The 63,913-nt window shown below is 38.7% G+C and overlaps 4 protein-coding genes across 4 annotated transcripts in view; all 4 read left to right on the top strand.

Annotated features, from left to right (window-relative positions):
• The first annotated feature begins 11,172 nt into the window (after nucleotides 1–11,172).
• On the top strand, nucleotides 11,173–36,116 carry LOC122661380 (naringenin,2-oxoglutarate 3-dioxygenase-like). The gene is made up of 5 exons (XM_043856758.1): nucleotides 11,173–11,200; nucleotides 30,977–31,348; nucleotides 32,285–32,728; nucleotides 32,809–33,145; nucleotides 36,072–36,116. The coding sequence occupies exons 2-4, from the start codon at nucleotides 30,983–30,985 to the stop codon at nucleotides 33,109–33,111; spliced, it is 1,113 nt and encodes a 370-aa protein (XP_043712693.1). The 5' UTR covers nucleotides 11,173–11,200; nucleotides 30,977–30,982; the 3' UTR covers nucleotides 33,112–33,145; nucleotides 36,072–36,116.
• LOC122661381 (naringenin,2-oxoglutarate 3-dioxygenase) lies at nucleotides 16,244–19,503 on the top strand. Its single transcript, XM_043856759.1, has 3 exons — nucleotides 16,244–16,603; nucleotides 18,669–19,097; nucleotides 19,178–19,503. Exons 1-3 carry the CDS (start codon nucleotides 16,244–16,246, stop codon nucleotides 19,478–19,480), a joined length of 1,092 nt encoding a protein of 363 aa, XP_043712694.1. The 3' UTR covers nucleotides 19,481–19,503.
• Nucleotides 36,117–37,480: 1,364 nt separating the features above from the next.
• LOC122662412 lies at nucleotides 37,481–38,012 on the top strand. The gene has a single exon (XM_043858036.1). The coding sequence runs from the start codon at nucleotides 37,598–37,600 to the stop codon at nucleotides 37,991–37,993; it is 396 nt and encodes a 131-aa protein (XP_043713971.1). The 5' UTR covers nucleotides 37,481–37,597; the 3' UTR covers nucleotides 37,994–38,012.
• Nucleotides 38,013–44,545: 6,533 nt separating this feature from the next.
• The window catches only part of LOC122662471 (translation initiation factor IF-2-like), a 20,325-nt gene continuing 957 nt past the window's right edge, over nucleotides 44,546–63,913 (top strand). The window contains exons 1-4 of the mRNA XM_043858104.1: nucleotides 44,546–44,844; nucleotides 44,935–45,063; nucleotides 45,194–45,316; nucleotides 45,420–45,490. Of these exons, the coding sequence (XP_043714039.1) occupies nucleotides 44,644–44,844; nucleotides 44,935–45,063; nucleotides 45,194–45,316; nucleotides 45,420–45,490 (524 nt within the window). The 5' untranslated portion in view covers nucleotides 44,546–44,643. The remainder of the gene's footprint in view (nucleotides 44,845–44,934; nucleotides 45,064–45,193; nucleotides 45,317–45,419; nucleotides 45,491–63,913) is intronic.

Genomic DNA, 63,913 nt, shown 5'->3' with positions numbered 1-63,913 from the left:
CCCCAGCCAAGCAAAACCGATTTGTAGACCCGATGAAGTTTGATTGAGAGACACCTGACATGACACGCGTTCCTGTTATTAGTTTGAGCATTCATGTATGCTTTTTGATTCCAATCCAATGTTTGATGCTTTATAGCTTCACTGAACGTTAGGTGAAAGTTGAGGATCTTGGCTATTCCGGTAGAAAGTGTCACCAAATCAGACAGGGTGACAGGGTGTCAATTCTGAACCGGAGCCAATAAACCAAATTAAAACTGCTCATTTTTAAAGTCGAATCGATAATTGGAATCGATAGATCGAATTAAAACCGGTCATTTAAAGTGGGATGGATCATGGATGAAGTGGAGAGGTGCGTTTGGAGTATTATGCGATCGACGTATTTTTTTAAAGTTTAAAGAAAATTTTATAAGACTATTGTATGACCAGTTATAATGTATGGAACGCAATATTGGGCGATTAAGAAATATCTTATTGAAAAGCTTTATGTAGTAGAGATGATGACGTTAAGATAGATGTGTGGAAAAATTAGGAAGGATAAAGTAAAGAATGATCATATTAAAGGGTGTTGCCCCAATCAATGACGAGTTTCGAGAAAATCGTTTGAGATGGTATGATCATGTCCAACGGAGGCTTAGGAGCGCCTTAATAAAGAGAAGTGATATGATTCCAATTGAAGAAGTTAAAAGAGCTAGGGACAAGCCTAAAATGACCACAGGAGAAGTTGTGAGGAAGGACATGTATAGTCTAGGTTTTGTTCCAAATATAACCTCGGATAGAGCCTATTGGCAGGTAAGGATCTATGTAGCAGATCCCATTTAGCTGAGGTTCTCCTAATTTGACAGCCTCTTCTTCCTCTTGCGTTCATCTTTCATCTTTTCCTTTATTTCTTTTTCTCACTAGTCAGTTTTCATTTTTCTTTTCCTACCTCTTTCCTCATCTCTTCATTTTTCTTCCCTACCTTGTTTTGTTTGGATCCATGTAGCAAAGAAAGTTAAGTTTGTTGTTGTTGTTGTTGTATTTAAAGTTGAAATCGAACTACTAATAATCTGTTTGATTACGGTTTTAGAATCTAATAACCGGTTCAATTTTGGTTTTAACAAAGACATTGTCATTAGGAATATTAAAACTATGACTGGTTTAATGTTCCTTAATAAGAAAGAAGCTTAAGACTAGGAGAAAACAATTGAAAGGAGTGATTGAGAATGAGAGTGATGGAGAATTTTGATCCTCTCTCTTTACATCTCTTGTTCTCTCTTTTTCTATCACTCTCATTTCTTCTTGTCGCTTTGTTTTTGTCGAATTTTGTTGGACTTTTACAATCTTGCGGCGCAAAGATTTCGAGATCTTTCAGCATTGATATCTTGTTATGATGCATTGAAGCTAAATAAAGCACTTATGTCTAGGCTATGTCAATCTTAGAAATAATTATGAAAATAACGAATGTGAAAGGATAGGCGCACCATCTATATATGATAAACTAACGGACGATACTAATGAAAACGCAAAATGAAACATCATATAAAAGAGGCATAGGAACATCGAAAAATAAAAATAGAAAGAGACACAATGACTGCTAGCTTACACCACACAGGTGGTGTGCCCGTCTTTCCCCGTAAGTAAACAATTCCGATCATTTAATCAAAGACCTCTTGACGTTAGTATATTTTTTGAAGTGGGTACAGATTTGGAAGACGTATATGACAAAAGATGGGGCCAAAAAGCGACACACAAGGTCATTGAAATTGGCCCCGTGACAATAATTCGTGTAGTCTTGGAGCCTTAAGATATAAATAGGGACAGGCGGACAGCTGGATTGGAATCTATTTTTCCTCCAGATTTGTTTGCAATATAATATTGATCGCACCAGTCTCTTTCGGACCCAAACTCCCATGGTGGATCCTGAAAAAGACAAGGTAGAATAGACACAAATCTCCAGCCATGCCATCTTGTGTACTTCCTGATTACATTTTAAATATATTTTAATTTATAAAAATTAAATTAATTAAATAGGGAGAAAAAACGCCACCCGCACACCGCACAACATCTCTGTGCCCAAACACCGTAGATGCATAATAATTGTTGCAATTTTTTAAAAAGATGGAAATGATAAAAAATGCAGTGGTCATGTCGTGTGCCCTATGTCTAGGCGCAGAGACATAGAGCTTTCAAATATTATATGCTTCATACAATCTTGCTTATACTCTAAGATATCTTAATTTATAAAACCAACTGATGAAATTAAATAATATGAGAAGAGCTTTCAAATATTAAAAATATCGGAGGAAAAGAAAATTTAATCAAGAAATGCATGGACTGTGGACCTGGTTGATTGTTGACCGTTGGTTTCATGCATGGTCTATTAATATACAAAGAGTGGGTAGTCAAGTGGATCACAAATACACTAAATTTAAGGACTGGTTTGGCGTGGTTTTAAATAATTGAATGCATCTTTCTACCTCCCAAAAAAATAACAATAGAATGCATTTGGACACTGAAAATTAATAAAAGTGTGGTGGACCGTGTGAGTCAAATTCGCTTGTCCTAAATCGTTTAGGACAAAGCCAGTGAGGACCGTTGTCATTACCATCCAACCAAAAAAAAGACGTTTTTCCTCCACCACCCGGTGAATGTTAAACCATCATCATAAGATTCACAAACTCCTTTTAGGTTCTAATATGTTTCTCAAAATATCCTTCGATATTCCCTATGCGAATCTAAATCTACCTCCGTAAATGAGAAGTGGTTGAAGGAAAACTTGGTCCAAAAAAAAAAACTTTGTCACCATCATGATAGGAGTGTGTCAGTGTCATGATAGGAGTTTATGGGAGAGGGTTTTCCACGACGCCAATATAAGAAAGAATCTGCATGTCACACCAATAAGGGTTTGAAGAATGGTATCATCTAGATTTGGTGAGAGGAAAGGTGTGTGGTAAGCATATCGAGACTGTTTTTTTTTTTACGACAAACTTGGTTTATGTTAAACTTAGTTTTTAAAATGTTAAAGTACTTTAAACATAGTTTTCTTAAATATTAGGTACCTCAGATGTAATTTATCTTTTTTTAAAAATATAAAGGCACCTTTCCACATGGCATAATGGCCTCTGGACCAGTTAAGATTATTGCGCATATAATAAACCGTTCACCTTTAATAGTAATCCCCTCACTGGTTGAAATGTTGAATTACCTTACTGGATTTGTACTGACTTTCCAAATGTAGCTCAAAATGGGAAGATTTTGGTCTTGTTGGATAGGTAACTCAACAACCTATCTCTTTGAAGTTTACAAAACCATGTTTCTAAAAGTACATTAAAACTTCTCTTATTGTGTAATGATTTTTGTCCCCCACATTAGTGTTGCTTTGATAGCTTTGGTCCCACATTGCTTGGAGATCGAAAAGACGAGAGGTATATATAAAATATGGTTTTATAAGAGTGTGAGCCCAATGCCCATATGGGGTGAGCCTACATGTATCAGACTTTTATTTTTACTTGACATATTACTTTTGACATGGGCTTGGGCTATTTGTGGACATTATTTTTGTCACGGACTTAGGCCTTTGGGCTTATTTCAAAAACGGTAGTGGATGGGTTTCTTTCTAACTTTCCATATGATAAGGTGCATGCATGTCTCTACATAAAAACATGGCTACATATACGGGAGGGTTTTAAAGTACTGATTTGGAATCTTTTCTTTAAGATTCTATACATTAAATTTTGGGAAATTTACACATACCATCTTTAAGGTTTAACGAAAATATAATTATATTTCTCAATTTTGGATTATTCGGCATACCTTGACGTTAACACATACATCCATTCCGTCAATTTATTACTAATAATGTTAAAAATATGACCGTGACCTTGGCAAGAAAAAAAAAAAAAAATTGCAACTCATCTTCCTCTTTTTCTAAACCATAACTGTAAAGGATCACAGATCCAGTACGATTCAATCATCCAAATGCATCGTTACAACAACATGACCTATAGAAACTACAAACTTGAGATGAAATGGAAAAACAGTAATAATAAGCCTCAGAGACACCACTCTTCTTCCTCTTTTTCTAAACCATAACCCAGAGCCATGACTGCCGACCTGAAATCAAGTCTCCTGTAACGCTCCTCTCCTTTCCCCTCCCTTTGTCTTACTCTCACACCTTTTCTCTCTGCATTTGATCTTTTAAACCTAAAAGAACAGGGACTGTGTGTTTTACGTTCTTATCATCACTAAAAACAGATTTACCCCAACAAAAAAAAATAAAAATCACTAATAGCAGCAACGAGGGTGGCAGCAGCAGGCGAAGCAGCCCAATAAGGCACGCCATAAGGGAATGCAAACGCATTAGCGAAACGAACGTATTCCATATGTGGGTAAGGATACTGCATCCACACAACCGGAAAAGACGTAGAAGAAGGGTTAGGGTTTTGACTCTGTTTCGACGTTTGATTCACATCCTGTTGTTCTTCTTTATCGGTAACTTTAGCTTTCTTACAGATCCGTTGGGAACTTGGAAGAACCAATAGCTAGCATTTGGGAAAGGTTGTGTATAGAGAACAACTCCTGACTGAATGCAATCTCTCTCCTCTTTGCATAATTGGGAAAGTGTCAAGTGATGAGCGAAGCAGTAGGGAGATGGAGATCTCATCCAAAAGGGCTTTTGTTTAGTGATATGATTCTTTATCTAAAAGGGCAATTGATGATCAGAATGGATCGATATAAAAGGAAAATGGTCGATGCCAATAAGTACCAAACCCATACATCTTCCACGAAATTTCGTTTGAAATGACACAATTCCATATCGGTTTAAACCCTAACGAATGGAAGGGTATATAAACCAATTGAAACCAAAGTATCTCAGAGGGTCAAAGAACAACATATCGAAAAAGCTTACCCCAAAACTTCATCTCTCTGAGGATTGAGAGAAACCTAAAGCAAATGGAAGAGGGAAAGGAAGGTGAGTGAATTAAGATCGGTTCATGGTGTTCCCTAAAAGGATACCTGTAACTTATCTTCCCCGATCGATTGGGAAAGATGAGTAGCATGATTTTTATTTTTATTTTTTTGCAAGGGCAATTTTATTAATTCACGTCATATTTTTAACATTGTTAGTCATAAACTAATGGAATAGATGTATAAACTAACGAAATGGATGTATATGATAATATTTATGAACCTCAGGGGGTATGCATAATTATCCAAAATTGGGGGGTATAATTATATTTTTGTTAAACCTCAGGGATAATATGTGTAAATTACCCTTAAATTTTTATTGTTTAAGTCATTCTCTTTGGAGAGACATAACCCTTCGGAGGGTTGCCTTGAAAGAGCACCTTCATAGGAGTGCTCATAACACTCATTTCATCCAATTTTTGGATTCTCTCTATTCCTTCCTCTCTCTCATTCTTCTCTTAGATTTCTCCTTCTTTTTTTTCGCTTTTCATTTTTTAAGTTGAGCATAGCCCTAAAATATCCTCACGGAGCATACCAAACAAGTGAATGTGGACTAGTGCGGCAATAGAGGTTGTTTTATCTTGAGAGACCAATTCACACCAACCTGGTTGCACCAATGAGAACTAAGGTCTGAAGGAGAGTGACGCTGACACAACTCAACCTCATCGATATATTCTAACCTTGTTCAGATTATGTGATTATAGTGGATGACATGATAGACACATCAGTGAAGGCATGACAAACCCATCAATGCTTCATCAAAATTGAATTTTAGTGGTAGTGATCACCAACAAATAAATCAAGTTTATACTCTTTTGAACGTGGACTTGAGCGCCAATAGAGATTGTTTTATCTTGGGAGACCAATTCACTCCAACCCGATTGCACGAGTGAGGAGAACTAAGGTCTTAAGGATAGTGACCGATGACACGACTCAGCCTCACCAATATATTCTAACCTTGTTCGGATTATGTGATTATAGTAAATGACATGGTATACACATCAGCGAAGGCATGACAAACCCATCAATGCTTCATCAACATTGAATTTTAGTGGCTGTGATCACTAGTAGATAAGTCAAGTTTATATTCTTTTTACTTTCATTCTATCAAATGGCACTAAAATCACACCAAAAGTTTTAATTTTGACTTTTGAAAAAAGGAAAAAGAACGTTGTTTGGTCGTGTAGCCTATTTATTTCTTATTGCCAATTTGCCCACTTTTGTGCCACATTTAATCCAATAAGCGAACTGAACAGGTACTTCTTCAAACTGGGCTCTTTAACACTGTCATGGAATCATCTCAACCCATCCTTGATGTTCTCGTTGTTAGGGAAGATGAGAATAGAGATTTTGCATGAGTAGTTCGGTTCAAACCACAGTTCTTAAGCTAGAACTAGAACTGAGCCGAATTTAAAAGCAATGTTTTAGAACTATATTTGGATTGAATATATTCGATTCGACTCGTCTTAGTTTCAATTTCAATTCTGGTTCCATTTTGACACCCTTAGTTGTCAATTTTGCTTACCAATTTTTTTTAATTAAGTTGAAACTTTATTGAAGATGTATGTGACAAAACCCAGACTTCAATGATACATAGCTCTAAGAATCAAGGAGTGGAATATGACCATATTGTCTTGCACGGCAAAGATAGGCCTTCCACTAATTTTGTCCATATCTTGGACTTGAAATTACCACATCATTCTACCACACCGCATTATTAGATATGTCAACCGCAAATTGAGAAAGAATGATAGACCCAACCAGAAATCTTCTTGCCTTTCTATTTTTCGGTGGTGGAAGCGGGAGGGGGTATGGTACTTTTTTTCTATTTTTTAGATCATTATTAACTTGTTGACAAACAAGGTTTTAAGAGGGAAAAATCCTCTCCAATTCCCTAAAAGTGCAGTGTGGTGCAGTTCAGGGCTGAGACCTCAACACCTGGCAGGCACGACATCCAATGGTGCCGAGCTTGAAAAGAAAGAAAAAAAAAATTGACTCAATCGACCTCAGACCGTTGGATGTTGCACCTGCCAGTTGTCGACCTCTCAACCCCGAACTGCACTGCACTCAACGATCAAGGAATTGGAGTGGGTTTTAATCCGTGTTAAGAACTTAAGATGGTTCAGGCGGTTACTCGCCCATATTTGGGATCCAGGAAGGGGAAATCCATGAGTTCGGTTTCTCTGGATGTACCAACAGGTGAACATACATGTGAGAGCCAACCGCCTGTCCTATTTTTGCCATTTACAAGGGGAGGAGGGGTTTTTATGGAAACAAAATTAAAATGTGATTGGCTCTCACATGTACGTGAACATAGAACTACGTGAACATTCACCCTCTTCTATGTTCACCTGTTGGTACGTACAGATGATCCATTCTCGAAATGCATCTGTATTCTTCCCAAGCCAAAAACGTTGGGAAGAGATTGGTGATAGAGATTCTGATCCATCGGTTTTTGAACAATGGCTACAGTTTGTGGCTAGTGAGCCATGGATCCCAAGATTGTTAAATGGAGAAGAAAAAGGTTCTAATCCAACGATTTGGAGCGTATTAAATTTATGGGTTTTTAACAAATGCCCCCCTGAAAATGCCCCCTACAACTTTTCTAATTTCAAACTCCCCCTTACTTGCAAAACAATGTAGTACTTTGGTCCCTATCGTTAAATTGGGACGTTAGACGTTAGTTTCAGGGAGTCTAATGACCAAAATGCTCTTCTGATAAAATCCACCAAAATTAAAGAATAAAATGACCACATTGCCCTCATCTTTCCCAAATGGCTTGGTGATAAGTCTAAGGAATGGAGTTAGTAGAGATGGACAAGGCATGATGACTTAAAGATGGAGGAAAGTGAGAGATGGAAACATAGTTCTCAGTAGGATAAGTAGCCATTGACTTCTAAGTGCAAGAGCGTGTACCTTTACGAAGAGCCACGAGTAAGTCCGAAGGAACTTTGGCCGGGGAAGCAGATTGAGTGGCGGGCTGGGAAGCAGAAGGTGGTACTTGTTTTCGGATGCCGCTGATAAACTTGCAATGGTTTAGGTGTAGAGTGCACTGGAACATCACCAAAAGGCACAAGAACCAGCAGTGGGTGCATAGGTGCTAGCAGCCTCACCAGGAGAGCTTGACACAGTACCTTCAAAATATGGAGTACCTTGAAAAAAAAGTGACATCAGTGCTGACAAACTGCAGATGGGAAACCTAATCGTAACATTTATACCCCTTCTGAGTTCGAGAATAACCTAGAAACAAACACTTGACGGCCCGAGGAGACAACTTATCAACCTGACAGTGTAAAATATGAGCAAAGCAAACATAGCCAAAAACATGAGGTGGCAAAGACAACAAGGGTGTGTTAGGGAACACAACCGAAAAGGGGGTTCGGTTATGTAAAACAGAAGAAGGCATCCAATTAATCAAATAACATGCACTGAGGATGGCATCACGCCAAAAATGCTTAGGAACATTCATGTGGATCATGAGAGATCTTGCAATCTCCAAAAGGTGTCTATTTTTCCGTCAGCTACCCCATTTTGTTGTAGGAACAACTAATTTGGTGCACCATACCATAGGTAAAACAAAAAGTGGAAATTTCAAGTTGAGTGTACTCAAGTGCATTATCAAAATGAAAAACCTTAATGGAAACATCAAATTGGGTCTTTATTTCATTATAAATTTTTTTAAAAATAGACAAAAACTTGGAACGATCCTTCATTTAGTACACCCAAGTTAACCGAGAGTGATCATTTACAAAGGTAACAAAGTACGAAAAACCAAACGTATTTTTAATAAGACACGGACCCCAGGTATCTGAATGAACTAAGGAAAATAAAGACTGACTTCTGGAAACACTAAAAGCAGGTAAGGTTGGCCGATGATGTTTGTCAAGTTCACAAGCTTCACACTCCAAATGAGACACATACTTGTAGTTGGGAACCATGCGTTGAAGCTTGGAAAGAGACAAATGACCTAACTGAAAATGCCACTGAAGAGGAGAAACACTGGTAGTAGTAGCAGTAGCAAAAGGACCAGTGCCATGCAAATAGTAGAGACCAGCCTGGTCAAGCTGCCACCAATCATCCTCCTTATCTGAAGGTCCTGAAAAACACAATGAGAAAAGGGTTTTAGTCAGTTGACTAACAGATAACAAACTTAATGGAAACCGGGGAACAAGAAAAACAAACGATAAAGTCATGGACTCAGTAGGGTAAACTGATCCATGTCCAGCGACATTGGTGGATGAACCATCGACAAGTATAACAAGAGAGGAGTTAAAGAATTCATAAAGGTTGAAAACAACTCGGATTTAATAGTCATATGAGTAGATGCACCGGAATCAATGATCCACTTAGTGGAAGAGGTGGATGAAAGGAAAGCTGATGTACCTGTGTGAGCTAGAGTGGCAGTGGATGAAGAGACAAATGAATGGATGGAATTATGGACAAGCTTCAATAAGTGATTATAATCATCTTAAGGCACAAACCCGAAAGAGGAACCTCCAGATGAGGATGTTGTAGGAGTGTTGCCAAAAGGCACCTTAGTACTACCATCAGGTATAACAGAATTATTAGCTGAAGGTGGGAACTACTTTGGTCGACCATGTTTCCCAACATGCATGTTTCAATAGTGTGATTAGGCTTGCCACAAATAGTACAAAATCTGAAAGATCGATCACTTTGCTGGACACCTGTACCTCGACCATCACGTCTACGGCCACCCCATGACCCACGCCCCGTCCAAAGAAGTTAGTGCCTCGGCCACGGCCAACAACAAATGTCGAGTTCTCTTTAGAGTGGGGTGGTATCTACTCGTAAGGTAGTAGCAATGCACTGAAGACGTGCAAAGGATTCATTAAAAAAGGGTTCCTTTACGCCGGCAAGTAGGTGACTTAACTGACTGATAATCCGGGTTCAATCATGCCATAATTTTGCCACATATAACTCCTCCCGCTGAAGCTGTAATTGTTCTAGGTTGGTAGTGAGAGGTTGATGTATGTTGAGCTCCTCACGAATACCCATGAAAGAATTAAAGTTTTCATTCAATGACTTGCCTCCTTGCTTGAAAGTGAACAATTTATCATACAAATCATTGACTCTTAAAATATTCTTCTCATGAGAGACTGTTTTCTTCAAGTCATCCAACTCCTTTAGCAGTGGGATGAAGCATAACATTGGCAGCAATTGTTTGATCCATGCTGTTCCATAACCATATGAGGACAATATCATTCTCCCGCATCCATTACTCATAGACTTTGATTTCAGAGGGATCCTTAGAGTTGGAGGAAAGGGGATCAGACAGAAGATATATTTCAATTTATCCTTTGGCATTAATGTATACCTCAACGGCCAACTCCATTGAGTTTGATAGTGGTAATTTGAACATTCACATATTTTTAGGATCAGCCATGATAATCTACAATCAACAATTACAAAGATCTAAGAATAGAGCTCCAAAAATAAATAACCAGCAGATCAAGAAGGGCTGAACACAATCTCCAGATAATATCAGCAACTACTGGAGTCAGATGTCCTTCAGAAAGTGGTCAAAATATCCTCAATAATATAATGACACTGACCTAAATAGAATATAGGTCAGAAAACAGGTCTTCAAATTGACAAAAGGTCAATATAGAGTTACCTCAGGTTGAATCTGGAGCAGATCAATCGATGCACATCAGGTGGTCTGATGTTCTTCAAATATAGATCAAGTAGTGCTGAGTAGAGGAGAAACAAACCCCCAAAATATCACTTTGATCAGCTGGTTGAATAAATAAGAATAGCCAAAACTTCAGATCTGGAAAACAGTCTGAAAACAGAGTATCGCCATGGAGTTATTGGAACACAAATTTTGGACAGTGGAGAGGTCCAATAAGTCTGGTATTTCAGTCGAGTGGTCTCCTTGGTAGAATCAACCCTTAAGAATATATTGCAGATGAGAGACTTGAGAAAAAAAATAATTGAGATTTCAAAAAAATTCCGCAGAACTTATTGCCTCAAGCTTGAAGACGTGAAGAAGCAGTTCAAAAACTCCTTCAGTTGTGAATAAACTCCATGGCAGGCAATAACAACAATATGGACCCTAGTTTAATTACTATATCACCATGAACTAGGGTCAGTTCTTCATACATAGGTTGCTGCAAACCTTCAACTAAGAACTTCTTGGACTCTCAAAACCAGTATCAATGAATACAAACCTTCAGGTAACCAGAACAGAGAAGGGAACACAGAGAGGGAACAGAGAGAGAGAGAGAGAGAGATATCTTATGCTGGGAATACAACAACAACAACTCAACCTTATCCCAATTAAATGGGGTCGCTTACATGGATCCTAGCAAAGACAAATGTTAGCGGTAATAATAAAATAACAACAACAAAACTCAGCAAAATCCACTTATTCAATGCCTTCTAAACAGCTCTATACGAGGCCATACTTGAGACCAGGCCCAACCTATGCATGACTTTCCTCACTACTCCTAGGGTCATTATAGGTCTCCCCCTATCTCTTTTAGATCCTTCTATCTGAATACTTCAAACTGAGAATATATTAATATTGATTGTTTACAATCTCCGATCTTTATTAATTGCTCTTTTTTATTTCTTCTAAGTTCCTTCATAAATTAAAAATTGAGAGTAAGGGAGCTCTGTACAAAGTTGCAGACTTTTATCACTTTCAGTGATGAACCAGGACTCCCAATATTTGTATTTTTATATCACTGTTTCCATACTTTCAGGGATGGTTCTTCAGTTCTTATGGTCAGATCTAATGGAATGGGGTTTTTATGGAACAGGAAATGTGGATAAGATAAGATGTTCTAGTGGGTAAAGCCAAATAGGAAAACAATAGAAAGCGAGATGGGTTCAAACCTTGATAACAAATTTAACTTTACCAAAAACAGCAGTCATAATTCATACTGTGACTAATTATGTGAAAATGATCTAGAATTTTCTTTTGATTTCTAATTATTTAACCATTTTCTCTTCAAAATATATTTATATATATTTTTTAATGATTGTCAGAAGAAAATATTTTTTTTATTACACTGACAAAATTGGTGACAGGCTCAGCCTTACCATTTCTGAACTGGGAGTCTCTGTTTGGAAGCAGGGTTATAGAAAGAGCTCAAAGAGAAAACATGTCCAGGCCACGCCCACTTCAGAGACTTCAAGTTTGTTCTCATCCACATTCAAAGTTCCCAAACTGAAGGGAACCTATCTTATATAGCTTTTACTTGACCACCTATGTTATCTTATTTTGGGCCATGTTCATGTTCCAATTTCTTCAACTTAAATTATTGTATCAGTGAAATTCTTGTATAAATTATGTACATTAAGTATTTGTTTTAGAAGTTCCAATAAAAATTTTTGGGTTGTCAATTCCACTTCCAAATAAGGACTCTTTCTGCTAGAATATAAAAAATGGCCTTGATTGTGCCATAGAGTGTGGTTGAACTGATGGGCAGTGTCTCTATCTTTTCTCCTCTCTGTAGTTCCCTTTCTTCTCACGGCTTCTTCTCTCCATCAATCAGGAGTGCCTTAGCTCTCTCTTTGCAGCCGGCACACTAGTGTTCTTCATTGTCTTGTAGGCATTCTATGTATTTTTGCTTGAAGATTTCATTTGATAACATGGGAATGCCAAATTTCTAAAAGTAAGAAGCACAAGATTCTCGCTAAGGACACATCTATGAAGATAGGTGGAGGGAGGGGAATTTTTATCACCTGGGGTTCCCCTGCCCGGTACAGTTCCCTAATGCCTCTAATAAAAGTGGGGTGGACCTCACCCGAGCAGTGTGTTCGGTCAAGGGGTGGAATGGTCATTTCAGCCATTCTATGAGAGGAACTGCACAATCATACCAATCAACGAACCTCAGGGGAAAAAGGTCCAGGTGGAGGGGTAGCTATTTTCTACCACACATGGAAGGGTGATTCGGCCATTCGAACTGTTGGATATGTAGAGACTGATTTAGAATGACCATGTGTAAAAGTACAGCCTCAATTCAATCTTTTATTCTCCCATGCATGTCCATGCATCTCTTGATCATCCAAGTATTTTGTGTTATTTGTGGTCTCTATATATGTATTTATTATTTTAAAATTTAGTTTGTTAAGGTTCCCTTGATTTGTAAGTAAAAGGAAGGGAAGGACATTATAAAAAAAAAATTTGGGGGGGGGGGGGGAACGGAAGTGAGATTTGCTTTAAAAAAAATTGCAATTATTACCTTTGAAATTTTTATTTTATTTTTAAAATTTAGGGATTTTGTTGCAAAGTAAATTGAAATTTAATAATCAAATTACGAATGATTTGGAGTTAGTGACAGTTATACTAGGTAATGATAATAAAAGATTCTTTGTTTAGGTTTGAAAATCTTTGCTTCTCTTTTCTTAATTTTCCTTGGAAAGGAAACCTCCTTTTGAGTTGGAACTTGACACGTAGAGTACCTTAGGGTTTGTCTATCCACACAATTTTAGCCTTGTCTGACATGTCATTTAGCAAATAATAGGTGAATGTGCATCTACCTATCTTGCATAGGTGTGCACATTTAGAAAAACTTAGCTCAACTTAAAAGAAAGAGAACAGATTTAAATTGAAGGAAAAAAGAATATTGCCCCCGGTCACATAGATCCTACAATCCTTTAGTGAGAGAAAATGACTAGGAAAAAGTACTGGTGAGAAAAGATATGAACTGTCTTGGGTGGACAACGAATGTAACTAATTTCGATAGTGTTGAATGCTGAAATTAAGATGAACACCAAAGTCTCTTATAGAGAGCGAGTGTTGGGACTAGGGTAGAAGTCACCCTTAAAAGCTAGCTAGCTATTAAGGAGAGGATTCCTAAATCCTTATAAGCTTTTACATCGGGTTATTCATATCTGATGTGGGATTGTTGCGAGGGAACCCATCAAGCTTTCAATTCTTTGGGCTCAACCTGCCCATTATTGGGGCTGAAAACAACCAAACTTGTATAATCCATTTATTCGACAAGTGAATGTATTGAATTTTTTTTTTTTTGTGTGTGTGTGAATGTCATTGAGTTCAAGTAGGATAATTAATAATAGCCACATACAAAAATTTGGCGACTCATATATTATAGGATTGAGTTTCTCTTCACCCAGGTGAATAGGAATTCATTGATCATGAATCATTATAGTAGACGGGATGAAGTAGTTTCAACTTCGTATAGGAGGCAGAGTAATAATGACATTAAATGGAATGTACTTTTCTTTCACCATGGTGAGTGAAAACTTTCTCCTACATTATATGCCAATTTTTGTCTCCCACCAAGCAACTCTGGCTCTTTTATTATCTCACTGATGCACCAATCACCCCTCTTGGGTTCACAACAGTTGGGCAAGTTCAGTTCTTTGGAACTCAGTTGTGGGTTTTTTGGAGAAGGCCCATGCCCCTTAGCTCCATTATTCTCCTGTATTTTTACCTTTTTTGCCCCCTCTCCCTCCCCCTGTATTCATCTACTCCGATTTTTTCTTCAACTTTGTTCCAGCATTAATAAATTCTCTTTATAAAAAAAAAACACAAAAAAGAGAAGAACCCACCTACCCCACTGAATTGGGCATGTCAAGGAAGCCATGACCTTTTACTATACCTCAGGTGAGGCACTCAATTCAATGACTGGGACATGTTCACCATTTATACTATAGTGTGGATCTTGTACAGGTGGGGTGTGGGCTGCATTAAAGGGTCTGTCTTGGACTTTTGGTGGCCGCAAGGTCAGACCATCTACTCACCTTAGATGACCCCAAATGTTTGTGCCCTACACAAAACCACTTTTTCAGAAAAGATGCATATACCTGTAGGGTTCATGATCAAAGATTCAAGACTATGGTCCCCTTAAACAAAATCACTATTTGATCAAATTTGTAAAGAAAGAGGAATATAGTTAACAAATTTAGATGAAGCCGTGGGAGAAATCTCCTATATCACTTCAAAACCGGTAATGTATTAACAATGGTCATTATTTCAGTTTTTCGATAAAAAGTATTTAATTTGAATAAGGATCAAATATTCCAATCTAACGGTTGAATTGATTACCCATCATATACAACGACTAATGCAGGTAATAAGGCGCCAACCTACAAGATAATCATTCTAGAAGCCCATTGGAAATAGTTCCTCACGTGTAATTAATTGCCCATTGGAACTAATAAGCTGTGAAGCGTTAAGTAGTAAAGGTCTAAAGGATCGCCACATCTCCATTCCATTATTTTAACCGAAAAACAAAAACAAAAAAAGATAACCATTCTAGAAGCCCATTGAAGTCTAAAGGCTCGCCACATCTTCATTTCAAGGCTCCGTTTGGTTAGCAGAATAGTTTGCAAGTGGTGGAAAAGTTGTGGTAGAATGCTGATATGACATTGCAACAATTGCACTCGAAACTGTTTATTTGCAATGGGGTGGAAAAGTAATAACAACCCGAAAACCATTTTAAAAAAAATGAAATTTTCATAATTTCCATAATTATATATATTAAACCGACCCTAAATTGGGTCAAAATCAAACCTAACCCGATAACAAATCAATATAAATCCAAAATTAAACTGAACCAAATCAAAACCGAACTTTTCTCATTGATTTTGTTTCAACATTTCCATGCCAAAATGACTGAACCCGGATTTTTCTTATTGTTTTGATTTCGAATTCACCATATCCACGCCAAAACGACTTAACCCAAACCAAAACCGGCCAAACGGATTCATTGACACCCTTGACTAGAAGGAAGAGGAAGAAACAGACAACAATAAGTCAATAACCCATTTATTTCTGGCTGCGTAGGTAGGACGGACATGACCCACAACGACATAGACGATGACGGTTAGGTCGGAGAACCCGAATCACGTGTGGCTTCACACCCCTCGGTCCTCCTCTGAGTTTCAACTCCATGTCTACCCGCTGCCGCTGACTACTCACGAATCTCTGATTCTCTGTTCCTTCAATCTAGGTGTTCTATGCAACCCATCGGTGGGACCTTTAAGATTGGCCCACACAAATGGATGGTCAGGATTCTTTCACAAACGGAAAGTGAAGAGAAGGAAGTAGTTGACACGAGAGGTAGTTGGAACTGCCACACACACACACCCCCTTATAGTAAAATGGACAAAAAGGCTGGCGTACAACTATATATTAGCTCAACACTCCCCGTGAAGTTCTCAAATTCGCTTCTTAGAAAAAAGGAAACGAATTTACCAAAAAAAAAAAAGGAAAGAAGGAAACGAAGAAAATTGTCAAAAACATTACCCAGAAAATCCAACCAACACCCAAAGAAAGAGAGAAGTCACCGAGTCAGTAATGGCCCCTTCTACCTTGACGGCTTTGGTAGGGGAGAAGACGCTTCAATCGAGCTTCGTTAGAGATGAAGACGAGCGTCCGAAGGTAGCATACAACCAGTTCAGTAATGAAATTCCTGTGATTTCTTTGGCAGGGATCGATGAATCTGACGGGAGAAGGGCTGAGATCTGCAAGAAGATCGTCGATGCTTGCGAAGATTGGGGTGTCTTCCAGGTTGTTGATCATGGCGTCGATGTTAGCCTTGTTTCTGAGATGACTCGCCTCGCTCGCGAGTTCTTCGCTCTCCCTCCTGAGGAGAAGCTCCGGTTTGACATGTCTGGTGGCAAGAAGGGTGGTTTCATCGTCTCCAGTCACCTCCAGGTTCTCTCTCTTTCTCTGCAACACTCTTCTCTCGCTAGGTTTTGACTTTCCATTCTAGTCTTTGTGAGTTACTTCTTACTTGTGATTAAGGGAAATGAATTTCCTCTAGCCGTGGTGGGAGCTGGAGGATCCAGCCCCGCAAAAGGATAGTAAAAACAAGGGTGGGGTGGTCATTTCACAGATGGATCACACCTGGGATTCGAGCGTTGGACTCTCCAGCTCCCACCATGGCTGGAGGAGAGCCAAATAATCAACCATTCTCTCCACTTTGATTATTTAGGATTTTTTTTCCACAAAAAAAGGATGTACTCAGTGCACAAGGCTCTCGTCACTACGGGGTCAGAAGGGTCATAATGTATGCAATTTTACCCTTGTTTTCATAGAGAATCTGTTTCCAAACTGAACCCAAGACCTTAGTCAAGTGTGGTTTTTTTTTTCATACTGGGACTCAACTGCAATCTGGATTCTCTACTGTCGAGTTGACCGTGTTGCCCAGATACAGTATTGTGCACAATGTCCGTCTTACCCCTACCCAAACGCCTTGCCACTCAACTGGGTACCGATTGACTCATTCCTTGGGATAGGATGGATTTAGGATATTGATGTGCAGTGAGAGTAGGAATCACTGAATAAATTCCCCCTAGAATGAGATGGTTTTGGCACCATTGTTGGATATTTCCTCTATCCTATAGATCGATTTGTTTACTTTAATAAATAGGTCAATAACCAAAACTGATAGCTGCTTGGTCCACAAGATAAGCTTTCTTGTCTGCTCACTAATTTTCATATTAATATAAGAATGCAATTTCAAAGGTCACGTAAAATTTTATATTCAAATTCAATCATGGGCTGATGTTTCCTATGCCGCAGCGCAGCCTGCGCCCAAACACATGAGCCTGCCATTCAGGGGTTTAGGGTGGTCATTTCGCCCACCCCATGTTTCTGGGCGCAGCTTGCGCCCCCCGCACAGAAAACATTCTCCCTTCAATCATTTATAATCTCTAATGTAATAACATGCATCCAATAATGCATGTTATGACTTTACATTACTCAAATATTAATTATTTATAACTCTATTTTGCCACTTGCTCCTCTCAAATGCGGTGCTCACGTGAGGATAAATTTGCAAACTTAACATGTGAATAGAAAACCTAAAGATCTACATAATTAAGGATATACGTAGTGCAGAGGCTCGTGCCATTATGAGATCTGAAAAGAGTCATAATGTAGCTTTACCCTCGCTTCATGAAGAGGGTGTTTTTTGAGACCTAAAGGTCTATCTATTCGTAAATTTGGGCATCAATCGGGATGGCATGTCTTTCTATTAAAAAAATTAGATGGTCTAATTGGACCAAACTGATATACTTTGCCGTTAAGATTTAAAAAAAATATATATCATCAGTTTTTTCATCTTGTTTTTTACGTGGAAGGATGGTAATTTTGTCCTCTCATTTTTTATAGTGTTATAGATGTGGCTACCATTAACTCTCGGCTCTCTCTCAAGGTTCAAAATCCAGGTATCAAACTCGGGATCGATCATAGCCAAAACCTTTCTGGATTGGGATCGGATGGATACAAATTGGTCAGGATCGATCAAACCCCTCCCCCCAAATCGTTTTTTTATGGATTGGGTCATGTATCGACCAAAGTTGATGGGTGTTATGATCTCGGGATCGGATCGGTTAATATCGATTGGTGTTGGTCAGCAATCGGAATCAATCAAGATAATATAAAAAAATTCAAAATTTTCAAAAAATAAATTGATATTTAGTTGGACCGGTCAAGGATCGGATCGGATCGGCTGATCCAACCGAGTTGGCCAATCCAGTCAAACCTTGTTGTATCGGTCTAACCTCGGGTTTCGGCCTCGACCGATACCGATCCGATCCGATACCTCAAACCTTGCTCTGTCTTCTAGTTTTCTGTTGGCACAAGAATAAGAGCACACACCATGTAGGGAAACTTCTTTATCTTTAAATTTATGAGCAAGATTGGCTACTGAGGATGTGAAAAATATTACTGTAATTAATTAATTGTTATGGTGTGATGATGATGGTGGATGCAGGGAGAGGCAGTCCAGGACTGGCGTGAGATCGTGACCTACTTCTCATACCCAATTCGGACTCGTGACTACTCAAGGTGGCCGGACAAGCCCGAGGGATGGAGGGCAGTGACCCAAAACTACAGCGAAAAGCTCATGGGGCTGGCCTGCAAGCTGCTGGAGGTGCTCTCCGAAGCTATGGGACTCGAAAAGGAAGCCCTCACCAAGGCCTGCGTCGACATGGACCAGAAAGTTGTGGTCAACTTTTACCCCAAGTGCCCACAGCCCGACCTCACCCTCGGCCTTAAGCGTCACACCGACCCTGGCACCATCACCCTCCTCCTCCAGGACCAGGTGGGTGGACTCCAGGCCACGAGGGATGGCGGCAAGACTTGGATTACTGTTCAGCCAGTTGAGGGTGCCTTCGTCGTTAACCTCGGCGACCATGGTCACGTGAGTACATCTCATATTCACACACACATTTTGTCGAACATATTACGTAGTTGATTAATTGTTATGATAATTGTGACCAGTACTTGAGCAATGGGAGGTTCAAGAACGCGGATCACCAGGCGGTGGTGAACTCCAACTGCAGCAGGCTGTCGATTGCCACGTTCCAGAACCCAGCCCCTGAGGCGATCGTGTACCCACTGAAGGTCAGGGAAGGGGAGAAGCCCGTGCTGGAGGAACCCATCACTTTTGCAGAGATGTACCGCAGGAAGATGAGCAAGGATCTGGAGCTGGCCAGGCTCAAGAAGTTGGCCAAGGAGCAACAAGTGCAGGAAGTAGAGAAGGCCAAGCTGGAGAGCAAACCCATCGACAAGATTTTTGCCTGAATTTCTGTACTACCATGGTGTAATGGCCTAATGTTTTCTTCCCCCCTTTCTTTTCTTGCTTTATGTGTTGCACCATCGTTGCTTTGTCTCCCTCGGAGTGAAAGCAAAAGAATTGGAGTGGGGGAGGTCCGAGGTTCAGTGGATCTCTGGTTCTGGCCTTCACTTCTTTTCAATTGGGGGATCTTTTCATCATCTAATAAATTGAGGCAAAAAAGATAGTTGAAGCAATATTACGTATTCCTCTCCTCCAATTTGGATCCTCTACTGCCGAGCTGTCGGCAGGACCATGCTACTCAGACACGGCATTGCGTGCAATATCCGCCTTATCCCTGCCCAAATGCCTTACCCGAGTGGGGATAAGGCGATCATTGCACGCAGCACTGTGTCTGGGCAGCACGGTCCTGTCGGGCAGTTCAACAGTAGAGGATCTGGATCCCCTCTCCTCACCTCTCCTCTCTTACAATTTGGATCCTCGATCTAGGTCGAGCTGCCCGGCAGGACTATGCTGCCGAGACACATCAAGGTGGGAAATGACCGTCTTATCCCCTCTCTTAAGAGTATCGGTTAATTTGTTGACTTAGTCCAAGGTCCCACATTGCACAAGCACAACATCAATACAGATCCTGTGGCCCGTTGCCCATAGCAACCTTAATGTTGCACTCACAGGGTTGAGCGCAATGTCCGCTTTACTCCTGCTCAGGCAAGGCGCTAGGGTAGGGGTAAGGCGGACATTGCGCGGCCTGTGAGTGCGCCGCTAAGGCCGCTACGGGCAACGCACCGTAGAAGATCAACGTGGAGCACAACATACTCCAATTAAGATATACTAAGGTAGTGTTTGGTATGTATTCTTGGAATGCATTCTAGGTCAATTTTGCATTCTCAGACGATAAAAAATAGTTAAAATTCAGTTGTAAGGGTTTTCGTAATGTTTGCTTTATAACATTGAGCAATCGGGAAATCGAATCGACTTAAGAGATCATTGGATTTGAAGTTTATAAAACATAAGACCTGCAATTGCATTTGAATGATTATAAGAAGAAGTATTAAAGGTACACAATCACGAGATCTGCAAAAACAAGGGATTCATTCAAACGGATGGATTATAAGGAGGGAATTAAAGGTGGGAGAGGATTCTTGAGGATGAAATTAGTCTGGTTTCATCCCACTAGTCGCTAACAAAAGGACAGTGGATGAATTTGAGGTTATACGGAATCCTTTCATTCTTCAATGGCTCTTTATATTCCCCTTGATACAACTGCTTCAGATCCTGAAAGTACTACAAGAAGTCCTATTTATCCATCTCTGAAAATACAATATTTCTATCGTCAATATGGATTACTTTGAAAAGCAGGGAGTGCATGTGGAATTATCAACGGGTGCGTGTGGAATTGTCAAGAGTAGGGATGCATATGGAATTTTTGGACAATTAATGGGGTGCAGGTGGAATTTTCGGACAACTAAGGGGGTGCTTGCGTATTTAACCCTTTATATAATTACATTTTTTTTTTACCTATAATTACATCCATATATACTATTCATTTCATAAAAACTAACTACAAAATCCATAGAAACATTACAATTCATTGCTTTCCTATAAAATTTAAAAAGTGTCACAATCATAACATTGATTTCTTTCATTCACTTTCAATTAGCTCTCCACCATAATTGTTCACCAAAATACCAAAAAAAAAAACAAAAACCTTATTATTGTTGCTTTCCATGTTACCAAAGGAACTTCATAATCTGTTACAAGTCCATCCAATTTCATCATCTAATGTCATAATCGAAATTTCCTAACTCCATTGCACCTAAAAGACACATAGACAAGCATTATAGAAGTGAAAATCCTCCTAGTTTAAGAATTATGATTATAAAAATATTATAGGAATACACAAACAAGCAACCATTGCAGCCGGACTTAATACAGCAGCACTAATGATTACATAAAACGGAGAAGAGGAGAAGGGAGCGATGGATGAAGAAGGGGTTGGATTTGGGAATTTTGGGATTTCAATTCGATTTGAAACCCTATCCCTCAGTGAGAGTGTAATGGGTTTGGTTCTAAATTTTTGAACCGATCGTGCGGGTTTTGTTTTTGATTTAAGGTGCTTCAATTCCAATCCACTTGGTTTGCTACTTTAATTTGAAATTTTAATTCAGGACCATTAGAACATTGTCATGTCAGTCCACATGGCGCCCTAATATCACACAGAAGTAAGATGGAAGTACCGGCTTTGGAAGTGGAGGAGTCGAATCCGTCATCGTCAACGTCTACGTCGTTGTTTTGATTTTTGATTTTTGATTTTTTTAAAAAATCAACGTGGCTGTGAGTCATCCTTCCCGACTTCCTTCCCGACTTCATGAAGCTTCGATGCAAAATGTTGAAAAGAAATTTTGAAAAAGGCAAATTTCATGGACACCCCTTATAATAAATCAATATGTAACAGACACCCATACATTGAAAAAATATCAAAGACTGTTCTTATTTTATGATTATATTTCAACTAAATCCAATCCGTTAGTCGTTTGTAGTTAAGTTGCTGTTAATATTTTGATAATGGCAAAATTACCTTTTCCCTCTCGGTTTCTAATTGTTATTTTTTAAATTTGTTTTAAAAGCAAATGGGACCCACACCCTTCTTCTCCATCTTCTTTGTGGAAGGCGACGGAACACCGTTGGTTTCTCCGAACGCATCTACAACTCCGCCGCACCCAGCCCTGCTAATCCGCCCCAAAAGCCCACCCTCACCCCATTTTCCGCCTCCTAACCCCATACCCTCCCTGCCAGTTTCCCCGCCATTCCTTTGTTCCCTGAACTCTATTATTTCTTCTTTTTTTTATTTTTTATTTTATTTTATCAGAAGAGAATGTTGTACCTAAGAATCCCGAAGGGTCAAAATCTCAAACTAAAGAGAAATATCTATCTCCACTAGGAAGTACCTGTTAGGGTTAGGGTTTTAAGCACAAGGTTGCTTAAAGCATTACACCCTGAGTATCTAGTTTGGAATACCTGCATCACGCTCCAATAGTATATATAGGAAAACTAGGGTTTAGGTCGGATGGGCTAATTATTAGATTGCCCCTCACGCTGGGCATTAATACAAGTAGGATTATATTAGAACATATAAAGGGATATTACATAAATACCCTTACAATCTCTTCCTATGTTCTACATATATCCATTACACATGTATAGGAACCATTGTTCAATCAATAATTGAATCAATATAAATTGAATATCAATAATCCAATAAATCAAATAAGAAATAAGTAAACTTCAAGAAATAAAACAAGGGTTTTAGATCAAAACTAAACCCAACAATAAACCAAGTTCCACATGCAAGTGGCTAAACCAAAAGAAATAATCAAAAGGAAAAGTCCTTGCAATCCATGTGACTTTACTCGTCAAGTAAGTCATCCTCATCGAGATCCGATTCAACCGTTCTCCTCCATCTTCACCATTCTTTGTAATTTGTCAAATATGAATTTCATAAGATATTATGAATTCAATCATTTGCACAATAGTATCTAGTTCAACAATAAGAACTTAGTACATTTCATATATGGTGAAGGTAAATCAAAAAACAATAAGCATCATCATCAAGTTTCTTTACAAGAACTCGATCCTATATAGTCTCTATCATAAGGACCATACCATGTTTCCATTTGGAATATCAGTATTCGTCATATCGTCATAGATTTATGTTGTATCATCAAATTTGGAATGGTACACCATACTATGAAAGACATGTCATCAAATTTAGAATGACATAAAGACTAGCACAATATCATTGAAACATATCGACATTTTTCATATTCCTTTGTGGAATAACAAAGTAAGGAGACTTCACATGAAAATTTGCTACACCATCAAGTTTGGAATGGTTTCACAAACCCCCATACTTAGTAACCTAACTAAGTTATCCGAAACATGTAAATCGTCCCGAATGCTTACTAAGGCTAGATGAGATTCGAATAATTCAAAATAATATTGGGTTAGGTTAAGACCGACTAAATGGTCTTTAACCCCATCTCCCTATAGTTTTGAATGTTCGATCTTTGTTCAATCCCTTTGTAAGGGCATTTGTCGTATTATCCTTCGATCTCACATCAATCAAAGTGATAATCCCTTGTTCCATTCTATAATTCAGCATGGCCTGTTTCAGCGATGTGTCTCCTCTTACCATTAAAGAGTGAGTTATTCACAATCGTCTTTGTTGCTTGATTATCACAGAATATAGATATAGAGTTTAACTTAAAACTCCTCAATGGAATATCCATGATCGGATCCTTTATCCACTCTGCTTCATCTCCCGAAGCTAGAGCATAAAGTGCCGATTCCATAGATGACAGAGCAATACTAGTCTGTCTTTTAGATTTCCATGCTACATGCTCCTCCTAGTGTAAATACATAACCACGGTGGATCTCTTGTCTCCCAAATCTGAGCACCAAGATGCATCGAATATCCTTCTAAAGTTGGAGGATGTCCATTATAACATAAAGCATAACCTTGAGTACCCTTAAGGTATCTCATCGCCTCGATAGGGCATCCCAATGCTCTTTTCCAGGATTACTAGTGAAACGACTCAATGCCTACCGTAAAGGCTATGTCGGCCTAGTGCAACTCATTGCATACATGAGACTACCAATCGGTTTAGAATAATCTAACTGATTTACGGTTTCAAGCGTTTGTTGTAGTCATAGGGTGTCTCAATCGGTTTAAAATCACTCGTAACCCCAACTAGAAAGTAGCTTCTCAATGTAATGAGTCGACTAAGGGTGATCCCTTGCTCACTGAAGCTTACTCTCATTCCAAGAATGGTGTCTACCACACCAAGATCTTTCATGTCGAATTCTTTGGACAAGGTTTCTTTAATGTCACTCACTACAGAGAGAGATCGTAACCTAGAATCAACATGTCGTCTACATACAAGCAAATAATCGCGACCTTGTTTGACTCGGACAAAAAATAAAGGCACTTATCCGAGGTTCTTTGGTTTGAAAACCAAGGCTCTTTCTTGTCTTGTCAAACTTCTCATGCCACAATTTAGGTGCTTGTTTAAGACCATAGAGAGATTTGTTTAATTTACAAACTCTTTTTTCGAACCTTCCATGACAAACCCTTCAGGTTGGTTCATGTAGATTTCTTCATTAGGTCTCCATTAAGGAAAATCGCTTTTACATCCATTTGATGCACAACATAGTGCTCAATAGATGCTATGGCAAGAAGAATCCTTATTGTTGCCAAATGGCGACCGGGAGTAGATGTCAAAATAATCTATCCCTCTCACTGTTTATAGCCCTTAGCTACTAATCGTGCTTTATACCGACTATAGACCCATCCGGATTAAGTTTCTTCTTCAGACCCACTTACATCCTATTGTCTTGGCCCCTCTAGGCAGATCAACAAGGTGCCAGTCTCATTTTGCATTAAAGAGCTCATTTCCTCATCAATGGCTTCTTTCCATAACAGTGAGTCCCTAGATCTCATCGCTTCCTTATAGGTGGATGGATCAGCCTCTAAATGGTAGGTCACAAAATCCTCACCAAAATTCTTGGGTCGCGATCTCTAGTAGATACTCTTCTAGATTCGATTCAAGGAGCATTGTGGGAGTAGTGTCGAAACAATTGGTTGATTTCAAAGGTGATTCACGTAACCACTGGTCAAACCAGCAAGGTCGGGCCTTTATCTCTAAGGAATTTATCCTCAAAGAATATAGCATCCCTAGATTCTATCACCACATTGGTTGATAGATCCAAAACCGATCTCGCAAAGACTTTGTCTTACGCACAACCTAGATATACACAAGTGTTTGTTCTAGTTCCCACTTTAGGTCTCCTAGGGTCTTGTATCCTAACATAAGCTACACAGTCCCAAACCTTACGAGTGTCATATCTACGGGGATGATTATGCCATAGTTCATAAGGTGTAGAAGTCGTTTTGAATGTGGTAGTCTATTTAGAATGTGATTTGCAATCAACACTGCTTCTCCCCAATAGCAAGAGGGCATGCCATTGTCAATAACATGGAGTTTAACATCTCTGTTAACGTCCTGTTTCTTTCTTTCACTATGCCATTTGATTGAGGTGAGTAAGGAGCGAGTAGTTTCAAGGATTATGCTCACAGAGGCACGGAATTCCTTGAACTCACAATTTGTATTCTCCTCCCTATCACTTCTAAATCTTTTAATTTTCAAGCTCAACTGATTTTCTACCCTATTCTTGAAAATTTTAAATTTTTCAAAAACTTCATCTTTAGATTTTAACAGGTATAAATGACAAGTATCTAGAAAAATCGCTATAAATGTTATCAAATACTTCCGACCTCCTCTAGTTGTGTAGCTTTTAAAGTCACAAATGTCGAATGTATAAGTTCAAGAAGTTGAGTGCTCCTAGAAACCGTCTGAACGGTTTTCTAGTTATTTTAGTTTGAGCACACACTTCACATCTGTTAAATCTAATTGAAGTGTCTAATGGTAAATTATGAGTTTTAGCTAGTTTGAGCATTTTCCTATAGTTCACATGCCCTAACCTACAATGTAGTATTTTGGGATCAAGTGAATTATGGTTAACCTGGTTTATTGTCTCATTAGGTAAACTCAACCTAAACATACCATTCAAATTATAAGCACATCCAAAATAAAAGGAGTTAACGAGACAATGTTACTCTACCACTACTAAAAGTAATAGACATAGCCAAGATCAAGCAAAATTCCAATGGAAATTAAATTCTTTTCAAAACCGGGAAAGATTTTAACATTTTTCAAAGTTAATATTTTACCGATGATAGAACCAGGTTATTGTCCCTTGTTGAGCCACTTCCACGACGCTCCATTTGCAAAAGGATGGCTTCACGCTACTTGAACAACATCGGTGAGCGGTCCTTGCTATTGCAAATATGACAAGTCGCTCCGAGTCTAACCACCAATCAAGATGTACTCGCCAACCCTTACCCTTGCCAACCCTGGCAATAAAGTTAGTAGGCTCGATCTTGTCCATCGCATGTGAACTTCCTTCCGTGGTGTGTCGTGTTCCCTTTCTTAGGACCCCTACACTCGGATGCATAGTGACCCCACTTTCCACAGTTGCGGCACTTGCCCCTCTTTTTAAAATTAGTCTTTTTGGCCTCCAACTGTTGGGGTTCTTTCTTAGGTGGCTTGATCGCCTAGGATATTTCTTGGGTTGTGAAACCAAATTGGCGATGCCTGTTGTTGTTTCACCATCTCCAAGTTATTCCTGCTCTGTTCTCATCTTCGATTCTAATGAACCGTTTGAGATCATCCACCCCACTTGTGTTTTCTTTCTCATGCATCTCGCTTTAAAGGAATGCCGGTAGAGGGTAACTTAAAGATAATTGCACCCACTAAGAATGCATCAACAACGGGATGTTTTCTTGGTTCAATTTTGTTCTCAAGTTCTCAAAGTCTCATTATTTGTGGAAGTATCTCCTTATCTTCTTGAAACTTGAAGTCCATAAACTTGTCAACCAAGTGAGTTTTTGATAGGTCCTCCTCCTTTTGAATTGGGCTTCTAGGTTTTCCCAAATCTCTTTTGCTTTCATATTTACTATAGGTCTCTCACATTATCTCGACAGGCTTCATGAGGTAGTCTTTGCAAAAATCTTCGTCACTTATCCATTGGGCTTGATTAGGTCCGTACAATCGAAAATTTATTTAGTGTAGAAAATATTGAGGTACTTCACCCAAACTGAGTCCTCCTTTTCCAAGAACGAACTCGAGCCACTAAAGTTTTCCAATTTGATCATCTCAATCGAACAAGATGTTTCTCCATATTAAGTGATTTGTTTATATGCCCAAGCAAAAGTTCAAATAAAAAAATAAATGCTCAAGGAATAGTCACACCGAGATGGAGAACCCCGAATTTAGATAATGGAGAAAAAGATCGCAGAGTTGCGAGTGGTGTCGACGCGGTACTGCATACGTTAGTATCGCTACTGGTAGATATTGGCCGAACCCAATAAGATTTGATAAATCAAATCAAAAGTATCCTCTTTTTTTTTTTCCAAAACATCAAACCTTTCTGTCAAATCAAATAGAGCACCAAAGACCGCTTTAGCTTTTCCGTAGTTTTCCACATATTTTTTTTTTTTTTTTTTTGTTTTAAACAACCATTCAAATCATAAGCTGAAGCTTTATGATTACAAAAAGACAAAAAACTGCACTTGATTTGACCGTGTGGAATCAGAAACTAAAGCTTTGAATGTGGAAACAATAAACAAAGGAGAGAGAAATCTGATTTAACTCTTTTGTCCTTTATTAATTAAAAAAACAAAAGAGAAATCGATCGAGTAACTTCTCTGAGACGAAATCTGCTCACAATTGCGTTCTCCAAAATCGCTTCTTGGCTCGAGTTAGATCAAGATGATGTACGAACAGCTTGGACAAAAGCCGTGAACGAGAATGACGAACGCCAAAACGATCTCTCAAAAACAAATTGTAAATCCAAAATCCAAAGCCGATCTTGATCGCAGGGAAACAAATATCCTAATGCTTTAAGATTATTAGGGTTAGGGTTTTAAGCACAAGGTTGCTTAAAGCATTACACCCTGAGTATCTAGTTTGGAATACCTGCATCACGCTCTCCACTTAGTATATATAGGAAAACTAGGGTTTAGGTCGATGGGCTAATTATTAGATTGCCCCTCACAGCCTGGGCATTAATACAAGTAGGATTATATTAAAAAATATAAAGGGATATTACATAAATACCCTTACAGTACCTGCAATCTCTCAATTATTGCAGAAGTGTTTCTGAACTGAGAAAGCAAACGGGATTGAAGCTCATCCCATCGATTTATTTCGTCCCTAATTTTCCTAAACTTTTGCTGGTATTTCTTCAACACCGTCTCCATGCCTTTTAGAAACAAAGTATAACCAGATAAAAATCCAATTTAACACAATTTTCATAAAGAAGAGAATTTAAGGGAGATAAACACTGGTGAAACTAGAGAAATCAACAATAGAACGACAGAAGAGGGGCAAGAATGTTAAGCTCAATCCAACAGAGAAATTGGGAACCATATAGCAAATCCAAGCAACTCCAACTCTTTTAATTTTAATTTTCTCTTTTTGTTAACCAAGAAAAGGCCCAAATTAGCATCATTTCAACTCAATTGGATTTACAAGCTTTTCCAAATTTTTGAGTTCAGTCTCAGAGTATTCTTTTGATTCAACGGTTGTAACCATGTCGAGCAGATGAGAGAGAGAGAGAGAGAGACCTGATGCTGGTTGTCTTCAACTACTTTTGGTTAAACTGCGAAGTAGATTCAGTCGCAACCCAAGAAAGGAAGCGGAGTGCTGGCTCTCCTCCGCCGTTGAAGTTCGAAGTTTTGAAGCTTCGATCAGAGTATTTTTTCTTCTCATCCCTCTGTCTATGGGGAAAGATATACTTTTTTTTAATGTCAAAACGTTAGCTACAGTCTCATTTATTTATTTTTATTTAAATAACTAAGTGGGTAAAATAGACATTTCAATTTTAGATGCTAATTATGCTTAATATCAGTGAGAAAATTGATATTTTGGCCCAAGTTTGACATGTCTGTGATATTTTGCATACTTAGAGAGAGTGTCCGTAAAATTTGCCCTTTGAAAAAATAATTGAGAGTTGTGGACATAAAAATAAGAAGTAGGGAGAGAGAGAGAGAGCAATGAGAAACCGTAATAAGAGAGAGAAATGATGAGAAATTGACAACTAGTGGTGCGGAAAGTAAATAGAGAGAGCGTGATTTTAACGCCATAGTGGTTTCGATGGCGATCGCCGCCGTATAGCTGATCTCTGATTCATGCATTCGTCCCTCCCAATGACCTCACGTGCTCCAATGATTCTTTGTATGCTTTTGGCGTCTATGTTCGGCTTCTTTATTTTTTGTTGAAATTCTTGGTTTTGAATCCTTGTTTGCTACTACACTTGTGGTAAAAATGTTCCTTTTACAAGATTGGCAGTAAAAAAAAAAATGGAATAATTCATTTTTCATTGGAATCATAAATATTTTTCTAGGTTTTAGTATTTTTTAAAATACCATTTAAGATTCCATTTCCTTGACAGCCAGCTTGATAGTACCAAAATTTTGTTTCTCATCGGGTAGATGGAACTATGGGAGAGCCCAAATCACGTGTAGTTTTAGAAAGGGAAAAAAAAAATTTCCATAGAGATAAAAAAACTGGTGGGCAATAACATATGAACTCACTTTCGAATGAATGCAAAAAATGATTCATCACATCTTCATTTTCGTCTTTTTGTGCGACCTATATCTTGAAACTTTATCCTTTTAATTGTACTGTCTATACTTGACGTCAAGTACATCTAATAGAGAAGGCAAAAATGATTATCCTACCTCCTATTTGAATATATTACCTGAGGTGAGATCCACGTGAAGTCTCCTTTCTTCTATTAGGTATACTTGACGTCAAATATAAACAATGTAATTAAGATGATAAAATTTCTCTATCTTTCTTGCACATGAGCCGCCTGTGGTCTTTTCGTGTCTGTCTATGTTTGTTTACTGGTCGTTTTGTGTCGACCCTTACCACATGCGATTAGGTAACGTTTTGCTTCCCCCAAAAAGTATATATGAACTCATTGTTGGGGTTGGGTTCCTCCTCACGTGAAGGGGGACCCACCTTCTATTTGGTTTGAAAGCGGTGAAGCATAAACCGCCTTGATGATGACGCTTTTCTCAATCTCGCTCGTTTTGCTCAATCTCTCTTTTCTCTCAATCTAATATAATAAAATCAAAGGCGGTAAGAGAGATAGATGGACACCTCTAGCTCTCTCATTCTCTTTGTGTATTCTTCCGAACAAGACGCACTGTAGGCTGAGACCAAGTTTTTGTGAGAACAAACATCCGTAGGAAGGAACGATTGAAGAAAATCAGCAAGGTTCTTTTAGGTGTTCTATACTCGGGTTATAGTGTGCGACATGAAAGTTATCTCTTGATCTAGGAACTAGGAAAAGTATAAATTTTTCTATTTTGTCATTGTTAGTATTGAGGTGAGAATGTTGTTATTTCTGTGAATTCATCTTATTATTTGATGAGTTATTTTGTAATCCAACGGTATTTGATTATTTCTCTTGATGTTTTGGTAACCTTTAATATTTGTCTAGAGAGGAACATTGTAATCCTATTATTATTTGCATAGTAGAAGTTTTACCTAAACTAGGTCCTGTGATTTTTTCCTTTAGTCTTGAGAGGATTTTTCACGTTAAAATTGGTGTGTGCTCTTATGATTTTGATTGATTTGTTTTATATTATTACTCTACACATATTTGGTTATTATTGTGACTCTCCATTAACTTGCACATAGGTGGTAATTAAAAGGGTTATTTTACCCAACACTCAAGACTCCCGTTGAAGTTCAGATCGTTTGGTAGAGAGAAGGAAATCAGAGAAGTCGTCAGAAACATTACTAGAAAGCCCAAAGGGCACAAAAACTCAAAGAAAGAGAGAGGAGAAACAACTAAGAGCATCATCAACAGCAGCAATGGCGCCCCCTTCTACCTTGACGGCTCTGTTGGAGGAGAAAACGCTTCAGCCGAGCTTCGTGAGAGACGAAGACGAGCGTCCAAAGGTGGCATTCAACCAGTTCAGCAACGAAATCCCTATAATCTCTCTGGCAGGGATCAACAACTCCGAGGGCGGCAGAAGGGCTGAGATCTGTAAGAAGGTCACGGATGCCTGCGAGGAGTGGGGTATCTTCCAGGTCATCGATCATGGCATCGATGCCAATCTAATCTCAGAGATGACCCGCCTCGCTCGCGAGTTTTTCGCTCTCCCTCCGGAGGAAAAGCTCCGCTTTGACATGTCCGGTGGCAAGAAGGGTGGCTTCGTCGTCTCCACTCACCTCCAGGTTCCATCGCTTCCCTTCTCTCTCTCTCTCTCTCTCTCTCCATACCATATTTTTTTTAACGAAATTTTGCTGCTACACTAGGAATGTTTCTGCTACAGCCAAGGAAATGGAATTTTAAAGGGTATTTTAGAAAGTACAAATCTTGGAGAGTATTTATGAACCCAAAGGAAATGTTAATTATTCCATTTCCTTGGCTGCCAGTCTTGTGCAAATTTTTTTTCTCTTTTTTAGATTTTGACTTTCCATTCGAGCCCTTGTGAATTACTTCTTACATGTGATGATCAGGAATGAAGAATTAGATGTTTTTTTGGGTTAAGAGTAATGGGAATTAGATGTCAATGGATCAACATTTTCAACTGTGATAATTACCAACAGAATCTATCTCTATCGTCCATAATTGAATTAATGACGATTTTTATGTACCTCAAGAAGAAAGGGATGACCCAAAAGGAATACCAAAACCTAGTTTGGTTTATGTTAAAAAGATACTACCCCCACCCTTTCTACAATACCCTTTCAACACCATCCAAAGGCATTGATCAAGGGATTCTCTACCATACATGGTTTGAGGTATCAGTATTATATCATTTGTATCGTGTGACTGTAACGGTTTTGACAGTCACAAATCCCAATATTATATCAGTGATATGGTACGGACTACAGATAAGGGGTATAAAAAATATGTTTTTGAAGAAAAATCAAGGGCAAATTTGTCTGATAGAATCGATCCATGCCAATACTGTAATGATATCATATGGATTCACGGGATATGCGTGCAAGCATCATGGGGTGGGATTTCCACCTTTGCATGGGTGGAGTGGTACAACATGTAGATCAACTTCTACTTCTTTAAGATTTAGGAGCAAGATTGGCAACTGAGAATGTGAAAAATATTACAGTAATTGTTAATTAATTGAGCTGGTGTGACAATGGCAGTGGCTGCAAGACCAAGGAGAGGCAGTCCAGAATTGGCGTGAGATCGTGACATACTTCTCATACCCAATTCGGTCTCGTGACTACTCGAGGTGGCCAGACAAGCCCGAGGGATGGAGGGAAGTGACCCAAACCTACAGCGAAAAGCTCATGGGGCTGACCTGCAAGCTGCTGGAGGTGCTCTCCGAGGCCATGGGTCTCGAAAAGGAAGCCCTCACCAAGGCCTGCGTCGACATGGACCAGAAGGTGGTGGTCAACTTCTACCCCAAGTGCCCACAGCCCGATCTCACCCTCGGCGTCAGGCGTCACACCGACCTTGGCACCATCACCCTCCTCCTCCAGGACCAGGTGGGTGGATTCCAGGCCACCAGGGATGGCGGCAAGACTTGGATCACTGTTCAACCCGTTGAGGATGCCTTCATCGTTAACCTTGGCGACCATGGCCACGTGAGTACATCCCATACTCACACACACATTTTATCGAACACATTACCTAGTTGTTTAATTTATATGATATTTGGGAACAGTACTTGAGCAATGGAAGGTTCAAGAACGCAGATCACCAGGCGGTGGTGAACTCCAACTGCAGCAGGCTATCGATTGCCACGTTGCACAACCCAGTCCCTGAGGCGATCGTGTACCCGCTAAAGGTCAGGGAGGGGGAGAAGCCGGTGCTGGAGGAACCCATCACTTATGCAGAGATGTACCGGTGGAGGATGAACAAGGAGCTTGAGTCGAACAGGCTTAAAAAGTTGGCCAAGGAGCAACAGTTGCAGGAACTGGACAAGGCCAAGCTAGAGAGCAAATCCATTGACGAGATTTTTGCCTGAATTTTTATACTAATATGGTGTAATGGCCCAATGTTTTTTCTTGTGTGTGTGGAAAGGAAAAGAATTGGGGTGGGTAAATAGAGGCAAAAATAACTCTAGTAATGTGGTTTGTGTGATTACACTTTCATCAAAAAAAGAAAAGAGTATTGTGTGGGTTTAGTCCCACATCGGGTGTGTGAATATGGTGTACGTATGTTGTGTATATACATCATTCCACGGTCCTATATGTCAGTTAATCTTTTGGGATTGATGTGTGGTCTGTGTCATTACACTTTCATAAAAATAAAAAAAAAACAAAAAAAAAACTCTAGTAATGTAATATTTGTAGTCGATGTACTAAAGGGTGTAATTAGTGCATGAGGTTCCCACCATTGGGTGGTTTGGTAAGACTTATAATGATCGCTTTACCTCTACTTTTACAGAGAGACTGTTTCCAAACTCGAATCCGTGATCACTTAGTTACAATGGAGAAGGATCCAGATCTCCTACAGCCCAGCTGTCCGTAGCAAGCCTGTGCGACGTGACAGGGCCATGCACGCAATGATCGCCTTACCCTCACTCAGGCAAGGCGTTGGGCAGAGGGTAAGGCAGTCTGGGCTGTGCCGCACAGGCTGCTATGGGCAGCTGGGCCATAGACGATCTACATTGCAATGGAGAAACACTTACCATTGCACCAAGGTCCGCCCTCTATAATGTTTGTAGTTGATGTACTATTGTATGCATATTCTTCTCCTCTCCTCTCTCCTAGAAGTATCAGTTGAGTTATTTGCTTAGTCCAAGGTCCACGAGGCCTGCAAGCATGATACACTCCAATTAAAATATATCAAAATTCAGTTGTAAGGTCTCATGGTGTTTGTATTGTAACAATGAGCAATAGAAAAATTGAATTGGTTAAGGAGATCATTGGATTTGATGAACTATAAGGAACATTGGACATGTAGTTGCACCATAAATGGATGTAGGCATACTGTCGAACCATATATACTCTATCTTGTGATTTACATTGTTCTGTATCGATATTTGTGAAGTGCTCTGTTAGGTGGTGTTAATGTATGTTAACATCTAGTAGACCTAGCAGCATGCTAGTGAGTGCATTTGATCGCATGGTATGTGTTTGTGAAATGGTGATTGTGATGTAGATGTGTGCCCGAGTACCTGTGACGGCGTGATGCCAATGAGTGAGCTGAGACAATTTTTTGATACTACTATTTTATTTTTTTTTATGTGGAAAAAAATTTATTATTAAAGAAACTGAACAACATTACATAAGGTTAGGTTTGATATAATTTTGATACTACTAATGTACCCCCCACTCTCGATGGCCATCTCAATTCAACAGTTTAGTGGTTCTGGGCCTTGATTTATTTTCAATTGAAGTTTCTCGTAATGGTAGCATTCTCTTCTGAGAATATTATTTGTATGGCCTACAGTATATATTGATAAAGCTTGGCCTTGTCCCGGTCCATTCTCTAAATGGGCTTGGGTTTGACTAAAGATCAGGCCAGGCTAGGTTCAGACCTAGTAGAATAAGAAATCTTGGGAATGAGATCCAAAAATCCATTTTGAAAAAAAAAAAAAAAAGGGATCGAGTTTTCCTTCACCTATGGTGAATGGAGAGGTGGGAGAAGACATCGGGAGGGGATTTTGGGAACATACCAAAACCCTATAAGGGTTTGTGAACCCTAGAATGGTGGGTGAACCATCCTCTATGGGTAGAGGAAAACTCTCTCTAAACAAAAAAAGATTTTATAACTAATTAAGGAGAAGGTGCCAATACTTCCACGGTATTAAAACTCAGGACCAAAGATCAAATCAGATCTCATCAACGTTCACCATAAAAGGGAGGCAAATTTGGGGTAAAAAGGACTTTGTCCGGGAGCGTGGTTCCTGCACCTAAACAGAAAATGGGGTGGCGTTCTCTTTCCCATCATGATTTTATTGACAATTTCCAAGCAAAAATTGGTTTAATTGGTTAGATAGTTTGTGATAGGCCATTACCCAACCTCCTAATGAGGACGAGATTATAACTCGGTCCTCTATTGGTGCGAAAACATATTAGGTGCCATATCAATGGATTAAAATCCTCTCCAATTCTTGACATGTTTAGTATGATGCAGTTTGAGGATGGGATGTTGCCACCTGGCAAGCGCAACATCCAACGATCTGAGCTCAATTCTACCAGTTTTTTTTTTTTTTTCTTTCTTTCTTTTTGAGCACGGACCATTGGATGTCACGCCTCCCAGGTGGCAAGTGACGACATGCCGACATCCCAACCCCGAACTGCACTACACTGCACTCTTTAAGGAATCGGAGAGGAAATTTTTACCATATCGATACACTATTGGGTAACCTGATAGATCAATCTCATCGCCAAAATCAAAATTAAGACAACGACACTTGTTTAAACCCTATTGCATTTAAAGCTGGGGATGTTAACTGATATCTAACTCCAACCTAAATCCATACAAAATATCGCTTTCCCATTCTTTCTTTCTTCTTTATAATCGGAGAACTGACTTGGCAAAGCGGCTCATGTAACTCTTTAAAAGCTTAAAAAATCACCGGCGTTGTTAAGTCATGCCTTTTGACTCGGATCAGTTCTGGTCTAACCCAAATAAAGGTACCCCCTATGCGGTTTGCTAACAAAGGAACCACACTACCTTTCCCTTGAGGTTAAATATGTCCATCGGTCCGGTTCTAGTGTGATTTACATTTTGACAAGGTAAAATCAAAATCCAATTGGATAAGAATCAACAAAAATCATAATCGTTTTTTTATCTGGTTCAGTTTTACTATTTTCTGTTCGATTTTTGCTATCTGATTCACAACCAATTTAATTTTGGAAAATGATAATGAAGATAACATCAGCTTTTCAAACTCATATTCACGTGTTTTCCAATTCTCTCCCAGACTCCCCTACTCATCTTGTCTCTCATGCCTATGTGATTAAAATATCTCATCTTCACCCGTCCTTTTCCTTCTTTTTTTTTCTTGTTTTTCTATGTTTTTTCTTCTCTACTCTCATATTATAAACAAACTATTTCTTCCATTAGCAGATAAGATTTTGTTAATTCATTTTAACATGATCCATCATTTCCAATACTTAAACATATATACTATATAGTTAGTCCCAGCCATTTTACATAATTTATGTTTCAAGTATGATGCAACAATTGTTACTTATTAAATTAAATCATTATGTTATTAATTAACCAATTGATGCATAGGCTAGTATTCAAGTGATAGTTACTAGTTTCTATTCAGTTTAGAACTGTCGGTTTTTCGATGCAAATAAAAATCGACCGAAAAGAAACTTATGAAATCAAAACCGGATCATTTCTTTGTGTTTTGGTTCGATCGTAAATGTTTAGTTCTTGTTCCATTTTGACACCCTTACTTGGGACACAACAGGGTTGGGCTGGTCCAGGTTTTTGAAAACCCAAGCTAAGACTGGGTCCTCAAGGTTCACCCAGATCCAGCTCGGACCAATAGGGGTCAGGTGGGCTGGGCTTGACCCTTACCATTCATTACGAAACCAGTCTACCATTAATCCCTGCCCCCTCCCCTCCCACCACACATGTAGGGGCGTAAAAAATCATATTGCCCCGGTCTAATTGATCGAATTCCTTACCGGTTTAGTCTTGGTTTCAATTTTTAAAAACCAGAAACAAATATCTACAAAAAAAAAATCGACCAAACCAATCGATAAGACTGACTGAACGAAACAACCATTTCAATTGAAACTGGAAAAACACATAAAAAACCAAATCCCTGGTTAAATAATTATAATTGATTTTTTTTTTAAACATTTTTTTGTTTATATATAATAATCGAGATCAGACTGATAGTCGACAGTTATAAGAAATAAAAAAAAAGAAGAACCAAACCGAACCAACCATTTGACACCCCTACACACCTTATTAGTTAAATTTCAATCTAAGATCTGACCCGATATGTGTACAAAATTAAAAGGAAATTGAGTAAAACCAAACCGAATTGAACCGACCCAACCATTTGACACCCCTACCTACACACACGGATGTTCATGCAAGTTTAGCCACTTCTCGAACAGTACCCAAAACGTCCCTATTTTCATGCTTCTAATTTTTCCTCTTTCCAATTTTAACCCTTACTCGACCCGAGAATCAAGGACCAATGGACCATATTTGAGAAAATAATTGTAGCCGTCCATCGACCCACAACGCAACATCTGGACACGGTGAACCCACGCGTATAAGAAACCGCTACCGCTACCGACATGACAACTCATGTTTAAGACTTTAAGTTAGTTATTAAGAAAAAACCCAAGAGGGTATTTTTGTACTTTCTTCATATCCCTTTCAATTCCCCTCGTTTTCGTGTCTTCGACTCCTCTATGACCCGTCCGTCGTTACGTCCTTATAAATATTTGCAGACGAGTAAGCGAAATTTTGATGTTCAAAATTCAAATAAACAAAGAAGATGAGAAAATGAGAGATTAGGGTTGATGGGTTATGGAAGGAAAAGCCAAATCTCCTCCGCTTTGGAGGTTTTCACGTTAAATCCAATGCCATATAGGGTTCTGCTAATTTTAGGGTTAGTTTCAATGTTCTTGGGAATCTCATGGTACTCTTCCTACGAATCCGCTGTGGAGACTACACAGGAACAGATGAGTCTCGTACTCATCGTTACACCTTTACTTTTATTGATCGTCATTCGTTGGCTTTCATCCATGGAGAACCCTAATGGCCTTTTCTTCTCTAATCATCGGAGGATGACCACCACCCACCACCACCACCATCCGCCGGAGGGAAGCTCTCCTTGGGGCGTCGCCGCCTTGATTGTGGTTTTGCTTATCATGATCTCCTATCAGTCCACCTTCCATGACAGTTGGTTCATTTGAAGAACTTTTTTTCAAGTACTTTTGTAAATTGGCAGTAGTGTTTTTGGCTTAGAAAATATTTATTGTTGTTTATTTTTATAATTAATTTTGAAACATCTTTTAATTTGTTCAATTAATCAGATTATTTCCTGAGTGAGTGATAGTTTGAATTGATCATCAAATACTTAATCACCATTGAAGCTGTTTTTGATGAACCTTGTGTTGCAGAAATTAGAACGGTTGTGAGTTGCAGCCACCATTAATAAACCCAAAAGAGTAGTTAGGTGCACAGAAATAAGGGCATTAATGGATGATGATGGAAGATAATAATTGGGGTTATGGTCCATCTTCCATTACAAATTTTATACTTCTTAAATTTGTACACCACACATAGTGCTATCAAACATAAAATTGAAGACCTACAACTCAAAAATTTGTTAAAGGTTGCCTTCCAAAACAGTGGACTACACATGAAATTGGTTAAGTATGCTATTGATATAGGAATATATCATTGCAGGTAGGGGCCATAGGGCCGAATTTTTAATGTTTAAAAGTCATGGCTTAAATTGGAATAAGGGGATAAATGAATTTTTTTTTGGGGGGGGGGGGGGTGTCAATTAACTATGGCTACTAGAAATAGAATTTTTTGAATGATTTCTATCAATATTTATAAGTATATATGTTTATAGCTACCACCACCAACAACAACAACTCAGCGTTATCCCAATTGTATGAGGTTGGCCACATGGATCCATTACAAAACACAGTAAGAGGAATGCGGATTAAAATGAAGAAATGGGATAAGAAAAGTAAGTAATGAAAAATGAAAGTAAGAGGAAAGAGGGTGTTTATAGCTACCAACCAACATAATTTTTTACTTCCACAGTTCCACTAGATCTCCATTTGTTTTCAAAAAAATAAATACATAAAAAAAAAATTAGGTGTAGGCTTGGCCATGCACCTGTCTAAACGATCTTTAGGCTCCTTCCTCTTCTTCAAACTCCGATTCGTATTTTTTATATAGAAATCTATGATCAACAATAGAACAAGATCCATTTTGCATCATATCTAAGGGATTCCACTTTTAAAACTTATTTACATAATTTGATATGGAGAACTTCTCATTACATTGTCCATCCTTTTTGAGTCATGTAGAGGGTTTTTTATTTCCTTGGACAACCTAATTATTGGATGAGAAGGCCACTTCTTAAATTAGCCATTTTTTTAATTTTTATTTATGAAAGTGTAATCACACAAACCACACACCAATCCCAAAAAGATTAATCGACTTTTAGGACCGTGGAATGGCAGATATACACAACACACACCATACTCACACACCCGATGTGAGATTAAACCCACACACCCCTTCAATTAGCCATGTTGGCCGGGCCTATATATTCGTCACAATGTATTTAGCATATTCCCTTACATTTTGCAATGCTTGATTAAATTAAGTTGTTGCTCAAAGATAAATTTCTAGCCATCTTTTAAAGTTTAATATCTTCATATGGTGAAATCTTCAGTGCAATATCCTAATGTCGAATTGTAAAACTCACAAGTCTTCAACACATAGCTTAGAATTCATGTTAGAACTCATAAGTTAGCTTAGAATTCATGTTAGAACTCATAAGTGCCTTAATTGTATATTTCACGTTGGTAAAATAACACGTACCATGATTTGTGGTTTTTATTTTTCATTGGCCCAAAAAAAAATTATTACTAAGAGATTCATCAGTAATAAGATCAATATTAGGTTTAAGTTTTTTATTCTTATGCCAGCGGAGAGAGGGATAGAATCCTTCGCCGACTAACCAATAGGGCATGGTAGGAGGCACCACATAGTTCATCAACATAAACCACATTTAGGGAGTAGAAAGGGTGTCAAGAGGGATTCCCAGCATTGCCGGTGTGGGAATCACTTTCTCTTATTTCTTATTTTGGTTTTACTTATTTTAGTACATAATATTAAAATATGAGAGATAGAACGCTACTTGATCGCATGGCCCCTAAGCCAGCATGCGTTTCCAATGGGAACGCACACCCCCAAGTATCTAATATGGGGGTGGGGTGATCATTTTACCACCCATGTGTCTGGGCGTAGGGGCATGACCAAGCAGTCTACTTTATCAATCTCATCATTATCTAGAACTATAGAATACTACACAAATTTACATGAATGCCACTTTACATGACCAAAATGTATAGTAGCATTCTGTAACTTTTGTGAGAATTAGTTCCGAAAACATTTATTGATGCAAGAACAATATTGCAGTTAGCTAAAGTGCAGTTGCAAGGTGCTAGATTTTTCAAATGGGCCATTGCATTTATTTAGCCGTTTGGATTGTTGGACAAATGGGGGAAATGAGGGAATGACCAAATGTCAAATTTAGAAGCCTATTTAAAGATCTCAACCATAGCCCACCTTCTACATTAATGATTTCCTTCTTGTTTTTTCAACAACTAAAGAATGAAAGACTCTTTTCTTTGTTCTTAAAAAGACTTTTCTTCATTTAAATTTTCTTTATATGTAACACCCAGGAATGGAATCCAGGCTACTAGGTTTGGTTTAATACCTCACTACCATATATAGCTTTAATTTGTTCTTGTTTCTAGCTAGTCAATAATTTGAACTTGAATAATAAAAAGAGGAAGCCAATCAAAAGATAAAATAAATAAAACTTTAATTGTATTTACAGAACCCATGTCTTGTAGTAGTTTAAGTGTCCAGCCAAGGCCAATAAAGCACAAAATTTACAGATCCTAATAGCCAAACAACTAGATAAACTTCATCTACAAAACTAAGATGACAAAATAATAAATCTCTTAAGGGAAAAAAGAATGGCTTCTGTGGATTAATCTGATCTCCAGAGGGGTCGAAACCAGTGGGAAAAAACGGATGATTGATATGAGATCATGAGCAGAAACACAACCACCAGGGCTGCTACAGCCCAAGGAGATCTAGCTCCCTTGCTCGATGGATTGAGTGACCTCATGCTGTGGAGGAGGTATCCAGAAGAACTTATTGTTGATGGGCACCGACCACACCAAGAATATCATTGCCACCGGCAACACGAACAGCAGAAACTGAAGGCTGGCTTGTCATAGCCTTGTTCATCTGGGTTTTGTAGGGAAAGTTATCTCCTCAACTTCCCTGTCCGACCCAGTTCATTGTTATTGGGGAAGCTTGATTTCGATGCAAAAAGTGCTTCAGAGGATCTTTGGAGGACCGTTTTGGCCTCGAAACGAGTTTGTTGAGATTTTTGAAACGATATGTATTTCGACATATGTTTAGTTTTGGTCCGACTCTGACTAGTTGGTCATTTTCTGGTTCTAGGGGTATTTCTGTACTTTTTGGGTTAGGGCTTCTCTATATATTATTATTTTCTCTGGGAGGGCAGATGTAGAGGGTTTGTAACCCTTTCAGAGATAGTGAAATTCGTTCTGTTGCTCGATCGTGGATGTAGCTTCCCATCTTGGAGGTGAACCATGTAAATCATTTGTGTTGTGCGTTGTGTACTTTTGTTTTTCCCTGTTTTTCGTATTTCTTTTGCAAATCGCCACTTCTAGGCTTTGTTTTCTTAACACAGTTCCCCAATACCTCTAATAAGGGGGTGGATCCCATCCGGGTAGACTGTTCAGGTAGGGGTAGGGTGGTCATTGCACCCCCTTGTTACGGGCACTGGGGAAATGAGCCGGACAGGAAACTTGAGGGGATAAAGATCTGGTTTTGTAGTCTGTGTAATGCGACAACGAAAGGAATATAACAATAATGCCAAAGAAGACAAGAAAGGGTAGTAGGGGAGCAGGATTTTAATCCTCTTTTTAGAGCACTTTTCCATTTTCTATTGATTTTGATATTGTCTTTATCACTTATTTTAGGGTATCATCTTACACTATCTGTATGTGGTAGGGTGTCTGATGGTGTAATTTGGAGATCCTTATGGGTGTTTGGTGGTGTAACTCTACTTCTCTACCTCTCACGAAAGTCAAAATTGTTTGCATACCAAGCGCTAATTATGTTCTGAATCTATCTCGGAATCAATTTCAGAAAATATTTACCAAGCGGTGAACTTGCTTTAAAAAACCATGAATAAAAAAAATTAATTCCACCCAGAATCAAGGAATTGAAAGAGGAATTGTTATCAATCAGGGCCTTAATGATTTGGGCAACAAATAATTCGTATAAATATAATAGTTGATCTCTACAAATAATTCAATAAATTTTTTTTGGGTAAAAAGTAAATTAAATTAAAAAAGAAATTAAGTACATACATACATGATAACTGTTCTCAATCTGACTAGCTAGTGGAGAGCTTAAGCATCTAATTGAGGCAGCATAATTATGAACTATATCCACATGTTGTCTAATAACTTTAGTAATCAACATAGAGCTACAAGTACTAAATAGATATTTGAGATGAGATAACAAATGGTCAATCCTTAATCTGAGCAGAAGATAACCAGGAGATCAATTGGGACGAGTCTGTCCATATTTCTAAATGCTTGAAATCCTTTTCAGTTACATCTTTGACACCTTGTTCGATTGCAAAATAGTGGGGTTATTTCCATCCCCCTTATTAGAGGAACTTGGGGAAATGAACCGGGCAACAAAATAGAATAGATAATGATCCGTAATAGAGAAGGGAGAAACAACAGACAAATCATCCACTGTTTCATTAAAACGAGAGTCAATCCAATGTAAAAATCAGACGGATTAAATGTTTGGTCCAAAGTGAAATCATCCACCATTTAATTAAATGTTACTTATTAAATTGTTTCCAAGCATTTGGTTAATAGGATGAAACTCATTATGGATCGTTTCATTTCCCTTTTCCAAGGGACTTTTGTTACTGATCGTCAAATATCTGATAACATTATTATGGTTCATGAGGTTTTTAATTTCTTAGCACGTACAAAAGGAAAGATGAGATACTTGTACTTAAAATTGACATATCCAAAGCTTATGATAGAGCTGAATGGGGTTTTATTAGAGTTATTATGGAATCCATTGGTTTTTATGATCATTGGTGCGATCTAATTTCCTTTGTCATCTTTCCATATTTTTTTTAATAGAAGGTTTATCTCGGATGTTAACTATGACCGAAGATGATGAAGGTTTTTTTGTGATATCAAAATTGCTTGATCAGCCCCAAGAATTTCACATTTATTTTTCATTTCAATAAAAATTATATTGGTTCATTGGAAAAGCTATTTAAAAATGGCCTACAACAAAAGCAAAAAAATAAATAAATACATAAAATAAAAAAATAAAGGGCTAACTTATTGAATGTAAAAGTGTTTAATGCCCCCAATTAATTCAACCCATCAACATTATTTTACCTAGATTTTTTTTTTTCCAAAGTAGCAATTTGGATTAAATCAGAATTATTCTTATTTCAAATTTATTCCCAAATATGAAATTACTAACTTTAGAAGGCCTTTTTGGATACAAGATAATTCTGTATTCAGGGCCAAAATTAAAATCGATGCTTGAAGGCATTTTTCGCTAGGCCTTTGTAGATCAATTCCCGAATTACATCCAAAAACCCTTTAAATTTCAGAATTTACCTCTAAGAAAATTTCTTATTTTTGACAAGCCTAATATGATAATTTCGTAATTTATTATAGAATTTAAATCATAATTGCGAACCTAAAACTGCTAGAACCATAGAATCCAAATTATAATTTATAATTTGGATCCGGCTCCTCTATTGTGTTATAGATCTTGTGTTCCGGCACTAGAGCTCGACATGTGGATGAGCTTCCATTTGGACAACGCGGATTGAGTTGGAAATCCAAATTTCAAAATTAAAAAATTACATATACACCACGTTCAGGATTTCCAACTCGATCCACACAATCCAAATGGAAGCTCATCCACATGGCGAGTTAGATAACGTGCCACAAGAACTTTAGCACACCCTGCGCTACGGAGGAATCCAATTCATCTTATAAACTCAGCCAAGTTTTTCCCACTCATTCGTCAGGTGAGTCGACATAGTGATGTTATCTAGTACCTTGTCCTACTCAAATTTCAAAAGATTCCATTAAACTAACTATGGGTAGAGCCGTAGTGTGTAACAGATCGGTGGAATCAGTCAATTCTGACTCTGGTTCGTAATATTGGATCGGATCGATAAAAATTGGTCGGACCGGATTGGTATTGGGCTAGACCAATCTCGATTAATGATCAATCTTACCTGAGTGGATTGCTCCCTGGATCGGTCTATCTGGTCAGATTGCTCGATCTGATCCGAAATATGTGACTTTTTCGACCGATTTTGGGGGTTTTGCCATTTTTTGATCAATTCTTACCGATTTTACCGATCCGGATCGATATCGGAACGGTATCGGCCTTGACCAATCCAGAATTACGAACCATGATCTAACCGTCACTCGGTTCGAGGATAAGATTTCCCGAAAACGTTTCAGCCGAGTCACAATCCTAGAAAAAGAAGTGAAGGATACTGTTCTTTCTTTCTTTGGTTTCGTCGATTTTAGTCGAGTTCAGAGGTCTTAGGGAAAGCGGAGAAACCTCACCTGGGGTTTCAAAAACCCTTATCACTCTTTCTCTCGCTCGAGTCCGACCTTTCCTGCCTTCAAATAAAATTTGGTTTCAGAGACTTTCTGCTCATTTTGGTTTAGCTGTTTCATATTTCCCGCGCAAAATGCCTGCCCAAGGGGACAAACCATTGAAGAAACAGGAGGCTGAGGACGAAGAGGACAAAAGAAGTCTCAGTACTTATCGGAAGAAATCCGTTAATGGCAGCGCAGAATCTCGCTCTAAAGTAGCCAAAGTGAAGAAAGAAGAACCCAGTGAAGATGGCGAAGTCTCTGACGTTAGGAAAAATTCGAAGAAGGTCGTGAAGGTTTGTCTCTCAAAATTTCCATTTGGCTCACGTTTCAGTGGTTGGACAATGTGGTAGTGTTTCCTTTCTAACCTTTGTGGGTTTGTGAAGAAGGAAGAGGATGAGGATTTGGAGGATGAAAAACCTTTGAGTTCTTCTCTCGCAGAGAAGAAGAAGAAATCCATGAACGGCAGCGTAAGTCAAGGAAAAGTGAAGAAAGAAGGAGCCAAAGTCGACAAGGTTTTTATTTTTTATTTTCCTTTCGAAGATTTCCTGTTGTTTCTAATGTTCATTAGGTTGAAGTTTGCTTCTTATGTGATTTGGTGTGTTTTTTTTTGTCCTTTTGATTCGCTAGGGATTGAATGCGAAGAAAAAGAAGAAGAAAAAGATGCAGGAAGAGGATAAGAAGAAGGCGGCAGCAGCGGAGCAGAACAATAAGAAGGAGAGGAAGGTGTTTGATTTGCCTGGTCAGAAGCGCGTCCCGCCTGAGGAAGTATAATGCTTTAATTCTTTTGATTTTCCGTTACAAAACTATTGAAATACCTTTGGTTTTTTCGAAGTTTAATTCATGGATTTGTTGCATTTTGGATCCGCAGAGAGACCCTTTAAGAATATTCTACGAAACACTGTATCAACAACTTCCCAAGAGTGAAATGGCAGCTTTCTGGTGAGACATTTTTGTTCCATTATGTTTTCTATATGATAAATAGTAGCATAGTATCCATATTGAGTCATGAGTGGGTGCCCCTTTCATACTGCTGAGTTATGCTTTTCTGAGAGAATTGCCAGCCTGGCATGCTATAACAACCACCTCAAAGATCATACCAATGTTTGGATGTTGCCTAGGGCTCAAGGTTAACTTTCAAGCTTCAGCTTTTTAGCCTTGACGGTTGCAACTCTAAAAGGAAACCTGCATTTAGTTATGAATTTCATAAACTTAATCCATTACCAAAATACTGTGCACTTTATCGACCTTGGTCCCATCAGTATACACCCATTGGTTATGGTATTCTTCTATATGTGCCTCTTTACTCTTAGCGCGGTTTCTTGTCAATCCTGACGTTATTCTTGTTTAACATTGCCGATTTCTTTGATTATCTATTTAAGTTCAGGATATCGAGTTTGAGTTCATATTTTATTTAGTTGACTTTCTGTATTACAACCTTGTAAGCCCTTGGCTTCGGATGATAAGTCAGCACCATTATTTAGCATATTTGTGCCTTATGGTCGTAGTTGGATTGTAATCACTGTGGAAGTGTGTCAAAATTTAGGTTTGTCCCATTGCTGCCTTTAGGATAACCAACTTAGGTTTGTCGATATTAAATTTTGGAGGTGTTTACTTAAGAATTCTGGACATTGGGCTCATGTTGAAAGTACTTTTCCCATTCTGTAGTGTCAAAGAGTCAAAAGAAACAGAAGTTAATGCCGTAACTTGATTTTTCAAATTCCTTGAATCTCTTTTGTGGGCCTCTTTTTCTCATATTATTTCTTGGCCATGTAAGAGAGAGGATATCCTATGCACTTTTGTTTCATGTTTGTTATCATATTGTGCAATATCTTGGATACGTATACTCATGTTTTAATATGTTATTACATGCAATTGTAATTGTTGTTGATGTTGTGTGTTGATATACATTATTGTAGCCCTTAACAACTCGAGCTTTTGTGATAAGCAGTTGTAACATGGTATCAGAGCTAGGAAGTCGTGTGTTTGATGCCTGGAATACGTGAGGGGTTTGTGTTGTTGCGCCCATCGGTGCCACATGATGGTGTCACGTGTAGAGCTGTATGTGTGTGGGTCTGCACGTGCAGGGATTGTTGTTGTGTGTCTATGTACATTGTTGTAGCCTTTACTTAACAGATCAAACTTTTTGGAGAAGCGGTTGTAACAGTAATGTCAGTTTTAATTACTCATTTCTCACAATTCCTTAACCAAAGTTCAATTGATGTGCTTACTTATGCTACAGTCTCCTTTGATTCTTCACCTTCTTGGTCTATACTTTCTTTATAGCCAAGGGATCAAATTCTTCTTGCGAGTGTCAACCTATTTTGTTCTATTTCTTTGGCCACAATGCGTTTTCTACTAACGAAATCTCAATGACCTCATTAATGTATTTTTTTTTTTTCAAATCTTCATGTCTCTGGTTTTAGAACCTAAAAATCCTCTTGAAAGCGAGCTCCTTTCTTTGATTATGGTGTAAATAGGAACTTCATATGGCTCCATATGAGCCCCACATGATCTGGTTAAGCTTTGGAAATCTACCCCTCGTGATTAATACTTTATTGACGGCCACAGGGACTCTGTCCATCTTCTCCTCTTGGGAAAAAGTGGACCCCACCAAGTTATGCGTTGGAAGTTGTCCAACATGTGGCTACTCTGCAGTCTGCACTGGAATGGGAATCAAGTGGATTGTTTAGCTATGCCGCTGGTTGGTACATCCTTCCAGCATATCCTTGCGCTTTGTCTCAGCTTGCAAAGTCTTTCTAGTTCAAACGTTTCTGCACCTGATTCATTCCTCTGGTTTACCCTTGAGCGATGGCCTCCCTTTTTCATCCTTAAGCTTTTGGGCAGCAGTCACACTCTTGCATTGGTGCTTGAGAGTGTATATGTTCTCAAATTAATTGTGAAATAATTTTATCATGGAACAACCATGGTTGTCCTAATAGGAAGCCAGCATAGTTGTCACGGCATCTAGGCGACTTAAGGCGCTGGAGAGGGTCCAAAAGCGTGGAGACACCAACAAGGTGGCCAAGGCGTCCAAGGCGCCCGCCTAGGCGTCCAAGTCGGCCAAGGTGCCTGGACACCTAGGCGACGTGCACCGACCTCAACTGGCTCTAACTGAGAACATAACGAATGAAATCACTTTAAAAACAATGATCTGTGATTTCACGACACATTGAATAAAGTGATGCTAGATACGTTGCAGACAATGGAAAATGCATGCAATAATCTGCTCCAGTTGTTGCCTAACCTAATAAGCGATTGGGGTGAATACCTATGAGGCGGCTCTTCTAAAGTTGAGAATTTGATCAGAAATGGCCTGAGAAGTCTGAAAAGCCAGCAGCCTTGGCAGGATGATGCAGATCTCAGCCAACAAAAGAAAGAAAAGGTTTTCTACGGTTTGGTCTGGTTCATCATTGAACCAGTTTTTGAACTAATTCGGACCAAGCGATTGGCGTTTTCTGGCTTCTTAAAACCAGGGTCATGGGTGTGGTTGTTCGAAGTTATCTTAAATTTTATTATGATATTGTAGTAGCATGGCTGGATTAGGACTCTTTACCAGTCCAGCCTTAATTTGAACATTTAATTCAGTAGTTTAGTCTGTCTAGTATTCCAATCATAGCCTACGGCTGGAAGAGATTTCCTTCTACTATTTGATTTATCTGATTTATTAGTTGAGTATGTTTTGGATGCTTTTAGGCTAGCTGACTGGAGTAGTGTTTCCCAGTCATATCTTGCTTCTGTGTTGTTCTCCTTGAGTCTTTATTTAAACCTGTTGGAGGCATAACCTCCCCCACAATTTGGGTAATGAAATTGGATGGTGCCCTTTTGGTTCTGTTGTGACTCAGACCTCCCTGTTGTTATGATTCAGTAGGTTTCCTGGTGGTGATTCCATGGTAGTGTTTTAGGTGGTGATTTCTGAACACATATATCCCTTCTTTTCTTTTTTTCCTTATCTTGTTCTTCTATCAAATCAGGTCCGTATCTCTATCTTTTATTTCCTGCGCATCTTTTGTACTTCTTTTCTCCTTCTGTTAGTTGCTAGTCTGTTTATCTTCTTGAGTCTACTGTTCTGTGATCTGGTTTGAAGTTCTAATTTCATACTCTGTTTCCAAATTCTATCCATAGTTGTCAAGGCAGTCACCTGGCATCCAGGCGCCTTAACAACCAGTGTCGCCTAAGCAGGCGTTTTGGTTGCTTTGTTGGTGACACCTTCCGTCCTCCATGAGAGCAGGAAAAGAAAGAAAATCAAGAGATTAACCCATTTCTGCAATCCGGGGGGGGGGGGGGGAAGACTCAAAGGACACTTCCTCCAACGCCTTGACAACTATGATTCTTTATTCTCATGGAGTTTCATTTCCTAATTAAAGTCTAATTCTACAAAACCCTCTTCTCTGAATTGAGTTTATAAGATCTGGTTTCATAATACTGTTCTGTTACTCGTGGTTTGAGCCATTCAGTTTAGGTCATTGATTTCCTAGAGTCCCACCTCAAGTTTAATTTCTTTAATTCTAATTTTGATTGAAGTAATAGTTGTGGTCTCTATTCTGGACTTATTCTCTGTTAAACAGTTCTGAGATATAGAATTCCAGCAAGAAGAGAAGAACAAGAGCCTATTGTTTTGGGTTTCAGTTTTTTTGGGTCCAACTGAACCTGTGGTTCAAGATTGGTTTGGGCTAAACTCAAATTTAAGCCTCCAATGGGTAATATGAGTCATGGGCTTAGTATTTTTGGGTTTTCTATTGTATTGGCAAAATTTTATAAGCCAAATATGAGGGTTTTGAGGCCTATACGAAATTTGGTGTTTTAAAAAAAAAATATTTTCTTAGTGTTTCTAGAAACTTTCTATTTTCAAGAGTTAAGTTGTATTGAGTTTCCTAGTTCTATTATTCCTTAGTTCTTGAAATAAAGAGAAGGGTCTACACAACTACCTCATGATTTTGAGAGACGGAGCTTGGTTCTGTGAGATTCAGACCTATTCTACTGTGGGATTCAGTAGAGAAACCTGGTCAGATTCCAGGACTGGAGCAAGGTGGGATTCCTGCTCCGTAGTTCAGGTGGAAAGCTTAAACATATCCTTTTCTACTTCTTTCTTCTGTTCCATCAACTAAGGTTAGTTTTTGTTGACCAATCCTGCAATTGATGAGCTTATCCTTCCCTGGTTTTGTTTGTTCATTAATCATAATTCTGTGGAAAGATTCTTCACTGGTTTTCTCTTCCATCGATCCAGGTTGCAAGTGGTTCTGTTTGTTCTTTTATCCTACTCATCCTAGTTCTCTGAATCTTTTTTTGACCTGCGGTTTCTGGTTATTTGTTTCATTAGTTATTTCTTTGTTTTCATCTCAGTTTCTATTTTTATCAGTTGCTATTAGGGGTGCAAGTTTGGCACAGTGGTTTGGGATGTGTAGCTTTATTTTTAGGCATCACATTCTCGGTTCCTTCTCTTCTGTTTTCAAAATGTGGGGCAAAAATTTTTTTTTTTTTTTCTCCAAGGGGAGAACTAAGAGAATGCACTCATTTTTAGTCCCACATTGGAAATTTAAGAAGAGAAGAAGGGAGTGAGTTTATAAAGAAGAGGGAGAGATGGTGGATATTTTCAAAATTGGTTATTAACCCCAAGGGGATAGCTTGGTTGGCTAGGACCAATATTTCACGATTAAGAGGTCATGAGTACTCTCCTTGGGGTCTACCTATCAAAAAGGTTGGTTATTATTGGGCTAATCAAATGGTCTAATGATAAAATAGGACCATGCTCGACCCGTCCTGAGCCAGGCAGGGCCGGGCCTGGCTAAAATATCTCAGTCCGACCTAGGGCTGGGCTGGACTTGGGCTGAGCCCTAGGCCTGGATTTTCAAAAACCCGGTTCAGCCCGGCCCTGTTGCACCCCTAGTTGCTATTTTCTGTCTAGCTTAGCTTCTAATTCTGGCCACATCAGGCTTGTTTTGCCCCTGTTTAATTAAGTCTCCGTTTGCTGGTTTCTAAACCTGGCATTGCGTCTGGTTTTATTGGTGTTTTGAACCTTATGCTTAGGTGACTTAGTTCCCCATATCCTAGTTGTCTAGGTGCCTAGACTTGAAATTCAGAGGGGGGGGGGATGGGAAAAATCTAGAAAATCTGGTGGATAGTTAAAAAAAAAAAAAAGAAGATGAAATCTAGGGCAGATAACATGTTAGCCACTCCCGGAGATGAAAAGGAAGAAGTAGCAGCAACAACCATTTCCGGAGAAGAAGAAGAGGAGGAAGCAGCAGCAACTACCACCCCCATTGCTGCTGGAAAAGAAAAAAAAGAGCTAGAAAAGAAGCAGAGAAGTAGTGGAAGAAGAAAAAGCAGCAGCGACTACCATCACTGCCACTGCTGGAGTTGTAGTGGTTGTTGTTGGAGAAGTAGAAGAAGAAGGAAGAACTCGAAGAAGGGTTAAAAAGTAAGGTTTTCTGATTTTATAAGTAAAAGAAATTTCAATTTTTACATATAAACCCCTGTTAAAATTTGCTTCTTAAAACATTAAAATCCCATATTTTACATCTAACCCCCCCCCTCCCCCCCCTAAAAAATTACATCTTAAAAGGTTAGTCTCATATGTAACCCCCTCTTTTGTATGCCTACAGCTAAGCACCTGGCCACTGCCTTGGGTCTCTTTGTCACCGTGACAACTATGTTTCCGTCAGATTTTAATCATCTTTTATAGACCTGTTTTTTGACTGCTTAGAGCAATTGATCTGAATATTATGACATCAGATTTGTTCTGATTAAGTCATTCAGTTTTCTCCTAATCTGGTTCTTATTCTTTTCCCTGCGATCCTGTCGCAAGCTAATCTCCCACTGTGTCTCACTGGTTCAGGGTTAGAACTACACCATACAAAATCTTCTGTAATCTTCCCCTATAGACTTCACCAAGGACAGGAAATTTGATATTCAGCTTCTTCGACTTTTATTAACCATTTGCACATAGACTTGAAATGGTTTTTTCGGACTTATCCAATCTATCGAGGAATATTTAGTAAGGATGCCAACTTCAGATCCACGTCCAACCAGCAGTAAATGTTCACCATCATTAGCTGTTGTTCTGTTTGCTATATTTTTTTATCCTCAACTGGGTGAATCTTTACTGATCCTTCCAAAGAAAAAGTTGAAGAGGTTCAGGTGTTTGTAGTATGACGATCATTTAAAAGTCAATTGGATCTTATTCTTCTGTTCTGACCAACAGCAATTTGTTCTAGTGGTCCAACAGTTTCTATTGTATGAGCAGGGATTGAGGGTATTTCAGGTTAGAGATATTCTTTTGATGGGAAGTTTCTTTACAAATTTTTTATTGTGGGATTTCAACCCTACAATCTCACCAAGCAAGATTCAAAGGGAAAATTCATTGGGCTGTGAAATAAATTATGAGTAAATTGAATGGCTTGTTAGTTTTAAATATTTGGGATTTTGAAATAAGATTGGGAAGTTGAAATAAACAGGCATATTATTGGTTTTGAAAATCACATGCATGGTTTAAAACCCTCTCGACCAAGGGAAAAAATCTAAGCATAAGCTATAGGTTGTTTTTGTTTCAAGAAAAGTAACAGATTAAATTGGTTAACTGGTCACAAGAAACCTGAACAGATTGTCCATGATTTAATTAATCTGAGAATTTTTTAAGAAGGCAAAAGGTTTTATGGGTGGGCACACCTACTCTTGTTGGAAGGCAGATGTGGCAATTCTGATTGTTGGATATCTTGCGAAGGATTTGTAATGGCCACACGTCAATTTTCCACACCAGATTCAATTATATATCCTCCCATTGTATGTACCCTCCCATGTATGTCCATGCATCCCTCTGTAGTCGCATTTCACGGTTTGTTTTTCCATGTGGCATACTCCGTTTGGCCTGAACTTGACATGTGACCAAGAGATTTTGTGATTTACCTGCCCTAAAATTTTTGGCACCATTAGACCTGCCACGTGGCAACCTAAAGAAGTTAGGGTTTAGAAACTAGGGAATTCTCCAAAACAGTAGGCAAGGGAGAATGAACCAGATTAGAGAAATTAACTAACTAAATAAAAGCAGATCTGATTTGGCCAAAACTCTGGTCAAATGTCTGTTTTAGAAAGAAGAATAAACCTGCAGAGTTGGGTCTAAATCTGATGGACAGATTCTAAGTTATGAAGGAATCCTACTACTGTGGTAGGACAGTTCAACTTCTAGAATCGATAGTAGGGTTTAACGCCTTAATCAGAAATTAATTAGAGCAGTAGCCAGGGAGTTGTTAGCAACAGAAAACAGAAATACAGAAATCAGATGCTGAAAACCCAGAATTAGAACAAGTATAGTTGCAGTAGGATTTCTGAAATCGATTAGAATGTTATGTTTTAAGCTAGCACAGTAACTAGAACTTGAAGCAGGAATTCAGAATAGAAAACTGATTAATTTAAGCAGAAGCTTAACTACTAGAATGATATCTCGACAATGTAAAACAGAATCAGAGGAAAAGAAAACTAGCATGTGCAGAGTACAGAAAAGTTCAGAAATTAATGGAGAAGAATGGTAGAGATAGAAAAGAAGGTAACAATCAGGAATGCACCTGATTCGTAGGGCGCCGTAATCCCACCAGTACCCAGAAGAGTTCAGATCGACCTGAATCAATGGAGAAGAATAGTAGAGATAGAAAAGAAGGTAACAATCAGGAATCCACCTGATTTGTAGGGCCGGAATCCCACCAGTACCCTAACTTGTAATCCACGAGGCCTTCTACTAAATCTAACAGCAGAAAATTAATCTAAATCCACAGAACCAGCAGGCAGAAAGCTTCATTCCATTCATCAAAATCACGGGGAACCTACTGTCGAAAATCCAGTTTTTGTTCTTGAACTGAAGGGTTTATTTTTTATCAATTTAGAATTTGATTTTTTTAACTATTTTTATTGGGGATTCAAATAGGTGGTATTTGCTTATTTATGAATAATATCTTAAGTAAATGAAATAACAAATATAAAAACGTTAACTTAAATGATAAAAAGGGCGTACCCAGTGTAGGAGGCTCATGCCATTGCGGAGTCTGGGGAGGATCATAATGTACGCAGCCTTACCCTTGCTTGCTGTTTCCAGACTCGAACCCGTGACCACTTGGTCACAATGGAGCAACCTTATCATTGCACCAAGGCCCTCCCGCTAAAATCATTTACTTAAATGATATTATGCATAAATAAGTGTTTGCCCTTGTTTCGAGCCAGGTTTTCTCAAGTTTCAATGGGGATAAGTGAATTGATATAGGTGTTCAATGTTGAAACTTGCAAAATTACCGAAATACGGTCGGAACAGGTTGAAACATTGCATATTTTAAACTCTCCCTTCGACTCGTCTCGATCAGCTGTGAAACCGAGATTTAGTTCCATGCTCCACATAAGCCCTATAAATGGAATTGTCAACATACCAGTGGTATCCTAACCTAGGGTATAGATCTCTGAACCGTGAGGAACTAGATCGAGAGCCATTGTTACTGAATGGTGGTTGTAGAACCGCCTCAATATGTATGGTTGTGGGGCTGGGCACAAGAAGACGTTGTCCAAAAATGATGACCAGTGTGTGATTGACCATCATATTCAGAGGGTAATGATGCTAAAGAGTTAAACTGCCCATGGCCACCATACCCAACGTAGTCAGAACCGGTGCTCTCTATGGCATATGATGGTGCACACCACTTACCATGCATACTATTCTCCTTCAGACTCAAGCCTTCGAGAGTATCAGTTAATTTCATAACATCAATGCCCATGGACTCAATGCTATCCTCCTCTTCAGGTGGTGGTATCAATCGATGACGTAAGCTTCTTCAGTAGCATGCACATGTGGGGGCACGTGCACAGTGGTCAGCATCATGTGTGGCATGATCGAACTAACTCTTGCCTGTGAAGTGGATCAGCTCATGCTTTGGCTCTGGAGTGGTAGCCCTCGCCCATCCTTGCAAATCTATCACCATCACCATCATCAAATGGGGATGGTTTGTCTGTGGCCACTAGAATGCGACTAGTTGACGTCTTCATCATCATCCCCGCCATCCGTGATCCAATTGGTTCCACCTCTTGGAGTGGATAAGTGAGAATATACTCCAGTTGCACTCGCATCTGGAGGTGGAACATGTTTGGTAGAATACCTTTATTGTTATTTTTCTCAAGTTAGGTGCATCACTCCCATAAAGCACTCACCATTCACCTGCATTAGAGTATTAAGATTATTCATATTAAGTGATTGTACTTGGTACAAATTTATATGAATTGAATTGATACAAAATGACAAATAATGTAGTGGGTCTATTAGGAGCTGTGGTTTCTCGATCAGACTTTACAGCTTGACGACTGGAAGTTCCAAGAAACTCGTTTTAAACATTGCTAATATTCGCATTAATACAAAATCGAGTAATTAGATTCCTTATAAATACTTAACAAACTATCAGGTCTCACCTCATTATTGGATCTAGACTGTATAGTTGGATTTGGCTCCGACTTGGCCACCACATTTTGTACTGCATCTATCTGTGATCGATCCACCACAAGTTGACGCTTGTATTAGTACTTGAGATTTAAGATAATATACTAGGAATGATAAAAATAACTTATTAATGCTCATGAAGATGTAATTGGAATGTAAATTAATTTAAGTACCTTAAAATAAAAATATAAAATTCACCAGCCCTATTCAGTGGGTGCTTCTCCCATTGATCATCAACAATCTTCATGTACGCCCTCCCACCATGTGGTGGACTGCTCGCACGCATTCCTTCGTCATCTTCATGGCTGCATATAGGTGTGGCAAGGTTGGCTTCTTCTCATAGTCAACCATCCTCAATACCTTTACCACTGGCTTCTAGTATAAGAATGACTTTCTTCAGGTTTTGGCAGAATTGGTCACTTGATGTGGTAGCCTGTGCTGCACAACCCTATGGCAAACCCGACTCCCTCCAGCTAAACCAATCTTTTGAAGATAACATGGACCTTAGACCAACCATCTTCACCTCAAAGTTCTTCAATGCAATGTAGTTGGTGGCCAATTGAGTAATGCTAGGCTTCACCAAATATCCACCGCACTTCTCCCTCAACAGCTGTAAAGCATATCCATGGTTGTAGACAAATGTGGTCACTTGTCTTACTCTCTCGACCACACCCTCTATCATAAATCTTTTACATAGGTCCTTTAACATTACGTCAATGCAGTGGGCTGCACATGGTGTCCAAAAGAGGTGGTACCTCTTGTTGTACATCAACCTCCCACTAACCTTCTTAAAGTTGCTCCCGTTGTTCGTCACTACTTGGACAACATTCTCTACACCCACCTTCTCTCTCTCTCTCTATATATATATATATGTATATATACTTTGCATCCTTCTCCTTGTATACATCCACAAACTTTAGGAAGATAGTCCTACCATCACAATAAACCATGAAGTTGATGATGGACTGTCTAGTGGGTCTAGTCTAACCATCACACATCACACATCACAACCGCTCCATAGCTCTCCCATGTCCCTTCAATGTATTCATGTACTCTTCCAACTCCTTTTGTTGGGGCATATGAATAGTCATCAATTCATATGCGGTGAGCCCCTTCACTCCTGGGCCAACTAATGTAGCTCTAGATAGGAGGCAGTCCTACTAGAGACCAGGTGAACAATAATCCTGAAATTAATCCGCCGATTGGGGCAAAGCAGGCTGACTTGACTCAAAACTAGGGTTGGGTTTATGAATTTGGAGATGGGTCTTATATAGTTTTAATAGGCAGACCTAGGGGGTTATTATGGTTTAAAAATATCAAGGTTTAAATAAGTTTGAAAATTCTACAGAATTAGGGTTAGGGTTTCGGGTTTTAGAAATTAGGAAAAACTATGGAATTTAGGGTTTGCAGTGAAGTTTTGGGGCAGGGCTTTGGATCGAAGGTAGGGGACAGTGGAAGGGTAACTCGATTGGAATTTGGTTGGTTTTTGATGGTGGGAAGTATAAGATCTAAAAATTGGAGTTTTAGGGCTTAATGGGGAATGAAGGGGATTAGGGTTTTAACTGTTGCTATGGGCTGTAACTGAGATCGAGTGGAGGGAGGTGTTTAATGGGGCTGTGACTGTCATATGGGCTGAATCTAATGGAAGAATAAGGCTGTGAAGGGATCTAGGGTTTAATGGAGTTAGGGTTTTATGGGAATCGATTATGGGAGGTTGGAGGAAGATGAAAAGGAAGAAAATCTGCAGAGAATTAAAATTAACTCACTGATTAGAACTCCTTCAAAGACAGCAGCAGCTTGAAGATAATCTGAAGAAGAACCTCCCAATCTACAAGATGCAAGGAGTCATTAGAGTCCACCAGCCCTTCAACCTTGATATGACCCACAAGGATTACTCTCAAAGAGCAAGCAGCAGCAATAGCAAACGAAATTTTCAAATCTAAATTGTGTGGGGGAGCCTCCCACATTTTATTATAAATAATAGGCCAAGGGCCTCATTCCTAGATCTATTACAACTCTATTCTCTCTTCCAAAATCGTGGAGAGGTATACTTAAGTAACTTAACACATTTAAAAGACATAAAAAGACCTAACTGTCCCTAGTAACTTAAAACAACTTTAAAACACTTGAAATAACAGATTCCCTAAGAACCAATAAGATTAAAATAATCTCAGCCAATAGGATTAAGTCCTTAAGGCTGCTCAAAAAAACTAAGTATCGAACTGAAATAAACTATACTCAGGCTCCTACTAAAACCCTATGATCAAGGGGGCTTCTTCAGGTCATGGAGACTTGGATCTACATCACCAACCTTCCCCGTAGTGTCGAGCATGCCTTGGTAACATGGTACCTCAATGGCATTTGTTGGGATGCTGTGATAGAAGAAAAACTTCGAGATGGCATCACCCACTTTACCTTTCTAATCAGATGAAACATGCTTAAGCATTCTCTATCTGGTATTCTGAGTCCTAAATATGTCAGGATCCTGCTGAATGACCTCAATGGGATCATTATCATCGTCATCTGGTACTAGTGGTGGGGCTGCTCTCACACTCTGTGACCTCCTGATAGGCAACTCCCCTGCCTCTGGTGCAGTTGTTCTAGAGCCAGAGGAATTAGCTCCTTTCCCCATCTCTTCAGCTATAATCCTCTCCACCTGATGTGTCACATGGCTTGCTGCCTGAACCTGTTGTATCTTTCTCCTGTCTCCCTCTGTCTCCACATTAACAGGCATGTAATTAGTATCAGAATCATCAGAGTCAGCTTTTGCTGGTGTGAGTTTCTCTAGCATTGCCACATCAAACTCTTCTCTTGCCTTTGCTTTTCCAACTTCCTTACTGTTCCTCCCTTCATGAGGGTAGTTTTGGCCTCATGTATACTACGGACCTTATAGCATTTGGTCACATCCATGTAGCCACCAGGCAGATGCAACTTCAATCTAATGCCCCCTTGAATTTATTATCTTGCCACAATAATTACATTGTGACCTTTTCTTACCATGCCCTGTATGTACTCCATACTTCCATGCTATGTCTCCACATCCACTATCAACCATTGTGCCATCTTCTTAGTTCTTGCACTGTTGCATAAAAAAATGCATACATTAAAAACTCTTAATGCATGTGGTCGCGGTAAGGTTGCTCCATTGTGACCAAGTGGTCGCGGGTTCTTATAATTTGTTTGAAATAAGAATGCCGTAATTTATCAAAAATAATAATGGAATGAGACATCAATCATCATCTTCAGTTGTAAATACAACAATAATACTTTCATAAATTTTGAAGAATTTTCAAACCAAAACAGAAAATTTTCCCTATTTTTATTTTTATTTTATTTTTTTGCACTTTTTCAAAATAATTTTTTTAAAAATCCAGAAATTAAAATAATTACTTTTTTTGGATAAAAAAGCCCCGACCCCTTGAGGCCGTAGATCGGCTAACGGTGTCTAACTAACATATATAAAATTAAGCTAAAAACACCAAGTATTACTCCAGTTTTTTTTTCTTCTTCAAAAATTTGTTCAAGAAAATCAATTTTTCTCCAGAAAATTAATTCTGGATCGTTTAAGTCATAGATTCGGGCTAATGGGCTATTGTTTTGTAACATATTAAAAGTTGAAGACCGGCCATCAAGTATTTACCTTATTTTTTGCAAAAATATTTTTGGGAAAAGTGATATACCTCCAACTTTGAATCTTGCGCAAATCTTCCAACAACGCAGTAAATCGTCGCTTCCAATGCATTCCTCTATTGCCCAAGTACTTGTTCCAACCTTGTATGGGAGGTGATTGGGCAAAAAAAAAAGTCACAAATCAGGAGGTTTTAGTAAGTTTATGGTCGGATTAGATGAAACCTACGAAATGGGTTGAAATTTTGATTCATCTCGTTTGGTACCTTGCTTTTGTTAGTAAAGTAAATTAATGTTTCGACCGAAATATCGGTGAAACTAAATATTAGACTGAAATTTCTGTGAAACGCCAAAATTTTGACCGAATCTGGACATTTCTATGTATCACTTAACATTTTGTTTTGACATCTGTTGAAACCAAGATATTTCGCGAAATTTCAGCAAATTATGATCTCTATTCAATTACAGAAATGAGTAACATTGGAGATAACTCTTGATTCATATCCCTAGAACACTATTGCAAGCTCTTGTAACTTCAACTCCATCAATGGGTTACTGAACTTGTGGGATCTGTTTCCTTATACTTCAGTGTTAATGGAAAGAATAAAACAGTAGATGATTTGAGATATGCCCACTCCCCAGAATAAGGAAATCAAGCTCTCGCAACAAAGGATTTAAGTGTGTGAGTGGATTTGGTTGTGACTTGTTTCTCTCTTGTCAGAGTTAGACTGTAGTGTACAGCAGTCATTTTGTAGGCATCTTTATACTTAAATGTGAGCAGTGAGAATATGGTATTCACCGATGCTTTTATAAAGGGTATATTTTGATATGGATTGTGCTGTTATTTTTTATTTCCCTGTTCCCATATTTAATGCAAGGTCTGAAGGAGATAAATTGAGAAGATGGGGAAAAAAACAAATATTAGTTTGGAAATTTTTATGTACTGGCTATGCTCAGAAAATATGGGAAGGGATTTTCTTTTAAAAGTAAATCAAGCTAGGTTATGAAGAATTGGGAAAACTGGGTGAAGTGACTGTCTCTTTTTTATAGCCTGAACGGTAAGGCAAGAGAAAGGAAAAGAAAAAAGAGGGAGGGGGGGGGGGGGGAGGAGGAAAGAAGTTTAGATCCAACTTATAAAATTGATGTAGATCCAAAGTCCAAGTGTATCTGCAGGAACAAGGCCCCAAAACCAGCCCAATATCGTTGTGGGAGACAGCCTGGTCTGCTTATGTGGCAGGTTTTTGTTGGTTTGATGGAGCATCTCATAAGCAGCCCAGTCCAGATTGCGTGGGGATTATAATTTCCAATTTCCAGATTTTGATAGAGTATCAGCCAGCAGTTTAATACAGTATATTTTCTCAGATTTTTCCAGATCTGGTGTGCCCCATGGCCAGCTGTATGGAGGATTGTTTGAAGACTAGTTGCGTGTAGATTTTTATCCCAAGAGATTGATCTGTCAAGAGATAATTTAGGAGCTCAGTTTGTCTTTGCGTAGGGGACTTAGTATTCGGTTTTAGTTTCTATTTTTATATCAGATTAGTTTCTAAATTCTATTACTATTTATTTTGCCAATTAATGGGTTTGGATTTATTTGTAATTAGTTTCTACTGATGACCAAGTCTAGGTGGTTTCTTTTTCATGCAAGAAAGAGTTGTTTTTATGTAATTGGTAGTTTCAATTTTTGGGATTCTTTATTTGTTAGTTAATAAGATTGCTATTAAGATTTTATTTTATTCCTAGAAGACATTAGCTGTAATCAATTACTATTTAAATAAAAAACAAGGCTAAATACAGCCCACGGTTGAGTTGGAAAAAAAGAACATGCTTGGTTAAAGCCATTAATGGCTGAAGAGGCTGTGGGTGAGAGACCCATCCTATCCTCCCCTTCTATTTATCGATCTTCTCTATTTTCTATTTTCTTCTTTGTTTCTATTCTGGTTCTTTTATTTCAATTCCCTGCAAATCTGAGAGCAACCAAGGTTCCAAACTACTTTTGCAATTTATTAATTTAATAGAAGATTTCATAGTTGTTGATTGAAGAAAGTCTCCAATACCCTGTGGATGCTGCTCTTCATTGAAGAGTTTACGATCCTCCTGTAGAATTGGTTGCAGCCTAGCTATTCTACATTAAAAATGCTTCTTGTACTCATTGAATCATATGGGGTGCCATGGAATCATCAAAATCCATAAACTTGCAGCAGGGAGCTTTTTACGGCAAATTTGTCAAGTTCTTATTTGATGAAAACGTGTTTGAATGATTTTTGAGGAATTTATTGATTCTATCCTATAGATAGCTACTGGATTAACTCAATAATTCTATGGATTTCAAAATTTATCATCATCCAATCTTAGAGTTTGAGGTGTATTGATGGTGCGGGTTTTCCCTTTGGAGTATGGCTGTGTCTATTTGTTTGTTATGCGAAGAATGTTTTGCGGTGTTTGTGTGTTGCAATTTTGATGCAAGGAATACTTTGACCTCGTAACCCTAAGTTACTAGAGCCAACTGAAAACAAGATGGATGAGTAGGAAGTAGGAACCGACATTGTTAGATGTAGCTAAAGGTTGAGTGTTGAATTCAAGGCTGTGTAGCAATTTTTTTTTAGTTGAGGTCGGAGCTTGAGGTTTTTGAAGGAATTAAGAGGGGTAAATAATCTAGAGTACCTTGAATGAGAAAATATGTAAAAATGACTTGGAGTTAGTGATTTTGTAAAGCTATTGTTGCTACTGCTAACCTGGGGCATGACCTTAGGACAACATAAGATTTTAACCGCCTACTAATGTTGCTCTTAGGGGTGTAACAGGGCCGGGTTTTTGAAAATCCAAGCCCAGGTCAGGGTCCCCAGGGATCAACCCAAGCCTGGACCGTCCCTGCTGGGCTCAAGGCAGCTCGGGCATGGCCCTGTTTTATCATTAGACCCCATTTGGTTAGCTGATGATAACCAACTTTCTTTGATAGGTAGGCCCCAAGGAGAGTTGAACTCATGACTTCTTAATTGTGAAGTGTTGGTCTTTGCCAACTAAGCTATCCCCTTGGGGTTAATAACCAACTTTGAAAATATCCACCATCTCTCCCTCTTATTTATAGGCTCTCATTACCTTCTCTTCTTAAATTTCCAATGTGGGACTAAAAATGAGTGCATTCTCTTAGTCCTTGCTCCTCCCTTTGAGAAAAAAAAAAGCTTCTTTTTTTTTTCCATCCCACATTGAAAACTTAAGAGAAGGAACAGAGAATGTGATGCCTATAAATAAAGCTAGACATCCCAAACCACTTAAATTATTTTGATTTTGATTCGTATATAAAAAATGTGTAAATATATATATACAGCGACTGGCTGGGCCGGGCTCAACCTGAGGCCTCAACCTAGGCCCGGTCCTAGGAATCTCAACCTTGGCCCGTAAAAGCCTGCTGGGCTTGGGTTCGCTGGGCCAAACTTGCACCCCTAGTTGCTTTTATTCCATTTATTCACATGGATTTGTTCTTTTGAATGAGTACAATGGTGAGTTTGTTTTGATGAATGTACATTCTATCAAGCCTTCACTTTTTTTAATGAGTTTGAGATAAGTCTCCAAGGAATATGCGCGAGAAACTTCAGAAGGCACTACTCCTACAACACTATTATGGCTATTGGATAGATGAGGACAACTGCATTACTCCTACTACTACTATTACTACCGTTGGATGTATGAGGTCTCTCTAGATACATCACCTGTCAAATTTCATGGACCATCTCAATCATTTGGTCCACCAGGAGTTGGACTCTTGCCTTGTATTTGTTAGCTTTACAAACTCATCATCTTTTTGGAAAACAAAAGGACTTTTGAACCAATATTTGGACCTTTTATTTTGGCACATGTGAATATGATTGGGCTGAAAGTTGATACATGAGTAGATGATGAGGACAAGTTGTCCACAAAGTTCAAGTGCCAACTGAACTCCATATACAGATAGACCATTTGGACAAGAATTGGTGGACAAGAAAAAAGCTGTCCCTCATGATAACAATAAACAATGACAGCACTATGAAGATGTGGTGTTATGAAACTTGTCTTTCATCTTCCATCAGGTGATAGATGTTGATATTTCTTTTGCATTTTAAAAAATGCTTTAGAATATATTTAATCTGCTCGCAATTTCAGCTTTGGTCATCCTCCTAACATCTTGTGGCTGTGGAAGCACAGTATTGAAATCTGATAGTGTTACATTTTATTCTCTTGTAAACCTGGTGACTGATGTTCCTTAAATGAATTTCTGGCGATGGTACCAAGATGCAATTTGCCTTATAACAGGTTTTTTATGTCTGTTGTCCATTTAGTTAATCCTGGATGCTAGATCTGGTTATCTTGAGAGTGTTCCAACTAAAATATTCTCAAGTAATGGTCCTTGGAGAGGGATACAAGCTAGTGCATCTCAGTTTACATGAATGAATGATTTCTTAAGTAAATTCCAGTAAGTTCATCAATTTATGCACAACTGATATTTGGCTCAGAAGATTGAATCCTTTTGTTGATGTCATGGATAATAAAATCTGTTATATAGCCATTATAGGATGCCAGGGCTGTATGACTTCAAACCGTACAAGGCATTCAGATAACACGATCTTTTTGGTTGAACCTAGATACAGTTGGATAATATATTGCAATTTTTACTTGAACAAAAAGGAAGTATGTCTTTGCAGTGATGGATTCAAGCCTTGGGAGAAACTTGATTTCACCTGTATATCCATTGCACTAAGGCCATTAAATTATGGCTTTTCTGTTGTTTGTCATGCATCAGTGCTGCTCTGGTGGCATCTTGTCCCTCTGCCTCTTGAACATTCAGTATTATTGGCAAATTTGAGGCAGTTATTATCCTGCAGTATCTTGTGGGCAATATGGAAGTGTCGAGGTGGTAAAGAGGCTGTTGTTGAGGTTTTCCTTCAAGAGCATAATGATTTCTCCAACTTTTCATGCTTTGTTCATTTGTTGTGAATTCTAGAGATATATCTGCACATCCAAGTGAACTTTGTTTTGGACCTTTAGGTATGTGGTGAGCCAATTCTCTTGACTGACTTGATGGTTACATTGGAGAATTCTCCATTTCTGCCAATACAAAGGTGGTTTTAGTGCTGTACTTTTATAACTTTTCCAAGTTCCATGGAAAAGGTGGTTTTAGTGTCGAGGTGTTAAAGAGGCTGCCATATTTGAGGTTTTCCTTGGAAAGCATAATAGTTTCTCCATTTTTCCTTGGTTTGTTGATGGTTACATTGCTGAATTCTCCACTTCCGCAAATACAAATG

The sequence above is a fragment of the Telopea speciosissima genome, chromosome 5 (genome assembly GCF_018873765.1).
Source record: "Telopea speciosissima isolate NSW1024214 ecotype Mountain lineage chromosome 5, Tspe_v1, whole genome shotgun sequence".
Taxonomy (NCBI): Eukaryota; Viridiplantae; Streptophyta; class Magnoliopsida; order Proteales; family Proteaceae; genus Telopea; species Telopea speciosissima.
Note: the sequence above shows the minus strand (reverse complement) of the source record. Positions and strands in the feature narration are given on the sequence as shown.

Coding starts and splice junctions, on each gene's coding strand:
- LOC122661381 (XM_043856759.1), top strand. CDS start 16,244: ATGGCCCCTTCTACCTTGACGGCTTTGGTAGGGGAGAAGACGCTTCAA. Junction 16,604..18,668: donor TCGTCTCCAGTCACCTCCAG/GTTCTCTCTCTT, acceptor TGGTGGATGCAG/GGAGAGGCAGTCCAGGACTG. Junction 19,098..19,177: donor ACCTCGGCGACCATGGTCAC/GTGAGTACATCT, acceptor AATTGTGACCAG/TACTTGAGCAATGGGAGGTT.
- LOC122661380 (XM_043856758.1), top strand. CDS start 30,983: ATGGCGCCCCCTTCTACCTTGACGGCTCTGTTGGAGGAGAAAACGCTT. Junction 31,349..32,284: donor TCGTCTCCACTCACCTCCAG/GTTCCATCGCTT, acceptor TGACAATGGCAG/TGGCTGCAAGACCAAGGAGA. Junction 32,729..32,808: donor ACCTTGGCGACCATGGCCAC/GTGAGTACATCC, acceptor ATTTGGGAACAG/TACTTGAGCAATGGAAGGTT.
- LOC122662412 (XM_043858036.1), top strand. CDS start 37,598: ATGGGTTATGGAAGGAAAAGCCAAATCTCCTCCGCTTTGGAGGTTTTC.